The sequence below is a fragment of the Nicotiana sylvestris genome, chromosome 3, assembly GCF_000393655.2.
Source record: "Nicotiana sylvestris chromosome 3, ASM39365v2, whole genome shotgun sequence".
NCBI lineage: Eukaryota > Viridiplantae > Streptophyta > Magnoliopsida > Solanales > Solanaceae > Nicotiana > Nicotiana sylvestris.
The window spans coordinates 169,371,027-169,433,609 of record NC_091059.1 but is presented as its reverse complement, the minus strand read 5'-3'; the positions used below and the strand labels follow the sequence as shown (position 1 = coordinate 169,433,609).

Below are 62,583 nucleotides of genomic sequence, written 5' to 3'. Positions count from 1 at the left end.
TGGAGGCGCCCTCCCCAGTGATACAGAAAAGAACCCTCAAGTGAATGCAGTTACATTTAGAAATGGGAGGGAGCTAGAGGAAATGCCAAAGAAAAAGAAAGACAAGACCATACCTGAGGGAGAGTTGATCCCTAAAGTGACTCAAGAGCCAAAGAATGTTGCTGAAATTTCAGAGCCAGTGGAGGCCCCAAGACCACCACCACTTTTTCCCTAGAGATTGCAGAAAAAGAATGATGATCACATGTTCACAAAATTCCTCTCTATGTTGAGCCATGTTCAATTGAATATCCCACTTGTTGATGTGCTTCGTGAAATTCCAAAGTATGCTAAATACATAAAAGATATAGTGGCTCACAAGAGAAGATTAACTGAATTTGAGACAGTGGCACTTACTGAGGAGTGCACTTCAAGGGTCAAAAATAATCTCCCTCAAAAGCTTAAGGATCCTGGCAGCTTCACGATTCCTGTGCGCATTAGCAATATTGATGTGGGTCATGCCTTTGAGATTTGGGGGCGAGAATAAATCTAATTCCCCTGTCCTTGTTCAAGCAACTGGGTCTGGGAGCTCCAAGGCCCACTATTGTGATGTTACAGCTGGCTGACAGATCGATAGCACACCCTGAAGGGGTGATTGAAGATGTGTTGCTGGAGATTGGGAAATTCATCTTCCATGCTGATTTCATCATCCTCGATTATGAGGCTGACGAACTGGTTCCAATCATATTGGGGCGACCTCTCTTAGCTACTGGTGATGCAATTATCAAAGTAAGAGAGAGAAAGATAATTTTGAGGGTAGATGACGAGGAAGCAGTTTTTAATGTCTACAGAGCAATCCAACTTCGCCGCCACTATGATGAGCTCTCAATGATATCTGTTGTTGAGGCCGATGAGCATATTCATTATCCGAATGTATATCTAGACGATTCTCTAGAGAAATCACTTATGTTGCTTGACAGCCTGGGGGTTGATGAGGAGGTTGAGGAGATAATGCAAATCCTTGATACATCTTGTGCGTACCTGCAAGGTGCGCACCCCTTCGAGCCTTTGAATAGACCAGAGGGGCCTCCTCCAAAGCCGTCAATTGAGGAAGCCCCAAAATTGGAACTTAAACCCCTTCCACCTCACCTGCAATATTCTTATCTGGGTGACTCTGACACTTTACCTGTTATTGTCTCGTCTGACTTGTCTAAATTGCAGGAAGAAAAGCTGTTGAGAGTGCTACGTGAGCACAAGCGAGCACTTGGGTGGACTATGTCTGACATTAAAGGCATTAGTCCAGCCTTCTGCATGCACAAAATCCTCATGAAGGACGGACACAAACCCAGTGTAGAGCAACAACGCCGACTCAATCCAATCATGAAAGAGGTGGTAAGAAAAGAAATGATTAAGTGGCTCGATGTAGGTATTGTATTTTCTATCCTAGACAGCAAATGGGTAAGCCCTATCCAATGTGTACCCAAGAAAGGGGGTATGACTGTAGTAGTTAATGAGAATAATGATTTAATACCTACAAGAAGTGTCACCGGGTGGAGAATTTGCATTGATTATAGAAAAGTGAACAATGCCACCCGGAAGGACCACTTTCCCCTCCCCTTTATTGACCAAATGCTTGATAGATTAGCTGGCCAGGAGTACTACTGCTTCTTATATGGTTACTCGGGGTATAATCAGATTGCTATAGCCCTAGAGGACCAAGAGAAGACCACTTTTACGTGTCCTTATGACACGTATGCGTTCAAGCGAATTCCTTTTGGTCTTTGTAATGCACCTGCAACTTTTCAAAGGTGTATGATGGCCATTTTTACTGACATGGTTGAGAGGTTTGTGGAAGTGTTCATGGACGATTTTTATGTGTTTGGATGTTCTTTTGATAACTGCTTGATGAACCTTGATAAAGTACTTGCTAGGTGTGAAGAAACTAACTTGGTGCTAAACTGGAAAAAGTGCCATTTCATGGTACGTGAAGGTATAGTCCTGGGGAACAAGGTGTCCAAAGATGGTTTGCAGGTGGACAAGGCAAAGGTGAAAGCGATTGAAAAATTTCCTCCACCGATATCTGTCAAAGGCATTCGCAGTTTCTTGGGCCATGTAGGTTTTTATCATCGCTTCATTAAAGATTTCTTGAAAATTTCCTATCCCTTGTGCAGGTTGCTTGAGAAAGATGTCGCCTTCAAATTTGATGATGCCTGTCTGAAGGCATTCGAGAAGCTGAAAGGAAGGTTGGTTACTGCACCAATCATAATTGCTCCGGATTGGGAGCAGCCATTTGAGTTGATGTGCGATGCGAGCGACTTGGCTGTTGGTGATGTCTTGGGGCAAAGAAGAAATAAGATATTCCACTCCATCTACTATGCGAGCAAAACTCTGAATCTAGCTCAGATGAACTACACCGTCACTAAAAAAGAGTTGCTTGCAGTGGTGTGGGCATTTGACAAGTTCAGGTCATATCTTGTGGGGACCAAAGTCATCGTCTACACAGATCATTCAGCTATTAGATACCTATTTGAGAAGAAGGACGCCAAGCCGAGTGTGATTCGGTGGGTCCTTCTCTTGCAGGAGTTTGATTTAGAGATCCGAGATCGCAAAGGAACAAAGAACCAAGTGGCTGATCACTTGTCTAGGTTAGAAAATCGGAACCATGTGGCCGAAGGAGGTGCAATCAAAGAAACATTCCCTGATGAGCAGTTATTGGCAATCATCTCAAGCACAGCCCTGTGGTATGCAGGTTATGTGAACGTTTTTGCAAGTGGGGTGACACCACCAGAATTGACACCAGACAATAGACGAAGGTTCTTGCATGATGTGAGGCTCTACATGTGGGATGAGCCATTCTTATACAGGCTATGTGCAGATCAGTTGATGCGGAGATGTGTTCCTGAGGAAGAGATGAGTGCCATACTTCATAGTTGTCACGCCTCGTCATACGGAGGTCATCACGGTGGAGACAGGATCGCCCAAAAAAGGCTACAATTAGGTTTCTATTGGCCAAGATTGTTTAGGGATGCACACGTCTTTGTTAAAATGTGTGACAGGTGCCAAAGAACCGGAACGATCACTAAGAAGCACGAGATGCCGCTGCAAAACATCCTGGTAGTAGAGCTTTTTGATGTTTGGGGAATTGACTTCATGGGACCTTTTCCATGCTCGAACGACCATAGATACATCTTGGTGGCAGTTGATTATGTGTCTAAGTGGGTGGAGGCCATTGCTCTTCCCTCTAATGATGCAAAGGTGGTGGTAAGCTTTGTTAAGAAGCATATCTTCACACGCTTTGGAACTCCCAGAGTGTTGATCAGCGATGGAGGTATGCATTTCTGCAATAAACTGTTAAACAATGTTCTTGCAAAGTACGGGGTCAAACATAAGGTCTCCACTGCCTATCACCCACAGACGAGTGGTCAAGTGGAGGTTTCAAACAGAGAGGTAAAGCAAATTCTTGAGAAAACAGTGAGTGCAAATAGAAAAGATTGGGCCGGAAAGTTAGACGACGCATTGTGGGCGTATCGAATAGCATACAAAACTCCCATAGGTGCTTCTCCTTATAGATTGGTGTATGGGAAGGAATGTCACTTGCCCGTCGAACTTGAGCACACGGCCTATTGGGTAATAAATAAGCTGAACATGGATGGGGACTTAGCTGGAAAGAAGAGGTTGCTGCAACTCGATGAGCTCGAGGAGTTTCGATTACATGCATATGAGAATGCCAAATTGTATAAATAGAATACTAAGAGGTGGCATGACAAGCACATTCAACATCGAGAGTTCGAGCCAGGGCAAGAAGTTCTGTTGTTCAATTCGAGGTTGAAGCTTTTCCCCGGAAAGCTTAAATCTCGTTGGTCGGGCCCTTTTGTTGTGGTAAGCGTGAAGCCTCATGGAGCCGTGGAGTTGAGAGATATGAGTTTAACTGGCACTTTCTTGGTAAACGGTCAACGGATAAAACATTACTGGGGTGGTGAATTTGCACGTCATAAGACCTCAGTGGACTTGAAGGATGCTTGAGAACATGTTGAGTCGTGCCACGACGTTAAATTAGGCGCTGGATGGGAGGCAACCCATTGAAATGTTGTAACCGTCGTGCCACGACGTTAAATAAGGCGTTGGTTGGGAGGCAACCCAATGATAGTAGTAGTGTTTGAGTTTGAGCTTTAACTTACTAACAAATGCAGGCGACGAAGGGCGGGTGAAAGGACCATCAACCAGGAGCAAAACAGGTGAAAATAAATGCAAAAATAAACGCGCAGGAGCGCGACTTCGCGCCCAAGTTTGCGCGCCTGGAACAGAACAGCACTGCGCGAAGAAACGCGCAAATTCCAAACTTCGCACCAAAACTCGCGCGCCTGGGCGAACCATTCTACCTGGAACAGAACAGCACTGCGCGAAGACTGCGCGAGCTCGCGCATTAGTTCGCGCGCCTGACGGAACTTTTCAAGCATTTTTTTTTCTTTTTACTTCTGGTTTTTCTTTGTAATTTTTTTATTTTGTAGTTTAATTGGTTATTTTTTTTAGATACAATTACCCCCCTTCTCTTAAACAACACCAAATTCCAGCACCCCATTCTCACCCAAAAAACCCAAATCCCCTCTTCCAAACTCTCCCAACTCCTTCACCAAATTCTCGCACCCCTGGCCCCATCCCCCTTCATGATTTTCTTCCCCAACTTCTCTAGCATCCTCCCCATTCTCCTTCACAAGGTATGTGCCCTAGTTGTAGTTTTCTTTCGTTTTCTTTCTTTTTCTCTTTCTATTTTCAGATTTTTTTTATGTTGTATCTTATGCCATTAGTGTAGATGTGTTATGCGATTTAGTGTTCAAACTTGGTGAAATATGTTGTGGGATTAATTTGTTGTAAGTGTGGGGTGGGTAGTACTTGATTTGGTTTATGGATGAGATTTTGTGGGAGGCCTTTGTTGCAAGACCCTTAGAAAAGAGTTGTGAGAGCCTAATGCCCACAAGGTGTTTGTGGAAATGCCTCAATGAGAATGATTATGTAGTTGTGACCAATTTTGCGTGTGAAGTCTGAGTAACCGCATTAAGTCACACTATTTTTGTTGGGCTGAGCTAATGTGTCCAAGTTTTGCAGGTATTATGGCACCATCGAAAAAGCGCCAAGCCAGGGGTCCATCCTCAAGCCGCCAAAGGGCAGCTCCTGCATGTCCCTATGACAACAACAAATTTGTCTCCACTGAGGCTTAGACCCATTTTACAGAGAAGGCTGCCAAGAAGCCAATTCCGGAAAGGGGCATTGACATCAAAAAGGTCAAGGAACGATGCCCCCACATGTACAATGAGTTGATGGAGCGGGATTTGCAGGCCGTCATTGACGAGCCAGGGGAGGCTAATGTACTGGTTGTACACGAATTCTATGCTAATCTACTAGAGCATGTCAACAATGTGGTCATAGTGCTCCGCAAGGCGGTGGATGCCTCCATTGAGGCAATACGCACAGCATATCAATTGCCCGACTCTCTGCCCGCGAATACTGACTTTTATGAATATGGGCGAAATCCAACCGATGCCAAGTGGGAGCGTTTCTTTGATGACATTTGCGTACCAGGAAAAATGGTAGAGTGGATGGAACATGGAGAGAAGTTCCACTCCTCCGTTTTAACTCCAGAGGCGAAGAGCTGGATGTATGTGATTAACAGTCGCCTTATTCCCTCCAAAAATACTATGGAGGTGAATGAATCCCGGGCTACATTGATTTGGTGTTTCATCAAGGGTCTTCCCTTCGACATGGCCAAAGTGATCCACGACGAGATGCTTATCCGATGCCCCCAATGCCTGTGTGGGTTCTTTTTCCCATCCTTGGTGACTAAGCTTTGCAAGAAAGTGCAGGTACCTAAAAATACTCGTGTGGACGGGCTGGTAAGAAAAAGCCACAAGATCCGACCTGGCAAGAACACCTCGAGGGCAGCCCCAGCAGCAGCGGCATGTGGAGGGGATGAGAGTGGTTCTGATGCTTCGGAGGAGGAAGAGAAAGAGCAAATGGATGTGGAAGGCGAAGCGCAGGCCCATGTGCCCAGCGCAATAGCTGCAGCACTGTCACGAGCAGCGTCCTCTTCAGGAACTGCCAGAGTGTCCCGGCACACCACATTGGAGCAGGAGGTGGCTGGTCTACGCACCTCCATGAATGATTTGGGCACTCGTATGGATGCGATAACTGACCGACAAGTCAGGTCGGAAAAGAAGTTCATGGGTTGGCTGCGAGCTTTGGGGCGTGCGTGCAATGTGAACCCCAAAACCGTTTCCGATCAAGAGTAAAGCTTCAGGGAAGTCTCTTTACCTCACTACTCTTTTAAGTTTTAAGCCATGGGGACTTGTCTTTTTTTTTTAAGTGTGGGGTGGGGTATTCCTTCATTGTAGGTTGTATGTAGTTATACAAATTGCCGGGTTGTTTTGTTTGTTTCATGTTGACTTGATAGTTTTTGTTAAGCAGGAGTAGTTTTTTTTGTTAATTTAGATAAATGGCTCGTCCCGACGACGAATCCCTTTCGACGGGGTTGAGGGACTGAGCCGAAAAAAAAAACTGAAAAACTGAAAAAAATTGTAGGCTCTTCCTGATGACGGATCTTTTAGACGATTTTCTTGAGGGAAGTGAGTCTAGAGAAAACAACAAAAAGATTTTTTATTTTTTTCTTAGGTAGTGTAGCAATTCCCCCTTGGTTTTTCTTTAAGCCGCGGTTCTTTTCCAAGGGTTTAGCTTGAACCGGGCATAGGTAGTTTTTATTTTTGTTTTCTTTTTGATTTGTAGATTAGGGTAATGGGCTACGAGCTATAAAATTGAAAGAGAACCCACAACGTTGACACACCCCTAGAGTGTAACGCTTAGTCCTAATTGTTGAATCTCACTGAAAGTGCCTTAATTTGTATGTTTGTTATCGAATTGAATGCTCGTGATGGAGTGTCTTGATGAGCTGATCTGGAATGAGTCTTATGCCATGTGTGGTGAGTTTTGTGTAGTCCACGTATTGTACTTGTGTCTAGAACTTGCCCGATATGTGAGTTGAAGCGAAATTTTAGGTGATGCTCGGTTTGAAAAATAATGTTAGGCTTTCTTTGACCTTTTTGAGCTTAATTGCTTATCACAAATAAAATTTGTCCCTAGTTAACCCTTTTGAGCCTTTAGACTTTTGTTTGGCACCCGCATTACAAGCCTATACCTTTTTGTTCTTAATTGACATTGTTTTGATCTTTTTACTTCTTAAAGCACTTAAATTGTGAGAGGAGCGCTACAAAAAGTAAGAAGGAAATAAGTGTGGGGTGGCTTTTGAGTGGAACCAATAAAAGGATGGAATGTGAACTTATGTTGTAAACGAATACACCACTAGCAGAAATTGAGTGACAAGAAGAATAAACCAGAAAAAAAAATATCAAAAAAAAGTAGAAGAAGAGATGATTACATTGTGTCTTGTTCCAGCTAGTGGGAATGAATTAATAGAGTGCTTAAAGAAGAATGAAGTATTTGTGGGATGATATTGTGTTTAAATGAGAAGTGAGTTGAAGAATTTGCGCTAAAAATTGCTCATGTGATGTGTTAAAGTGCTTAGGGGTTGAGTCACTATTCCTAAATACATCCTACCCGTCCCTTAGCCCACATTACAACCATAAAAAAATCCTAATTGATTTTGGATCGAGCTAGCCTACATTAGTAGAGATTTACATTAAGGGAAAACTTATGGTACCAATTGCATGCATGTGACCTCTTTTGTGAGAGTGAGTGATTTCCTGGATATATGTGAGTATATGAATTGAATGTGGTGAATTGAACTCAGTTTGTGTTGATGTAATTGTGAGGGCATATGATTCGTGACGGAAAAGCAAGTCTTGACTTCTGTGTAGAGTACTTTGAGGAAGTGTGAATAATGCATGGCACTTGAGAGTCAAATTTGGGGCTAGGATTGTTCACTGCTAGGCGGAATACATGTACATTGTTCTAGGTGTAATGCGTTAAGGGAAACGGTGGAGTAAAGGATTCTCTAGAGAGTATAGTTGATTACTCGAGGGCTAGCAGTGAATTAAGTGTGGAGTGTTGATAATAGGCGAAATCTAGGTGATTTAGCTATTGTTTATGCTTCCGCTTGATTATATTCCAATGACATATTATGGTTAATTGATGAAAAATAGGCTTTAATTGTGATATGTATACAATGCAGGATGAAGAGCCTATATGATGATTTCAAGAGGATATTGGAATGATTTATGAGCAAGAACAACCCCTCGGAGTTGAGTGCACGCAAGGACGAGATGAAAAAATGGACGAAATCAAGCTCCAGGTGCGCGAAGAAACGCGCGAAGGCACGCAGGAGTTTGCGCATAAGAAAGGCCGAGGCAGAATCATGCGCGAAGAAACGCGCAAAGTTATGCGCGAGCTCGCGCGTGCCCGGTCCGGAAAAATGTTATTTAGGGGTAAAATTGGAAATCTGGAGAGAGACCCACTTAACCTATATAAATTCAAGCTCGCCCAAGGTTAAAGGGTGGAAGGTTTTCATAGTTTAGTGGAAGAAATAGAGAGGCAAGAGGCAAGGAGGAGTTTTGACCATCAAGTTCTTCTTTTCTTCTCTTATTTTTGCTATTTTGTGATGACATTGAACTTATTTATGATGAACACTAGTATGAGTGGCTAAAACCCATTGTTCTAGGGTCATGGGTAAAACATGAATGTTGTTGTTTGTAGTTTAATTTGACAAAGTTGGTTTATCATATTGAGTTGTTTATTTAATTCTGCGTTCAATTATTTTGCTGAGTAGCTAACAGTGAAATACTATCTACGAATCTTTAGTTGAACTCGAAAGTGAGAACTCTAGATTGCATACAGAATTAAATAGAGCAAGTTCTTAAACCCGGGCCTCGGGGAACGGATTAGCAATTGGGATAAACATATACCCAATTGCCTTGCTTGGTTGAAATACAGGAATTGTAAATGCGTTCTTGTTAACCTTAATTCCATAGACATATTCTTATGAGTAAGAACTCGACAGATTCTTATGAGTAATATCAACCCTGTCAATCAATAACCCAGATAAATTGATTAGTCAATTTAAGCCAAGAACACAACACGATTGTTAACTATGCCCATGACCCTGGAATATCCTCTCCTATTGTTTGTTACTCGAAATTGCTCTTCGTTTGGTTACTTGCTTTAGTTAGATTAATTCTTTATAGTTTAAGTAGTAAAACAATTACATTTCTCTTTTGTGAACAATCTCTTGGGTAGATAAAGAAATTGTCTTGACGATCACGTGCACTTGCGTGAGTGTTTTTGGGTCGCAACAAATATTCCCAACACATGCTCGCCATTTGCAAAGACATCACAAGTTCAGCACCCGTTTGAGAATTACGTTGTCCTTGCCCTCAAGTGCAACATTTTTTCTCTTTTGCTTTTCCTACCCTTCATTCCCATAGCAGATCCAGCACGCAATTGACTTGATTTTAAAGAACCCACTTTGATTTTTGGCACCCACAAACTCGAAATTTCTGCATCACTGCCTTCCTTGACTTTTTTGAATTTCTAAGCCAAGACAGTCCCTTCCACGAACAAGCACGCTGACCCACTATCTTATAGTCTTGTCCATGGCCGTCTCAACCTCGTCACGAATCTGCTCCACTCTGATACCAGTTGTCACATGGGCGTTTTCTATCCGCCGAAAATGCTGCCCGCTGTGCGGCAGTCAAGTCCCCACTTGGCTTCTACCTTGCCCGATTTTTTTTTGATTTCGAGGTTTAACACTTAGAATCAATTTAAGGCAATGTAAACATAGAAGGACACAAGCAGATTTACAGGAACCCTTTCCTAACCTTTTATAATAAATCAATTACAAAGGAAATTCTCGAGTTTGGCAAGGTGCTGCCACCCTTGGCACTCACCAACTCACAAAAATAGCCGAGACTTGCACGATTCTGCCTTATAAAAGCCCCCGCCTAAGGAGTCTCATGCTGCCCACTCGTTTGGCAAGGCAATGACACATATTTTGCCATGCTCAAGCCTTGATATAGACAACCCTATGCCTATATCTTTGCTATTTCCCACCCTAGGTACTTAGCCTGTTTTTGGGGATGCTAATACACATATATATAGTGTAGTAAGCCCAAAACTGATTTCCTATTTGAATTGACATCTCCCAACTGATAGGACATGATCTCCATGATCAAAACGTGGATGTCATGATAGAACATGCTTAAAAACGTGCAAAGACTCAGCCTTATAATCAACAACTCTTGGACAAAAGCAGTTGTAACCGCCCAACTGCATAGCATGTGCATAGCACACGTGAGAACCACTCCATGTGCGCGTTCCTAGCCAGATGCTGCACGCCCAAGGATGGCTTTGCGCCCAGCCTTGGCCTTTGACACTGCTCCCGCTCAATGCCATCGCCACAACTCGTTGCCCATGACTTAGCCGCATGCCCGCCCGCTGCCACAGTTTCTTGTCCTTGTCAAGTCGCCCCTACTTGATCAAGTCAGCCTTCTGCCAATGCCAAATTGATTTTGGCAGTAAGTCACCAAGCTATGATGCCATTCCCGTTGCTAAGTCATTTACCAACAATTTACTTAGGTGCCAGCCCGCTCACCTAAGTCATGACAACATCATATTGCCAATGCCACTGCCTTGGCACTAAGCTGCCCTATTTTAGCGCCGAGGTCTTTCCCGTTTTGCCTTGTCAAGCTTCCGTCCAGCCCGCCTAGTTCCGTCAAGGTCTTGGCCTTTACTTGCACTCAGCCCACTCATATTTTGGTGTAGTCCGTCACACCGTAGCCCTCAAATAGAAGTGTAGTCCGTCACACTTGCCCTTGCAACAGTTTTTTGCCATTGACAATACCCGTATTGTCTTGCATGTTGATTTCCCCGCACATAGGCCAGTGGTAAGGCTATCATGCCAAATCTTCGCCACTACCGCGCCACTTGCCAATCAGCTTTGTCAAGGGTCTAACAAACCACCCCAACCAGTTGAATTCGACGCCCTCGTAGAATATTCCCAACACATGCTCGCCATTTGCAAGACATCACAAGTTTAGGACTCGTTTTGAGAATTACGTTGTCCTTGCCCTCAAGTGCAACGTTTTTTCTCATATGCTTTTCCTGCCCGTCATTCCCATAGCAAATCCAGCAAGCAACTGACTTGATTTGAAAAAACCCACTCTGATTTTTGGCACCCACAAACTCGAAATTTCTGCATCACTGTCTTCCTTGACTTTTTTGAATTTCTAAGCCAAGACAGTCCCTTCCACGAACAAGCACGCTGACCCATTGTCTTGTAGTCTTGTCCATGGCCGTCTCGACCTCGTCACGAACCTACTCCGCTCTGATACCAGTTGTCACATGGGCATTTTCTGTCCGCCGAAAATACTGCCCGTTGTGCTGCAGTCAAGTCCCCACTTGGCTTCAGCCTTGCCTGATTTTCTTTTGCTTTCGAGGTTTAACACGTAGAATCAATTTAAGGCAATGTAAACATAGAAGGACACAAGCAGATTTATGGGAACCCTTTCCCAACCTTTTATAATAAATCAATTACAAAGGAAATTCTCGAGTTTGGCAAGGTGCTGCCACCCTTGGCAGACACCAACTCACAAAAATAGCCAAGACTTGCACGATTCTGCCCGATAAAAGCCCCCCCCTAAGGAGTCTCGTGCTTCCCACTCGTTTGGCAAGGCAATGGCACATATTTTGCCATGCTCAAGCCTTGCCATAGATAACCCTATGCCTTTATCTTTGCTATTTCTCACCCTAGGTACTTAGCCCATTTTTGGGGATGCTAATACACACATATATAGTGTAGTAAGTCCAAACTGATTTCCTATTTCAGTTGTTATCCCCCAACTGATAGGACATGATCCCCATGATCAAAATGTGCATGTCTAGAACATGCTTAAAAACGTGCAAAGACTCAGCCTTATAATCAACAACTCTTGGACAAAGGCAGTTGTAATCGCCCAACTGCATAGCATGTGCATAGCACACGTGAGAACCGCTCCATGTGCGCGTTCCTGGACAGATGCTGCACGCCCAAGGCTGGCTTTGCGCCCAGCCTTGGCCTTTGACACTGCTCCCGCTCAATGACATCGCCACAGCTCGTTGCCCATGACTTAGCCGCATGCCCGCCCGCTGCCACAGTTGCTTGTCCTTGTCAAGTCGCCCCTACTTGATCAAGTCAGCCTTTTGCCAATGCCAAGCTGATTTTGGCATTAAGTCACCAAGCTATGATGCCATTCCCATTGCTAAGTAAATTGCCAACAATTTACTTAGGTGCCAGCCTGCTCACCTAAGTCATGGCAACATCATATTGCCAATGCCACTGCCTTGGCACTAAGCTGCCCTATTTTAGCGCCGAGGTCTTTCCCGTTTTCCCTTGTCAAGCTTCCGTCCAGCCCGCCTAGTTTCGTCAAGGTCTTGGCCGTTGCTTGCACTTAGCCCACTCATATTTTGGTGTAGTCCGTCATACCGTAGCCCTCAAATAGAAGTGTAGTCCGTCACACTTGCCCTTGCAACAGTTTGTTGCCATTGACAACACCCGTATTGTCTTGCATGTTGATTTCCCCGCACATAGGCCAATGGTAAGGCTATCATACCAAATCTTCGCCACTACTGTGCCGCTTGCCGATCAGCTTTGTCAAGGGTCTAACAAACCACCCCAACCAGTTGAATTCGATGCCCTCGTCGAATATTCCCAATACATGCTCGCCATTTGCAAAAACATCACAAGTTCAGGACCCGTTTGAGAATTACGTTGTCCTTGCCCTCAAGTGCAACGTTTTTTCTCATTTGCTTTTCCTGCCCGTCATTCCCATAACAAATCCAGCAAGCAACTAACTTGATTTGAAAAAACCCACTCTGATTTTTGGCACCCACAAACTCGAAATTTCTGCATCACTACCTTCCTTGACTTTTTTGAATTTCTAAGCCAAGACAGTCCCTTCCACGAACAAGCACGCTGACCCATTGTCTTGTAGTCTTGTCCATGGCCGTCTTGACCTCGTCACGAACCTACTCCGCTCTGATACCAGTTGTCACATAGGCATTTTCTGTCCTCCGAAAATACTGCCCGTTGTGCTGCAGTCAAGTCCCCACTTGGCTTCAGCCTTGCCTTATTTTCTTTTGCTTTCGAGGTTTAACACGTAGAATCAATTTAAGGCAATGTAAATATAGAAGGACACAAGCAGATTTATGGGAACCCTTTCCCAACCTTTTATAATAAATCAATTACAAAGGAAATTCTCGAGTTTGGCAAGGTGCTACCACCCTTGGCAGACACCAACTCACAAAAATAGCCAAGACTTGCACGATTCTGCCCGATAAAAGCCCCCGCCTAAGGAGTCTCGTGCTTCCCACTCGTTTGGCAAGGCAATGGCACATATTTTGCCATGCTCAAGCCTTGCCATAGACAACCCTATGCCTTTATCTTTGCTATTTCTCACCCTAGGTACTTAGCCCGTTTTTGGGGATGCTAATACACACATATATAGTGTAGTAAGTCCAAAACTAATTTCCTATTTCAGTTGATATCCCCCAACCGATAGGACATGATCCCCATGATCAAAATGTGCATGTCTAGAACATGCTTAAAAACGTGCAAAGACTCAGCTTTATAATCAGCAACTCTTGGACAAAGGCAGTTGTAACCGCCCACCTGCATAGCATGTGCACAGCACACGTGAGAACCACTCCATGTGTGCTGCATGTGCGCGTTCCTGGCCAGCTGCTGCACGCCCAAGGCTGGATTTGTGCCTAGCCTTGGCCTTTGACACTTCTCCCGCTCAATGCCATCGCCACAACTTGTTGACCACGACTTAGCCACACGCCCGCCCGCTGCCACAGTTGCTTGTCCTTGTCAAGTCGCCCCTACTTGATCAAGTCTGCCTTTTGCCAATGCCAAGCTGATTTTGGCATCAAGCCACCAAGCCATGATGCCATTCCCGTTGCTAAGTCGTTTGCCCACTATTTACATAGGTTCCAGCCCGCTCACCTAAGTCATGACAACATCATATTTCCAATGCCACTGCCTTGGCACTAAGCTGCCCTATTTTAGCGCCGAGGTCTTTCCCGTTTTGCCTTGTCAAGCTTCCGTCCAACCCACCTAGTTCCGTCAAGGTTTTGGCCTTTGCTTGTACTCAGCCCACTCATATTTTGGTGTAGTCCGTCACACCGTAGCCCTCAAATAGAACTGTAGTCCGTCACACTTGCCTTTGCAACAGTTTGTTGCCATTGACAACACCTGCATTGTCTTGCATGTTGATTTCCCCGCACATAGGCCAATGGCAAGGCCATCATGCCACATCCTCGCCACTACCGCGCCGCTTGCCGATCAGCTTTTTCAAGGGTCTAACAAACCACACCAAACAGTTGAATTCGATGCCCTCGTCGAATATTCCCAACACATGCTCGCCATTTGCAAAGACATCACAAGTTCAGCACCCGTTTGAGAATTATGTTGTCCTTGCCCTCAAGTGCAACGTTTTTTCTCATTTTCTTTTCCAGCCCGTCATTCCCATAGCAAATCCAGCACACAACTGACTTGATTTGAAAGAACCCACTCTGATTTTTGGCACCCACAAACTCGAAATTTCTGCATCACTGTCTTCCTTGACTTTTTTGAATTTCTAAGCCAAGATAGTCCCTTCCACGAACAAGCACGCTGACCCACTGTCTTGTAGTCTTGTCCATGGCCGTCTCGACCTTGCCATGAACCTACTCCACTCTGATACCAGTTTTCACATGGGCATTTTCTGTCCACCGAAAATGCTACCCGCTGTGCGACAGTCAAGTCCCCAATTGGCTTCAGCCTTGCCCAATTTTCTTTTGATTTCGAAGTTTAACACTTAGAATCAATTTAAGGCAATGTAAACATAGAAGGACACAAGCAGATTTACGGGAACCCTTTCCCAACCTTTTATAATAAATCAATTACAAAGGAAATTTTCGAGTTTGGCAAGGTGCTGCCACCCTTGGCAGGCACCAACTCACAAAAATAGCCGAGACTTGCACGATTCTGCCCTATAAAATCCCCCGCCTAAAGAGTCTCGTGCTGCCCACTCGTTTGGGAAGGCAATGGCACATATTTTGTCATGCTCAAGCCTTGACATAGACAACCCTATGCCTATAACTTTGCTATTTCCCACCCTAGGTACTTAGCCCATTTTTGGGGCTGCTAATACACATATATATAGTGTAGTAAGCCCAAAACTGATTTCCTATTTCAGTTGACATCCCCCAACTGATAGGACATGATCCCCATGATCAAATCATGCATGTCTAGAACATGCTTAAAAACGTGCAAAAACTCAGCCTTATAATCAGCAACTCTTGGACTAAGGCAGTTGTAACCGCCCAACTGCATAACATGTGCACATCACACGTGAGAACCACTCCATGTGCGCTGCATGTGCGTGTTCCTGGCCAGCTACTGTACCCCCAAGGCTGGCTTTGCGCCCAGCCTTGGCCTTTGACACTGCTCCCGCTCAATGCCATTGCCACAACTCGTTGCCCATGACTTAGCCTCCCGCCCGTCCGCTGCCACAGTTGCTTGTCCTTGCCAAGTTGCCCCTACTTGATAAAGTCTACCTTTTGCCAATGCCAAGCTAATTTTGGCATCAAGTCACCAAGCCATGATGCCATTCCCATTGCTAATTCGTTTGCCCACAATTTACTTAGGTGCCAGCCTGCTCACCTAAGTCATGGCAACATCATATTGCCAATGCTACTGCCTTGGCACTAAGCTGCGCTATTTTAGCGCCGAGGTCTTTCCCGTTTTGCCTTGTCAAGCTTCCGTCCAGCCCGCCTAGTTCCGTCAAGGTATTGGACTTTGCTTGCACTCAGCCCACTCATATTTTGGTGTAGTCCGTCATACTGTAGCCCTCAAATAGAAGTGTAGTCTGTCACACTTGCCCTTGCAAAAGTTTGTTGCCATTGACAACACCTGCATTGTCTTGCATGTTGATTTTCCCGCACATAGGCCAATGGCAAGGCCATCATGCCAAATATTCGCCACTACCGCGCCGCTTGCCGATCAGCTTTGTCAAGGATCTAACAAACCACCCCAAACAGTTGAATTCGATGCCCTCATCGAATATTCCCAACACATGCTCGCCATTTGCAAAGACATCATAAGTTCAGCACCCGTTTGAGAATTACGTTGTCCTTGCCCTCAAGTGCAACGTTTTTTCTCGTTTGCTTTTCCTTCCCGTCATTCCCATAGCAAATCCAGCACGCAACTCACTTGATTTGAAAGAACCCACTCTAATTTTTGGCACCCACAAACTCGAAATTTCTGAATCACTGCCTTCCTTGACTTTTTTGAATTTCTAAGCCAAGACAGTCCCTTCCACGAACAAGCACGCTGACCCACTGTCTTGTAGTATTGTCCATGGATGTCGCGACCTCGTCACGAACCTGCTCCGCTCTGATACCAGTTGTCACATGGGCATTTTCTATCCGCCGAAAATGCTGCTCTCTGTGCGGCAGTCAAGTCCCCACTTGGCTTCAGCTTTGCCCGATTTTCTTTTGCTTTTGAGGTTTAACACTTAAAATCAATTTAAGGCAATGTAAACATAGAAAGACACAAACAGATTTACGGGAACCCTTTCCCAACCTTTTATAATAAATCAATTACAAAGGAAATTCTCGAGTTTGGCAAGGTGCTGCCACCCTTGGCAAGCACCAACTCACAAAAATAGCCGAGACTTGCACGATTCTGCCTTATAAAAGCCCCCGCCTAAGGAGTCTCGTGCTGCCCACTCGTTTGGGAAGGAAATGACACATATTTTGCCATGCTCAACCCTTGACATAGACAACCCTATGCCTATATCTTTGCTATTTCCCACCCTAGGTACTTAGCCCGTTTTTGGGGCTGCTATTACACACATATATAGTGTAGTAAGCCCAAAACTGATTTCCTATTTCAGTTGACATCCCCCAACTGATAGGACATGATCCCCATGATCAAAACGTGCATGTAAGATAGAACATGCTTAAAAACGTGCAAAGACTAACCTTATAATCAGCAACTCTTGGACAAAGGCAATTGTAACCGCCCAACTGCATAGCATGTGCACAACACACGTAAGAACCACTCCATGTGCACTGCATGTGCGCGTTCCTGGATAGCTGCTGCACACCCAAGGCTGGCTTTGCGCCCAGCCTTGGACTTTGACACTGCTCCCGCTCAATGCCATCGCCACAGATCGTTGCCCATGACTTAGCTGCCCGCCCGCCCGCTGCCACATTTGCTTGTCCTTGTCAAGTCGCCCTTACTTGATCAAGTATGCCTTTTGCCAATGCCAAGCTATTTTGGCATCAAGTCACCAAGCCATGATGCCATTCTTGTTGCTAAGTCGTTTGCCCACAATTTACTTAGGTGGCAGCCCGCTCACCTAAGTCATGGCAACATCATATTGTCAAGGCCACTGCCTTGGCACTAAGCTGCCCTATTTTAGCGCCGAGGTCTTTCCCGTTTTGCCTTGTCAAGCTTCCGTCCAGCCCGCCTAGTTCCGTCAAGGTCTTGGCCTTTGCTTGCACTCAGCCCACTCATATTTTGGTGTAGTCTGTCACACCGTAGCCCTAAAATAAAAGTGTAGTACGTCACACTTGCCCTTACAATAGTTTGTTGCCATTGACAACACCCGCATCGTCTTGCATGTTGATTTCCCCGCACATAGGCCAATGGCAAGGCCATCATGCCAAATTCTCGCCACTATCGCGCCGCTTGCCGATAAGCTTTGTCAAGGGTCTAGCAAACCACCCCAACCAGTTGAATTCGACACCCTCGTCGAATATTCCCAACACATGCTCGCCATTTGCAAAGACATCACAAGTTCAGGACCCGTTTGAGAATTACATTGTCCTTGCCCTCAAGTGCAATATTTTTTCTCATTTGCTTTTCCTTCCTGTCATTCCCATAGCAAATCCAACACACAACTCACTTGATTTGAAAGAACCCACTCTGATTTTTGGCACCCACAAACTCGAAATTTCTGAATCACTGCCTTCCTTGACTTTTTTGAATTTCTAAGCCAAGACAGTCCCTTCCACAAACAATCACGCTGACCTACTATCTTGTAGTCTTGTCCATGGTCGTCTCGACCACGTCATGAACCTGCTCCGCTCTGATACCAGTTGTCACATGGGCGTTTTCTGTTCGCCAAAAATGCTGCCCGCTGTGCGACAGTGAAGTCCCCGCTTGGCTTCAGCCTTGCCCGATTTCCTTTTGCTTTCGAGGTTTAACACTTAGAATCAATTTAAGGCAATGTAAACATAGAAGGACACAAGCAGATTTACGGGAACCCTTTCCCAACCTTTTATAATAAATCAATTACAAAGTAAATTCTCGAGTTTGGCAAGGTGCTGCCACCCTTGGCAAGCACCAACTCACAAAAATAGCCGAGACTTGCACGATTTTTCCTTATAAAAGCCCCCGCCTAAGGAGTCTCATGCTGCCCACTCGTTTGGCAAGGCAATGACACATATTTTGCCATGCTCAAGCCTTGACATAGACAACCCTATGCCTATATCTTTGGTATTTCCCACCCTAGGTACTTAGCCCGTTTTTAGGGCTGCTAATACACATATATATAGTGTAGTAAGTCCAAAACTGATTTTCTATTTCAGTTGACATCCCTCAACTGATAGGACATGATCCCCATGATCAAAACGTGCATGTCATGATAGAACATGCTTAAAAACGTGCAAAGACTCACCTTATAATCAACAACTCTTGGACAAAGACAGTTGTAACCGCCCAACTGCATAGCATGTGCACAACACACGTGAGAACCACTCTGAGTGCGCTGCATGTGCGCATTCCTGGATAGTTGCTGCACGCCCAAGGCTGGCTTTGCCCCAGCCTTGGACTTTGCACTGCTCCCGCTCAATGCCATCGCCACAGCTCGTTGCCCATGACTTAGTTGCACGCCCGCCCGCTGCCACATTTGCTTGTCCTTGTCAAGTCGCCCTTACTTGATCAAGTCTGCCTTTTGCCAATGCCAAGCTATTTTGGCATCAAGTCACCAAGCCATGATGCCATTCTCATTGCTAAGTCGTTTGCCCACAATTTACTTAGTTGCCAGCCCGCTCACCTAAGTCATGGCAACATCATATTGCCAATGCCACTGCCTTGGCACTAAACTGCCCTATTTTAGCGCCGAGGTCTTTCCCGTTTTGCCTTGTCAAGCTTTCGTCTAGCCCACCTAGTTCCGTCAAGGTCTTGGACTTTGCTTGCACTCAGCCCACTCATATTTTGGTGTAGTCCGTCACACCGTAGCCCTCAAATAGAAGTGTAGTCCATCACACTTGCCCTTGCAATAGTTTGTTGCCATTGACAACACCCGCATCGTCTTGCATGTTGATTTCCCCGCACATAGGCCAATAGCAAGGCCATCATGCCAAATCCTCGCCACTACCGCGCCGCTTGCCGATAAGCTTTGTCAAGGGTCTAACAAACCACCCCAACCGGTTGAATTCGACGCCCTCGTCGAATATTTCCAACATATGCTCGCCATTTGCAAAGACATCACAAGTTCAGGACCCGTTTGAGAATTACATTGTCCTTGCCCTCAAGTGCAACGTTTTTTCTCATTTGCTTTTCCTGCCCGTCATTCCCATAGCAAATAAAGCACGCAACTGACTTGATTTGAAAGAACCCACTCTAATTTTTGGCACCCACAAACTCGAAATTCCTGCATCACTGCCTTCCTTGACTTTTTTTGAATTTCTAAGCCAAGAGAGTCCCTTCCACGAACAAGCACGCTGACCTACTATCTTGTAGTCTTGTCCATGGCCGTTTCGACCTCGTCACGAACCTGCCTCGCTCTGATACCAGTTGTCACATGGGCGTTTTCTGTCCGCCAAAAATGTTGCCCGCTGTGCGACAGTCAAGTCCCCACTTGGCTTCAGCCTTGCCCGATTTTCTTTCGCTTTCGAGGTTTAACACTTAGGATCAATTTAAGGCAATGTAAACATAGAAGGACACAAGCAGATTTACAGGAACCCTTTTCCAACCTTTTATAATAAATCAATTACAAAGGAAATTCTCGAGTTTGGCAAGGTGCTGCCACCCTTGGCAAGCACCAACTTACAAAAATAGCCGAGACTTGCACGATTCTGCCCTATAAAATCCCCCGCCTAAGGAGTCTCGTGCTTCCCACTCGTTTGGGGCACATATTTTGCCATGCTCAAGCCTTGACATAGACAACCCTATGCCTAAATCTTCTCTATTTCCCACCCTAGGTACTTAGCCCGTTTTTGGGGCTGCTAATACACATATATATAGTATAGTAAGCCCAAAACTGATTTCCTGTTTCAGTTGACATCCCCCAACTGATAGCACATGATCCCCATGATCAAAACGTGCATGTCATGATAGAATATGCTTAAAAACGTGCAAAGACTCAGCCTTATAATCAGCAACTCTTGGACAAAGGCAGTTGTAATCGCCCAACTGCATAGCATGTGCACAACACACGTGAGAACCGCTCCATATGCGCTGCATGTGCGCGTTCCTGGCCAGCTGCTGCACGCCCAAGGTTAGCTTTGCGCCCAGCCTTGGCCTTTGACACTGCTCCCGCTCAATGCCATCGCCACAGCTCGTTGCCCATGACTTAGCCGCACGCCCGCCCGCTGCCACAGTTGCTTGTCCTTGTCAAGTTGCCCCTACTTGATCAAGTCTGCCTTTTGCCAATGCCAAGCTAATTTTGGCATCAAGTCACCAAGTCATGATGCCATTCCCGTTGCTAAGTCGTTTTTCCACAATTTACTTAGGTGCCAACCCGCTCACCTAAGTCATGGCAACATCATATTGCCAATGTCAATGCCTTGGCACTAAGTTGCCCTATTTTAGCGCCAAGGTCTTTCCCGTTTTGCCTTGTCAAGCTTCCGTCCAGCCCGCATAGTTCCGTCAAGGTCTTGGCCTTTACTTGCACTCAGCCCACTCATATTTTGGTGTAGTCCGTCACACCATAGCCCTCAAATAGAAGTGTAGTCCATCACACTTGCCCTTGCAACAGTTTGTTGCCATTTACAACACCCACATTGTCTTGCATGTTAATTTCCCCGCACATAGGTCAATGGCAAGACCATCATGCCAAATCCTCGCCAGTGCGCGCCGCTTGCCGATTAGCTTTGTCAAGGGTCTAACAATAGGACATGTGACAGTCCTTTGGCATATTGTTGCTTCTTTTCAAATTGGCAGTTGGAAGAGTAACCTAGTAATATAGTTTACATGCACATCGCAATTACATATTAAAAGTCAAGTTGCTTATTTAATCCTTGTATCTTTTTTCTTTAAAATAGACAAAAAAGAAAAGTCTACCTTCATAAAATAGGATAATAGAACGAAACTTCCTGGTGACATACACTTTCCTATTTACTTGTTAGTTGGTATTTGGTATTTGAAGTGTGTGATAATCATATCTAAAGGTTTAAACTATTTGAAAAAGTACATATTATTTTTTTGATATTTGAAGTGTGTGATAATCACATATTATTGTTTTATTATGCATTATTTTTTATGAGCCAAGCAACAGAGGCGGCTCAATGGTATTGGATGCCTAATTAAAGAAAAGTTGTAATAAGAGGCCTTAAAGTACTTATTTAACTGTTTTAGATATTTTTGTTTAAAGTTTATTTTTACTTTTTGAGATGCAATTTGATCTTGATAATGTAACCAACTCATTTAATCCTTGTTGAAACATTACTAACTTTTGATAAGATTTTATTAAGTTTAATTTTGATTTTTTCCCCTCATGACGGTCAACATAACTCACTATATATCATTGCCTCCCAAAGTAACAATCATATGGGAATTTGTATTTACAAAGATGATAAATAAATCAAACTATAGTTTTCTCTGATCTAATTAGCTTGAAGCGTACTTATAACAACCTTGAAAGAAAATATCTATAGGTAAAGTAGCCAATTCGCCCTTGTAAGAAGACCTTGACTTGCTGTTGTTGAGTGCGAGTCAACTTCCCTCCTATATACATTGTCAATTGGGCAGTACATTAGGATTTTGGAAGACCTGGAAATAATCAAGTATGGCGTCTGCTCTAGCTTTAAGCAGTAGCCGAACAACTCTGATTTTCTTGCTCCTTTCGCTGCTTGTTCTGTCAAACATACTTGTGGGCGTAAAACCTATAGAGAACAGATTCCTGGCAAGCTTTTGTTCAACCAATAGTAGTGACTATACAGAAGGAAGCAAATTTCAGTCAAATCTTAACCGCTTGCTGTACAGATCACTATACAATAACGGTGGCAATTTCATCTATGCAAAAGCCAGTGAAGGAGAAGACCCTGATAAAGTACATGGAGTATTCCTCTGTAGGGGAGACGTCGCACCTAAAGACTGCCAAAGCTGCATTGACGAGGCAACTGAGGAGATCTTGAGCGCATGTGCTCTCAAGAAACAGGCAATTGTATGGTATGATGAGTGTTTGATCCGCTATTCTAATGTATCTTTCGCCTCCACCCTGGACTACTCAGGTGGTTTCATTTTGTATAACACAAGAAACGTTTCGCGGCCAAAACAATTTATGGGGATTTTGGGTGCAATGTTTGATAACCTTACCTATCAAGCTACTTCAGTTAATCCCAACCTTAAATATGCTGCAAATTCTGATGAATTTGAACCGATTCAGAAGTTGTATGGCATGGTGCAGTGTCTACCTAATTTGTCAGCTGCAGATTGTCGCGCTTGCCTGAATACTGCTCTTTCTGCAATCAGTACTCTACTCTCTGACGCCAGAGTACCACGCGGATGCAGAGTTCTATATGCAAGCTGCAATTTAAGGTATGAGCTATATCAGTTCTTAAATCCTGCTGGACGGGAGCCATCGACCAGCCAGGGTAACAAGGATAAAGGTAATCCTGGCGGACAGGGTCCGGGAGCACCACAGCGATCGACCAGCCAGGGTAACGAGGATAAAGGCAAGTAAAAGATCTTCTCTTCTACTATTTGATAAGCTGCATGCAGTAGTTTTATTTCCAGAGGTTGTTTGTGAAGCCAAATATCCTAAGAAAAGGAAGCAATTTCCCAGAGAATCTATATGGAGGCACCTATTTTCCCTGTCTTTCACATTAAACTAATGGCTTCAAATTCATATAAAAAGCTTTACAATCCTAATCATATTATACTACATTTTTGGTCCATTTTAAATGTCATGACACACATAAATTAAGAAAATCATTTACTAGTAATATCAATCATTAAAAGGTTACGTTACTTGACTAAACTAAGCTTTGTCCCTCAAAGTGAAGGGCAATCGTCACGTCTCCAACTTGAAGTATTGAAATGTCATAAAAGAATGAAGAATATGGCTCTTGGACGGAGAGTGCAGGTTTGACATAAATGTCGATAATGTTCTCTAAATTTAGCTGTTTGACAATGAGTTGCATATTCTCTTTACCATTTCAGAAAATTGTACCTAAAAATCCTAGTTGTTATTCACGTATTCAGATTTCAGTGGGGCTAGAGCAATTTACCATTGCATGTGACAAAACTGGCCTCACAAACTTAAGGAAATAGCAGAATGTAATTCTAATTTTGAGTTTTCCCCAATTATCTGAAAAGAGGGGATAGTTCTTTTGAGTAGATATATATTTCTATTTTCTACGAAAAGTTTAGAACTCCGGTTGCAGTTTTCAAGGTTATAAATTGACATACAAATAGCATCCTAGAACTGCTTGTTAATCTCAGACGCCACTGTTTGTTATATAATCTGAATTTGAACAATGGTTAAACAATGGACTTTTCTATATCTCAAGTTTCTTGTACTAAGAGTCAATTACTCAAATGGTCACTCAGCTACCCCAAATTATCTTCTAAAGTCACTTTTCTTTCGTTTGTAACAACAAAATCACTGAATTATGCCTATTGCACTTAGAAGGTCACTCAACTAGATTTTTCAAATTTTGAATTGCTAAATACCTATTTTACCCTCTAAATTATAAATATTTATCTTCTTTTTATTTTTAAAACTTTTTAGTATTAACAACAACAACAACAACATACCCAGTAAATGTTGAGTTTTGGATTGTTGAGTTTTTGTTTAAGATGAAATAGTCTTAAAATGAGAGTGAATGTGAAATGAGATTTGGATTTGGATTTGGATTCGGATTTGATCAAATGATACTAAACTACGCTTTGTCGCCCCTTCTCCAACATGCAGAATTGAAATATCACAAAATAATGAAGAATATGGCTCTTGACTGGAGAGTGCAGGTTTGACATAAATGTCGATAATGTTCTCTAAATTTAGCTATTTGACAATGAGTTGCATATTCCCTTCACCATTTCAAAAAATTGTACTAAAAAGTTGTTATTCACGTATTCAGAATGTGATTCTAATTTTTGAGTTTCCCCAATTATCTGAAAAGAGGGGAAAGTTCTTCTGAGTAGACATATATTTCTATTTTCTACTAAAAGTCTACAACTCCGGTTACTGTTTTCATGGTTATAAAATGACATACAAATAGCATCCTAGAACTGCTTGTTAATCTCATACGCCACTGTTATATAATCTGAATTTGAAGATTGTCTTAAACAATGAACTTTTCTATATCTCAAGTTTGTTGTACTAAATAAGTTTAATTATCAAGGCATTCTACTCACAAGGTAACCATTGATTTTGAGCATTGAATTTACCAAATATTTTCTGTTTTCAGGCGGAAATACCTCGAAGACAGAGCTTATTAGTATCATCATTGGTGTTATAGCACTGTTGGCTGTTGTACTGGCAGGAACTAGTTTTTACCATGTGAAAAGAAGAAGACGTATAGCCAAAGGTAAAAGGTTATTGGTGTATTGGGTTTAAAAGAAACTGTTTTTTTCCAGCTAACCAATCAAAAGTTGAATCTCTACAGAGGGGGATGAAAGTAATCAAGAAACTCAATTGCTTAACATGATAGAAGAAACACTTACTGAAGATTTTTCGAATGATGATTTTAGCTCCGAAAAGCAGGCGAGGTCCAAAGAGTTTCCAGTTGTAAAACTAGACCTCATTCGTGCTGCTACACAAAATTTTTCTGAAGAAAACAAGCTTGGAGAAGGTGGATTTGGTACAGTGTACAAGGTAACAATCCCTATCATTTATCACATTGCTAGAGGGGGTCAGTTTGTCCATAGTTTTTGGTCATCTGGTGTTGTGTATAACATTCCAGGGAAAACTAGCCAATGGCATAGCAATTGCAATCAAGAGGCTCTCTAGAGCATCTGGTCAAGGGCTGAAAGAGTTCAAGAATGAAGTCATCTTAATTGCCAGATTGCAGCACAGAAATCTCGTGAGGCTCTTGGGTTGCTGCTTAGAGGGAAATGAAGCATTGCTTATCTATGAGTTCATGCCCAACAAAAGCTTGGACTTCTTCCTCTTCAGTTTGTCCTAAACTTATTTGGACAATTGGTCGCTAAGCAACAATTGTTCACTAACTTCATTCTTTACTTTGTTTTTCTAGATTCAAGAGAAAACAAGATTCTGGATTGGAGACAGCGTCTCCACATTATTAAGGGAATAGCCAGGGGAATTCTGTATCTACATGAGGATTCTCGACTGAGAATCATTCATAGGGACGTAAAAGCTAGCAACGTTTTACTGGACAAAGATATGAACCCGAAGATATCAGACTTTGGAATGGCAAAGATGTTTTGCGAAAATCAATGTGAAGCCAATACAAATAGAGTTGTTGGAACCTAGTAAGACTTCTGATTGAGTTTTTCTTCTACCAAAAATTTGACTTTTACATTTGTCTGAAATATTTAGAACACAAAAGATGTGCCACCTTGCGCCTTTAAGTCCCACGATCAGAATATCTCAACATGCAGAGCGCAAAGAGGAAGAACTAGCCTGCACATAAGGAGTATGTTTAATAGAAATTAAATAAATAAACAAACACGTGCTCTTTCTCTAAAACATTCTTTTAGATGACGCCCTAACAGAATTCAAACATATGTGATATTTGATGTGTGAAATTGCAAGCTAGATAGCTGAAGATGATTCGAAAATGTGTTGACATTGTGTAAACGACATTGTGCTATAAGAATGATGCTGAAGACCAATTTTTTTTACTTCTACAGTGGATATATGTCCCCTGAGTATGCAATGGAAGGACTCTTTTCTACTAAATCAGATGTTTTCAGCTTTGGAGTTCTGGTCCTTGAGATAGTAAGTGGGAGGAAAAACAATGGCTATGTTTCAGAATATGGTCAGAGCCTCCTTAATTTTGTAAGAGTCTTCCTTTTCCATTTTTTGTTTTTTTGTTATGTCAATTTCAACTTGCATAAATCATCCTGATATCATCTTGAAAATATAGGCATGGAAATTGTGGTGTGAAGGGAAAGGATTAGAGCTTATGGACCCTGGCTTATCGCAGTCCTGTGTGGCAGCTGATATAACAAAATGCATCCATATCGGGTTGCTCTGCGTTCAACAAGATCCAACAGATAGACCTACCATGTCCTCTGCAGTTTTTATGCTGGAAAACGACCCTCAAACGCTTCCACAACCATCACAGCCTGCATTTTCTATTGGGCGAATTGTCGTGAGATCAGCTGATCAGCCTCCATCTAATGATCACTTGTGTTCGGTTAACGATGTCACTTTATCAATTCAATCACCCCGATGATATATATATTTAAATCTTATCCAGCTGTTGTTCTGACAATTATAGGGCGTCAATTCTTCCACAAGGGGTCGTTCAGTTGGCAGATAAGTTAATGCAGAGATTATCAGACAAAAATTACAATATAAGGATTAATAATTCTGTATTATCTAGTGCATATGCATTTCTTAGTGGATGTTTGATTCATAGTATTAAAATGGGACATACATTGTATAATCTAAAACATTATTTGGTTTTATACTGGAGAATGTTTATTTCTAGTTACAGCCTTGGAATTGCCCAAGTGCATATATGAAGAGAAGGCTTCGGTAGAAGGACAATTTTGTCATTTGGATGTTTTCCCCGGTATAGCTAATTCGTGTATCAATTTCACGTTGAATTTGGTATCAAATGATAGAAGGATTCTTGTAAAAAGTTATAGAGTCCATTACTCAGATAGTCACTGAACTATATAGAATCTTAGGCTTAAATTCAAGTCCACTGGTTCAAATTAGAAACCTTCAATCATGTAATAATGGTGTGAATGAATGAAAATGTTGGTTCCGTTGAAAATTTTGGTTGAAGATGTCATTCTGAATTAGTCAGGTAGCAAATATTGGTTGTTTTGAGTGATTTGGGTGTTGTTTTGGTCGAATCTGAAGCTATTGGTGACCACTGGGTCTCCGACGATCTGATTTTTTCTTGTTTTCCTAATACATGTCTTTTTTTTTGTGCAATTTTTCTACCTGGTATTGGTTTTTCCTTTTGCTTAGTATTATTATTGAAGCATTTTAATGGTTAATTAGGATTATTAGTGTAAAACTATGAGTAAGAAAAAGAAAAAGAAAAAGAAAAAGAGGAAAGTTAAAAGATTTCTGACGTGGTTTTGACGTGGCGCGCATGTGCAAAACATCTCATATTGTGAGATTGGTATTAGTGTTTCGGGGGATAATTCACTCCAAATACGTTTAGGCATAAAAGAATACCCGTTTAATTTAAGTGAGGTAACAACATCTTTGCTGAATTATTCCTACGCACAATAAATATAATTTTAAACCCTTTCTCTTCCTTTGGCATGCGTTCACAACTTTTTTTCCTCGATTTCCCATCCAATATTTGGTACCATCTAATCCAGATTCGTGCCGAAATATTTTATATTGGGGATAACACACTCCCGATCAAAGGCAATTCTATTTTCAGGATTCAAACAAGAGACATTTGATTATGGGTGGCGAAGTATATTTCTCCCCAACAACCTTTGCTTTTACCCTACTTGCACAATACAAAAATTAGCTATATGTGGATAAAAGTCCAAATGATAGTACCTTTGGGCAATTCTAACGTTGCAGCGGGAAAAAGTTTATACAGTTTAAAACCAAAAGCAATGTTTTAGATTATAATTGTTGCGGAAGTCAAATGTATATAGTGTGAATAAGTCACAACTACTATACCAAAAATTATAACAACCACCAAATAATAGATAAGACAATAAAGCAACAATAAAGGGAACACCAGAATTTACGAGGTTCGGCTAATTTTGCCTACTCCTCGGACACAACCAATATTTTATTCCACTCCAAAAATACAAGTGAAATGATACTAAAGAGAGAAGATACAAATGCCTTAAACAGATGAGAAGGCAAATGAGAGGTGTGTTTAAATCCTAAACATTAGGCCTTCTTTTATAGGGGGAAAATCCCCCAACTCTTCTCCCAACCGATGTGGGACTTTGGCATTTTGCCAAACTTCAACAAATCTCCACCTTGGCAAAATTCCACATCTTCAATTCTCTCTCAATAACAAATTTTGGTTGTGTCTTCATCTTCAATCTTTAGTGTTCAACAATGTTGATCAAATCCAAACAATGTTGAAACTTGATCGTAGTCACCACTTTTGTCAGCATATCAGCAAGATTCTCTGTAGTATGAATTTTCTTTATCGTGACTCCACCTTCTTCTATGATTTCTCGTACAAAATGATACCGAACATCAATGTGCTTCGTCCTTGCATGATAAACTTGGTTCTTCGCTAATTGAATAGCACTTTGACTATCACAAAAAATTGTGATACCTTTTTGTTCAACACCAAGCTCCTTTAGCAATCCTTGAAGCCAAATTGCCTCCTTCACAGCCTCTGTAATAGCCATATACTCTGCCTCTGTTGTAGACAAAGCAACTGTTGACTGCAAAGTAGACTTCCAACTAACTGGTGCCTTTGCAAAAGTAAACACATAACCAGTAGTTGATCTTCGTTTGTCCAGATCACCCGCAAAATCTGAATCACAATATCCAACTACAGACTGATTGTCTTCCTGCTCAAAAACTAACCCAACATCTACAGTATTATGAATATACCGTAGAATCTACTTCACAGCTTGCCAATGCTCCTTTCCTGGATTATGCATATATATGCTAATAACTCCAACAACTTGTGAAATGTCAGGTCTCGTACATACCATTGCATATATCAAGCTACCAACAACATTTGCGTATGGTACCTTTGACATATACTCTCGTTCAGCTTCATCCATTGGCGACATAGTAGTACTTAGCTTAAAATGGGAAGCAAGTGGAGTACTAACTGGCTTAGTCTTGTCATCTATGCCAAAACGTTGAAGTACTCTCTTCAAATATTCCTTTTGAGATAAACAGAGTTTCTTTGAACGTCTATCTCTAATTATCTCCATGCCAAGAATTTTCTTTGCCTCACCCAAATCCTTCATCTCGAACTCCTTCTTCAGTTGAATCTTCAACTTATCAATTTCTTCCGAATTCTTGGAAGCTATCAACATATCATCAACATATAGGAGAAGATATACAAAGGAACCATCTTTAAGCTTGCGCAAATACACACAATGATCGTATTTGCTTCTCTTGTACCCTTGCCGCAACATAAACTCGTCAAATCGCTTGTACCATTGTCTAGAAGATTGTTTCAATCCGTACAACGATTTTTCAAGTTTGCATACCATATTTTCTTTTCCAGCAACTTTGAATCCTTCTGGCTGAGTCATGTAGATTTCCTCCTCCAAGTTTCCATGTAAAAACGCAGTTTTTACATCCATCTGAACTAGTTCCAAATCCAATTGTGCTACCAAAGCCAACATAATTCTAATGGAGGAATGTTTTACAACTGGAGAAAACACTTCATTGTAATCAATTCCCTCCTTTTGAGCATATCCTTTGGCCACCAATCTTGCTTTGTAGCGAACATCTACTTGGTTAGGAAATCCTTCTTTCTTTGCAAATACCCATTTGCACCCAATTGCTTTCTTTCCCTTCGGGAGATTGGCCAATCTCCATGTATGATTCTGATGAAGGGACTGTATTTCATCATTCATGGAAATCCTCCACTTATCTTCTTCTGAACTTTGGACAGCGTCTTTATAAGTAGTAGGAACATCATCAGCTACAATTGAGGTTGCACAAGCAACCGTCTCTATGAGACGAACAGGTTTCGTTATTGTTCTTTTTGGCCTGCTGGTTGCTATTGATTCAAGTTGTTGTTGAGGTTCCTGAGTTGGAATCTCCTCTACTGGCTCTCCTTCCAGAGGGTAATCTTCATTTGTTTCCTCCTCTGCTTCTTGTGTAGGAAAAATAAATTTTCCCTCAAACTCCACCTGCTTAGAAGCACCTTCATTTTGTTTGGTATCTTCTGTTACCTTATTTACCATAGCAGATTCATCAAAGGTAACATCCCTGCTGAATATTACTTTCTTTGTCATAGGACACCATAAGCGATATCCTTTGACTCCAGAAGTAATTCCCATAAAAATAGCCTTCTTTGCCCTTGGATCCAATTTTGACTCCGTCACATGATAATATGCAGTTGAGCCAAACACGTGCAAAGAGTTATAATCTACAGCAGGTTTTCCGTACCATTTTTCAAATGGTGTTTTGCCATCAATAGCAGCAGATGGTAGACGATTAATGAGGTGACATGCATATGTAATTGCCTCAGCCCAAAATTCTTTGCCCAAGCCAGCATTGGACAACATACACCGTACCTTCTCCAGCAAGGTCCGGTTCATACGTTCTGCCACTCCATTCTGTTGTGGTGTATGTCTAACAGTGAAGTGTCGGACGATGCCATCATTTTCACAGACCTTATTGAAATGATCATTTTTGTATTCACCTCCATTGTCTGTGCGAATACACTTGATTCTCCTGCCTGTCTGATTCTCCACCATCGTCTTCCATTTGAGAAAAATTCCCAACACTTCATCTTTGCTCTTCATTGTATACACCCATACTCTTCGGGAAAAATCATCAACAAAGGTTACAAAATAGTGCTTCCCACCCAATGAAGGTGTTTTGGAAGGACCCCAAACATCAGAGTGTACATAATCCAAAATGCCTTTAGTATTATGGATCGTTGTACCAAATTTAACCCTTGTCTGTTTCCCTTTGACACAATGCTCACAAAACTCCAAGTTGCAAGCCTTTACTCCTTTTAACAATCCTTGATCTGATAGAGTTTTCAAGGATTTTCCTCCAGCATGTCCCAAGCGCATGTGCCATAGCTTGGTTGCTTCTGCCTCTTTGTCGTCACTGGATGTCACTGTCGCTGTCCCAATAACTGTACTGCCACGATAGCGGTACATATTATTATTCTTCCGATTAGCCTTCATTACCACTAGTGCACCGGAGCATACTCTCATCACTCCATTTTCTGCAATGATTTTGAACCCTTTTGATTCTAGGGCTCCCACAGAGATGAGATTCTTCTTCAAATCCGGTACATATCGAACATCTGTTAATGTTCTGATCATTCCATCATGGTTCCTTAATCGTATTGAACCAATGCCATATGAGGTAAGAGGGTTGTTATCCGCTGTGTGGATGACTCCATATTCTCCTTCTTGAAATTCCACAAACCAGTCCCTGTTGGGACACATATGATAGCTACAAGCCGAGTCCATCAACCATATGTCTGATGATGTTGATGACTCTGTTGTAACTAATGAGAAGTCTGAATCATCACAATCAGCTACATTTGAATCCATAATGGCCTTTCCATTGTTATGTTTGGCCTTATTCTTCAACTTCGGACAGTCTTTCTTCCAGTGCCCTTTTTCTCGACAAAAGGCACATTCATCTTTGCTGGGTCTGGATCTTGACTTGGATCTTCCCTTCTTTGTCCTCGTTTGATTTTGAGGACGACCCCTCACAAATAGTGCTTCTCCTTCTCCGCCCTTCTGTTTTTCTCGCTTTCTTTGTTCATAGCTGTACAAAGCCGAACAAACTTCTCTGAGAGAAACTTCGTCATTTCCATGGAGTAGAGTAGTTTCAAGGTGCTCGTACTCATCAGGAAGTGACGCCAACAACATCAAGGCCAAGTCACCATCATCATAAGTTGTATCCATATTTTGCAAATCTGTGACCAACTTATTGAAACTGGTGATATGTTCATTCATCGTGGTACCAAGAACATAGGTGAAGTGAAACAGTCTCTTCTTCATGTACAATTTATTTTGACTGTTTTTCTTCAAAAATTTATCCTCCAGTGCTTTCCATAATTTACTTGCAGAAGTTTCCTTTGTGTATGGATATTTCTGCTCTCTAGCAAGGTAGGATCGAATGGTACCGCAAGCAACACGGTTGATAATTCTCCAATCTTCTTCTCCAATAACATCTGGTTTCTTTTCTTCAATGGCCAGATCTAGCCCTTGTTGAAAAAGGACATCTAGAACCTCGCCTTGCCACATCCCAAAATGTCCGGACCCGTCAAATATTTCTACCGCAAATTTCGCATTTGACACAATTCTTGTCATAAGCGAAGATGTCAATGATGACGTATTGTTGACACTTGATGTAGATTTTTCTCCCATATTTGACACAAATATTATTTAATAGCTGACGACACAAATCAAGATTATTTCCTTTCTGATGTAGAAGATCAGACTAAGCTGCAACCACAGAGCATACTCAGACAGAACCTTGACTCAGTTACCAAGATAAATCTTTTCTGATGTGGAAGATCAGACTATGCTGCAACCACAGAGCATACTTAGACAGTACCTTGGCTCTGATACCAATTGTTGCGGAAGCCAAATGTATATAGTGTGAATAAGTCACAACTACTATACCAAAAATTATGACAGCCACCAAATAATAAATAAGACAATAAAGCAACAATAAAGGGAACACCAGAATTTACGAGGTTCAGCTAATTTTGCCTACTCCTCGGACACAACCAATATTTTATTCCACTCCAAAAATACAAGTGAAATAATACTAAAGAGAGAAGATACAAATGCCTTAAACAGATGAGAAGGCAAATGAGAGGTGTGTTTAAATCCTAAACATTAGGCCTTCTTTTATAGGGGGAAAAATCCCCCCAACTCTTCTCCCAACTGATGTGGGACTTTGGCATTTTGCCAAACTTCAACAATACATACGTATATCCCTTCGTAGTAGTGTGGACCAAAACATCCACGAGGAAATGTACATGCACTAAATAATACGGTAATTATATATCTTGGAATTGTAAGTTTTCTATTATAATCTCTGCATCAACTTACTGCGAATGGAACAAGCCCTTGTGGAAGAATTGACGGTCTATACTTATCAGATTCAAACGTTATTTGGGTGATAGAATTGACAAAGTGGCCTCGTTATTGGAGCATAATTGATCATTAGATCGAGGCTCAGCTGATCTCACGACAATTCGCCCAATAGAAAATGCAGGCTGCGATGGTTGTGGAAGCGTTTGAGGGTCATTTTCCAGCGTAAAAACTACTGCGGACATGGTAGGTCTATCTGCTGGATCTTGTTGAACGCAGAGCAGTCCAATATGGATGCATTTTGTTATCTCAGCTGCCACACAGGACTGCGATAAGCCAGGGTCCATAAGCTCTAATCCTTGCCCTTCACACCACAATTTCCATGCCTATATTTTCAAGATGGTCTCAGGATGATTTATGCAAGTTGAAATTTACATAACAAAAAACTAGCCGACTTCGAAACAAAAAATGGAGAGAAATACACTTACCAAATTAAGGAGGCTCTGACCATGTTCAGAAATATAGCCAGTGTTCTTCCTCCCACTTATTATCTCAAGCACCAGAACTCCAAAGCTGAAAACGTCTGATTTAGTAGAAAAGAGTCCTTCCATTGCATACTCAGGGGCCATATATCCACTGTAAAATTGGCAGATTGAAGTAAATGTTGTACTTGACCATCAATCTTATAGCATGATGTCGTTTTACACAATACCAACAGATTCTTGCATCATCTCCAGTTATCTAGCCTGTAATTTCTAATATCAAATATGTTTAAATTATGTTAGCACTTCATCTAAAAGCGTGTTTTAGAGAAAGAGCACATGTTCGTTTATTTATTTAACAATAATTTGTATTCAGCATACTCCTCATGTGCAAGCTAGTTCTTCCTCTTTGAGCTCTGCATTTTGAGATATTCTGATCGTAGGACTTAAAGGCACAAGATGACACATCTTTTATGTTCTAAAAATATATCAGACAATGTAAATTTCGAATTTTTGATAGAAGAAAAACTCAAGAGTGATGACAAGTGCAGAGCTTGAATCAGAGTCTTACTAGTTTCCAACAACTCTATTTGTATTGGCTTCACATTGATTTCCGCTAAACATCTTTGCCATTCCAAATTCTGATATCTTCGGGTTCATATCTTTGTCCAGTAAAACATTGCTAGCTTTTAGGTCCCTATGAATGATTCTTAGTCTAGAATCCTCATGCAGATACAGAATTCCCCTGGCTATTCCCTTAATAATGTGGAGACGCTATCTCCAATCCAGAATCTCATTTTCTCTTGAATCTAAAAAGAGAAGTAAAGAATGAAGTTAGTGAACAATTGCTCCATTGCGGTACACTGATTAACCAAATAAGTAAAGGACAAACCGAAGAGGAAGAAGTCCAAGCTTTTGTTGGGAATGAACTCATAGATAAGCAATGCTTCATTTCTCTCTAAGAAGCAACCCAAGAGCCTCACGAGATTTCTGTGCTATAATTTGGCGATTAAGACGACTTCATTCTTGAACTCTTTCAGCCCTTGACCAGATGTTCTGGAGAGCCTCTTGATCACAATTGTTATGCCATTGGTTAGTGTTCCCTGGAATGTTATACACAACATCAAATGACTGGACAAATTGACGTCCTCTAGCAGCTAGATTCATTATATTAAGATAATATGTTTTAAAATATGATAATTTATAGGAACTGTTACCTTGTACACTGGACCAAATCCACCTTCTCCGAGTTTGTTTTCTTCAGAAAAATTTTCTGTAGCTGCTCTAATGAGGTCTAGTTTTACAACTGGAAACTCTATGGACCTCGCTTCTGAGCGAAAATCATCATTCGATAAGTCTTCAGCAAGTGTTTCTTCTATCATGTTGAGCAATTGAGTTTCTTGACTACTTCCATCCCCATATGAAAAGATTCAACTTTTGATCCGTTAGCTGAAAGAATTACTTTCTTTTAAATCCAAAACACCAATATCTTTTTACCTTTCGCTATTCGTCTTCTGCTTTTCACAAGGTAAAAACCAGTTCCTGCCAGTACAGTAGCCAACAGTGCTATAACACTTATTTTAATGCTAATTAGCTTTGGCTTCGAAGTATTTCCACCTGAAAATAGAAAATGTATAGTCGGTCAATTCACCACTGAAATCAACTGTTACCGGAAAATTTTATTTTGTGTCTCATACAACTATACAACTGACAGTAGTTGTATGAGACAACTTTTTTGTCTCACAATTTTGTGGACCCACATTTTTGTGGACCCAGAAGTGTAAAGATTGGGGTCCATAAATTTGTGAGACAACAATGAGCCTCATACAACTAGTGTAAGTTGTATGAGACACAAAATAAAACTTTTCACTGTTACCTTGTGAGTAGAATGCCTTGATAATTAAACAAAGACCATCACTTATTTAGTACAACAAACTTGAGATACGGAAGAGTCCATTGTTTAAGACAATCTTCAAACTTAGATTATATAACAGTGGTGTCCGAGAGTAACAAGAAGTTCTAGGATGCTATTTGTATGTCAATTTATAACCATGAAAACAGCTACCGGAGTTCTAGACTTGTAGTAAAAATAGAAATATATGTCTACTCAGAAGAATTATCTCCTCTTTTCATATAATTGGGGAAAACTCAAAATTAGAATCACATTCTGTTATTTTCTTAAGTTTGTGAGGCCAGTTTTGTCACATGCAATGGTAAAGCTTTAGCCCCTCTGCATACGTGAATAACAACTCGGACTTTTGGTATAATTTTCTGAAATGGTGAAGGGAATATGCAACTCATTGTCAAACGGCTAAATTTAGAGTAGATTATCGACATTTATGTCAAACCTGCACTCTCCAGCCAAGAGCCATATTCTTCATTCTTTTGTGACATTTCAATTCTGCAAGTTGGAGAGGGGGCGACAAAGCGTAGTTTAGTCAAGTAACCTTTTAATGATTAACGTTATTAGTAAATGATTTTCTTACTTTATGTGTGTCAAAGCCTCAAGACATTTGAAATAGACCAAATGTAGTATAATATGATTAGTATTGTAAAGCTTTTTTATATGAATTTGAAGCCATTAGTTTAATGTGAAATACAGGTTGCAGTCGTCGGCGCAATGGAACTCCAAAGGCAAAATGTGAAAGACCTTCCTAGTGCCATCGCTGCTACGGATGCATTGAGTGATTTTCGATTGGGACAGGATGGTTCTGATTTCTCTACTACTTCAAAGTCCAAAAACGGGAACAAGGACAAGGCAAAAGAGTGGAGGAAAAATGAAAATGACAAGGGTAATGCTGTTGAGGGAAATGGCAATGAAAAGGGAAAGCAATGTGCTGGACCTTTGACAAACAAGGGACAAAACAGCAAGTTTGTGTTGGACTTTAAGCCATTGGGCTTTAAAGTAGAAGAAGTGTGAATTGAAAATTGAGGGAAATAAAATGGAGGGAAAATAAAAAATTTGAAGAAGTGAACTTTTGTCTTGCACTTTGTCCCTCATTGGTGAGGGACAACCACATTTGTGTGCTTATATATAGAATCACTTCTTAAAGCTCTTAAAAGGAGTTGAAGAGAATGAACCCTCGCGCCGTCGTCGTCGTCGCTCGCTCGGCTCGGCTTTGGCTTTGGATCGATCGATAAGATTATTTTTTGGACAAAATTTATTTAATTATTTAATAATTAATTAAATGTCAAATCACTGCTGAAAATATGCCAGAATCCTGCTGAAGATTCAGAGGGCCTCTCTGACCGCGGTTTTGCCGCGGTCGCGGTAGAACCACGGCAGGCAGCGTATTCTTCTGAAAAGGCACCTTTTCGAGACACCTCTTCTGATAATTGCCTATAAATTCTGAGGCAAGGCTCCATTTTCGATATACGAAAAACACTCCAGAACTTCTTTCTTTCTGAATACACTGCATCCTAATTTACAGTCTCTCTCTCTCAAATTCGCAAGTGTGATTTTGCTCCGTTCTTTGAGTTCGTTGGTATCCTGCAGTTTGTATTGCCACTGTTGCAGGAAGGTTTATTCCGTTTTATCCTGGGAGGATTTAATCCATTACCTTGGCAACGTGTGAGGGGGTTAAAATTCCTTAAGGACGCACAAGAAAATTGTGGACTCGGAATATTTCTTATTGTTTACTGTTTTTTGTTCTAGTTTTTCCTTCTAACAATTTTTCTTTAGTTTCCTCCTAATTTTGTGTTTCCACACAGGATTGATAACAGTTTAATGGCTATTTTATTTGCAAAGGACCACACATGGCGGAGGGACTGTCCAAAACTTGAACGGATTTTTACTTTGTTTGCTGAAGAAAAGAGTGAAGATGAGCCGAATGAGGAAGAACATAAGCAGGCAACAGCATATTTAGGACCTATGGTAGTGCTGAAAAATGCGGAAACTGCTTCGTCGAGGACGACGAATTCTTCGGGTGGGGGTGGTTTGTTAGCCCCTTGACAAAGGTCCTCAGCAGGTGTGGGTCGTGACAAGGATTTTCATTATGGACTTGGCACACAACCTGAAAATTGGGGCAACATCATGACGGGCAGCTCGGCATGACGGACTATGCGGGGTTGACAAATGTACCTTGAACGGAGGCAAGGCACATTTCACTTAGATGTGCGGGTTGGCATAACAATGGCAAGGTAAAGCCATGTCAAGCAGCGTCAAAGACATGATAAGACAAGGCAAGGCAGTGTGAGACAAGCAATAGCAATTGATGCGGGCATATTTGATCAAGTTGAGGGAGACTTGACAAAGCGGGTAGTTGTGGCAATGGGCGTTGATCGCAGCGGACTCAACCTAAGGAAGAGTGGGCGCTAATACTTTTACCCAATAGCGGTATCGGGGTCAAGTTTCCACAAGGAGCTTCAATTTGGAGTTGAGTGTTTGTATGGTCTAGGACTATGTTTTAGCTCCTAATTGATCTTCTAACATTTTTGGTTTTCTTTTGATTATCAACTATAATATAGCAACTACAAATTTAAAGCTAAGTTAGGCTAAGATATTGATTCTAAGTTGTATGCAATATAGAGAAAGGCACTAGGGTCGTGGCATGCATCTAGGTGGTCAACTAACGGGTAGAGATTCCTAATGCAAGAATGATGAATATGGGACTTATACTATAACTGTTGCACTTTTGCACCCACTCTCACACCTCTCGGTAGAGAGAGTGATTTTGCCCAATTGACTCTCTCGAGACCAATTGGGTAGGTCAATTTACCCAAGAAACTTATGGTTCAAGTTGGGTAATTACTCTCTCGAAGTTTAACCCGTTAATTGGGACTACCATTCTCAAGGGTCCATCCCAATTCCTTGTTGGAATTAATCTTGGGGTCATAGACTCTCTTTCTCAAGAAGAGTCAAGACTCACTAAGCTAGACTTAGTGTTTGCAACCACAAAATCTTAATGAAAACATAAGATTAATCCAAATAACAAATACCCAACATCATTCATGCACTAAACAATCACACCCATTAATTATCCACACTAGGGTTGAGCCACAACCCTAGCTAATGGGTTTAGCTAGCCATAATAGAAACATAAATTGAAGAAATAGTAGATGAAATTGACATACTAATTAAATACAATGTTAATCTACTCAATTCCACATTAATACTAGAAAAAATTGCCCAAATTAGGCTAAAACCATGAAATCTCGAGTTCAGCTGCTATCTGATACGAAACCAAAACTCCAAAAAAAAACTGATCCTAAAAAGTAAAATGTTCTATTTATACTACACAGGAAAAACCAGACAAAAATACCCCTGAGGGTCTGGCGCGGACCGTGCACAAATGACGCGCGACCGCGTAGGGTTTTGAGTCTTCATATCTTGCTTCTGGCACTGGGGACGCGGGCAGCACAAATGTGACGCGCAGCCGCGTGAACTTCATCCACGCGGACCGCACTGATTAGGTGTGCGGCCGCTTGGGCTTTTGCCTTGAATGATTGGATCTCTGACACTCTTAGGCGCGGACCGCGTAAAAAGGGGCGCGGAACCCGTGAAAAGGGGCGCGGACCGCGCATCTTGACTTAAAAATGGCATGGCCTCCGAACTTTTCTGCGCGGTCGCGTGGCAAAATAGTGCGGACAGCGCAGGTTGACCTTGAAAATGCCCAGCCTCTGAACTCTCCTGTGCGGCCGCGTGACAAAACAGTGCGGACCGCACATGTCATTTTGTTCCCCCTTTCAGTTGTCTTTTGACACTTGGAAGATTTCACTCCTTTTTGAGCCGATCTTTGGTATTTGTCATCTTGTCGTTCAAACTTGCAATCAAGCGCAACTTGTAAGCATTTTGGGACAAATTTATAGCAGTTAATGCACAAAGCTTAGGTAAGAATGGGTATAAAATATGTAAAAATCACAGTTATCAGGCGTGTGCGGTCAAGTCAGTGGGCGGTAAGCTATGATCATGGCATTGGGGCGGAGCAATGTCAAAAGGCAAGGTTGGGCGCAATGCCAGGCTTGGGCGTGCAGGAATTGGCCAAATCAAACACATGCAGTGCATGTGACAGGGTGGTTGAGCGGTTACAACTGCCCATTTCAAACATGGCTGATCATGGGCACGTTTTTAGATCATGGCTGACTTTGTGTCTTAGTGCTACACGTTTTTAGCATGTTCTCCCATCAGTTGGGGCTTGTAAACTTACTTGTCTAAATCCTGCCAAGTGTAATTGGGCAGCAATACTATAAATATGTGTGTAAGCTGTCCCAAATGGGCAGAATACTTAGTCTTAAGGCATTGTGAAGCCAAAATTGTCTAAGTTATTTGATAAGGGTGGGAAAATCATTTTGGGGCAGGGAATTAGGGAATTCTTTGTCTTGGCCATTGGGTTGGCTATTGTGTTCTTGTATTCACATATTAATATGAGTTGGGAAGAAATCCCTGTATATCGTGCGTGCCTTTATTTACTGTTTTTGCTGCCTAAATCTTTCTAAGTTCAAAACGTCCCTAAAATAAAGCGATTGTTACTCATTTGATTTTGTTTCGTAACGATTTTAGTACTTTTATTGTTAACATACCGAATGTGTTGCAACTTAGGAATCACCAGGCAACTCTTTTGCTCTATAGGAATCAGGGGGAGGGGACAATTCTTGGAGGAGGGTTGTTATTTTCATCCAAGTAAGAAAAAGTCTATGGAAAAATGTTGTATATGTCACAATCTTTTTAAATAAAATGAACGAAAATGTCACAGCCTTTTTAAATAAAATGAACGAAGTCCCAAGGGTTGGAATTGGAAAGTAATAACAAGAAATACGGCATAAAGTCACTGGCTAAATTCCTAATTTCAAATTATTTTAGTCATAACATGTTCTCCCACAAGGATAAAAGTAATAAAGAAATATAGGATGTCTTTTTCAAATTAAGAAGTATCAAACGCATATCATCGTGATACTAACATTTTTGTACTTCATAAAACAAATATAATGTATTACAAAAATATTAAATAACTTTTTTGATATGATTAGTAATAACGTGCAACGCACGTTTATAGAGACTAATTTTATAAAAAAACAGTTGTTTCTTCATTTCTCAAACCATATAAATTAAAAAATACCTTTGACCCGTTATATAAAAAATAGCTTTGTAGTATTATTAGTTCGAATATTGGAATTTGCTTATAAAGACAAGTAAATTTGGCCGGGTCGGTTTGGGTCGGAGTTTGACTGAGTTTCTATGACTTGCTTATAAATTATTTTAATTAGTCCAAAAAAATATTTTAAAAAATCCATATGGACTCCCAAGTCAGTAATTTTCTACCGAAAAATCAATAAATCGGATTGAGTGATTATTAGAGTGCAATAGGAATAATTGAGTGACTTTGTTGTTACAAATGAAAGAAAAGTAATTTTCATCTATAATTTCACATAGTTCAATAACTATCTCAGTAATGGACTCTCTAACTTTTTACAAGAATCCATCTATCATTTGATACCAAATCCAATGTGATATAAATAATACACGAATTAGCTATACCGGGGAAAACATCCAAATGACAAAATTGTCCTTCTGCCGAAGCCTTCTCTTCATATATTGTCACGACCCAAACTGGAGGGCCATGACTAGCACCCGACCATACTTGCCGAGAACCAACGTACATTTCATCTAACCTTCATTATTATCTTTTAGGGCTGACGAGATCAATATAAATGGTAGACCTGGATCATGGACAACCAGCAATAAAATATGACGGCATGAACATACATAGCAGGGAATGACCAGACAATCAAGAAACTATATATAAGGTATGAGCTACCACGCTACCATGAAAGACTGTACAACAAAAATCAGCCGACAAGGCATACCAAACTATACATGAGTCGACACTTGTTCATGTGCCTCTAAATGAACATAAGTGCTGCAACATAGCCGGAACAGGGCCCCGACATACCCATAATGTCTATAACAGAAATGCATACCAAGACCACGGCAAGTCCGGATAAGGGATCTCGCCAATCACCGCTGAACTGGACAGCCTACTGTGGTGGGGGAGCTGCACCTACCTATCTATCAGGACCTGCAACAAGACATGCAGCATCCACAAACAAAAGGACGTCAGTACGAATAAAGTACTGAGTATGTAAGGCAGGGAACCATAAATACGAATAGTAATGTAAGCAGGGATAGAGAATATACAACCTGGAAAATCTGAGTACCTCTGAGGGCTACTGACATGCAATGCATGATACATATGTATGTATACATAAACTTTTAAAACATATGCCTCTGTGGGCATCATCATCATCATATCGTACCCGACCATAATAGGCTCGGTAAAAACATACCCGACCATCATAAGGCTCGGTAGAATCCTACCCGGCCACGTGGAGCTCGGTAAAACCCAACTGATCAGTGGATGCACAATAGGTGCCGTACCCGGCCAACTATAGCGTGGCTCGGTAGAGTAAAATAGATACATATATATAATGCATGCTTGACTCATGGAATCACATTCTAAACCTTTTGGAGTGACGTAAGGTCGGTATCCTCTATACACGTTATTAGGACTAACTCTTCACTATGAACCTTATAAGAATCAGGAAGTACCAATAACATTGATAACATAAGAATAAGAGAAGCAACATTAACATCAATCGTTCCATAAGAGGGAAAGCAATGTAAGTACTGCTAGCTTCTAAGAGTAGAGTATCTTTGGAAGCTCGTTTATTACATTATGTACAATCGGAGTCGTGCAAAAGAAGGAAAGGGATAGCCTCACATACCTTGTATATATTGCCCCAATCTCAAGCTATGCAATTGTCAAAACTCCTTAGTCTACAATAAGAGAAATGATACTATCGTTATCATTTAAGCGTCATAACTATTATGTATCGACCACAACCTATTTTACGATGAAACGGATAGCACCTCCCCTATATATATGACTTCACACCATTCCAAACAATCACCAAACAGCCCTAACAACATCAATAATAAACATATTGAGCCTCCCAAAATAGTTCACGCACAGCCTAATCACTCCATACATACGACGACCACCGTAGTCGTGTCAAACGACCCGGAAATGTTACGAATAACTATCATCCCACAACCCTACATATATATGGTGTTTATCCACACCCTTCCTCCTCCAAAACTCCACAAAACAGTAGTAAAATACGCAGCCCAACAGCAACGCAAAATAGTCCACAAAACAATAACATTACTACCAAGCCTTTCGATATATATTTCACAAGTTCTAGCTTCAATGGCTTAGACGCAACTTGGATAATCTTAAATACATATAGAGTAAGAGGTTCCTTACCTTTATACAGAAAGAAAAACTCCAATTTGACCTTAAATTTCCATGAAATATCCCTCCAATGCTGCCACAACAACAAAAAAGCGAAACTAGCGATCAATTAGTGTTTTTCGGCACTAGAATCACTTTAGAAGGCTTGAAATCACCTAGGATTGATATTAAGAACATGAGGGAGTATTTACAGAACATAAACCCTTTAAAACAACCTCCCACATGAGCTGGAACGACACAAAAATGAGCAACAACAAGAAGAACAAGAGACTTACTAGCGCCACGGAATTCCCGACACTTGATTTGTGTTGTTTGCCCTTTTTTTGGGTCTTGAATCTTGAGAGAACCTTGAGAGGATGTTACTAGGGTTCTAAGGTCTGAAAATAGTGAGAATAAATGACTTAAAACGGGTTGGAGGCATCCTATATAGGTCCAAATATCTTAAACCGCCTTAGTGGGTCCCATAGAGAGATGCTTGACGCAGTCTCGCAAAAATGCGAATATCTATCTACTACGAGATCGTATCGATGAACAGTTTAATGCGTTGGAAACTAGACTCATATATCTTTAATTTGGTTGGTAGATAATCCCGTAATTCCTTGTAAATTAGGAGAAAAGATTAGAAACATTTGACCTAATATTTAAGTAAAATTATGAACCTAAGTTGAGACAACTTTTGTCGTTTTTTGTTTCATAACTCGTTTGACTTCAAGACTTATGATACGGATATTATATGATTAAAATACCTTAATACATGACCTCTTGAGTGTATTAAGCACCGCTAGATTTACCTGAAAATACGAGTTACAACATCCTTGATTCATTTAACTTCTAATACTTGTTAATCACCCTTATACACTCTTGTATCACTTAAGACCAATAGGATTGACTTCTTATCATCTCAAAGATAATTCCTTCTTGGATTTATGTTAACTAATATATGGCATGAACTAACACATGTGGATATGGGTTGTAACACCCTCCCCCCTTAGGAACATTCGTCCTCGAATGTAAGGGTTCATGGGGAGTTTAAATCATCGTGGATTCCAATGGAAATTTCCGATCAATTTTCCCCTATAAAATGGTCACTAGCAAAACTTGCAAGCAATTAAGCCCAACATATGGCTTCACAAGGCTACACAAAGCATTATGCATATTTACATTATCTACATATCACCATTTTGTATTAAGGAGGAGTATTCTCAAATTATTGCTTACCTCATAGAGCCGTTTCACCTTCCAATGTATCCTGTCTTCCACCAGCATCCTTGTTATCTTCATTCTGGAATAGGTAAGGGTATTTAGACTTCATCTCCTCTTCTGCTTCCCATGTCATTTCTTCCATATTTTTGTTCCTCCACAATACTTTGACGGAAGCTACATCTTTTGTTCTCAGCTTGCGGACTTCAAGCCACCTACGCTGCCTCAAATTCAACTCTTTCTGCTTGAAGATGTATTGTAAACTCTTGTGATCTGTGTAGATGTCAACATGGATGCCGTATAAGTAGTGCCGCCATATCTTCAAAGCATATATTACTGCAGCCAATTCCAAATCATGGGTTGGATAATTCTTTTCATGCTTCTTCAATTGTCTTGATGCATAAGCAATCACCTTCCCATGCTGCATCAATACGCACCCCAAACCTATACCTGAGGCATCACAATATACCACATAACCTTTTGTTCCTTCAGGAAGAGTGAGCACTGGTGCGGATGTCAATCGATTCTTCAGCTCCTGAAAACTACGTTCACAAGTGTTAGACCACTGGAACTTGGTAGCTTTCTGTGTTAACTTAGTCAGTGGTGATGATATAGAGGAAAACCTTTCCACAAACCGCCTATAATATCCTGCTAGCCCTAGGAAGCTGCGGATTTCTGATGGTGTTGTAGGTCTTGGCCAATTCTTTACTGCATCGATCTTCTAAGTGTCGACACTAATACCCTCGTCAGATATCACATGGCCAAGAAACGCTACTGAGTTCAGCCAAAATTCACATTTGGAGAGCTTAGCATATAACTTACAATCCTGAAGCGTCTATAATACTATCCGCAAGTGGCCTGCATGTTCCGCCTCCGAACGAGAATATACTAGAATGTCATCAATGAATACAATCACAAACACATCAAGATAGGTCCTAAATATAGTATTCATGAGATCCATAAAAGCTGTTGGGGAATTTGTTAGCCCGAACGACATCACCAAGAACTCAAAGTGCCCGTATCTTGTATGGAAGGCCGTCTTTGGAATATCCTTCTCCTTAACCCTCACCTAATGATACCCTGAACGTAAATCAATCTTGGAGAAATACTTGGCACCCTGGAGTTGGTCAAACATGTCATCAATTCTTGGAAGTGGATACTTGTTCTTTATAGTAGACTTATTCAACTGTCGATAGTCGATACACATCTGTAACGACCCGTCTTTCTTCCGCACGAATAGGACTGGTTCACCCCAAGGTGAAGTGCTAGGTCTAATATCCAGCAAGTCCTTCAACTGCACCTTCAACTCTCGCAACTCTGCCGGGGCCATTCTGTATGGAGAGATAGAGATCGGTTGAGTGTCAGGCAACACATCAATGCTAAACTCAATCTCCCTTTCAGGAAGAAGGCCTGTGAGTTCATCTGGGAAAACATCTGGGAATTCGTTGACCATGGGGATTGATTATAAAGTAGGCGGTTTCGCCTCCGCATCCCTAACGCGAACGAAATGATAAATGTAACCTTTTGAGATCATTTTCCTTTCCTTAAGATAGGAAATAAACCTACCTTTTGGTGTAGCAATATTCCCTTTCCATTCAATGATGGGTTCACCAAGAAATTGAAACCTAACCATCTTCGTACGGCAGTCAACATTTGCATAGCATGAGGCCAACCAGTCCATTCCCATTATCACATCAAAATCAACCATTTCTAACTCAAATAAATTTGCCGAGGTTTGATGACTACAAATCATCACAGTGCAACCTCTATATACCCTTCTAGCAATCACAGAATCTCCTATCGGAGTAGATACCGCAAGGGGTTTACTTATCAATTCAGGTTCAATGCCAAACTTATTAGCCACAAAGGGTGTAACATATGATAATGTAGATCCCGGATCAATCAGCGCATATACATCATAAGAAAACACAGATATAATACCTGTAACAACATCTGGAGACGACTCGAGATCCTGTCGACCTACTAGAGCATAGGTTCGATTTTGAGCACCACTCGAACTCGGCACTGCACCTCTACCCCTACCACGACCTGTCGACTGCTGAAAACCCCGTGCTGGAGGTCGAACTGATGAGGAAGAACCAGACACAGATCCAGTCGGCTGAGCCATACCATCACCTCCTCTATTAGGACAATCCCGCATCATATGGCCAGGCTGCCCGCACGAATAGCATGCATCAGAACCTCGACGACACAGTCCAAAGTGGGCCTTGCCGCACTGATCACAATGTGGTGTTGGGGGTCTCATCTGACTAGTATCCCTGTGATGTTGCGAGCCAGATGCCCGCGAACTCTGACCTGGACCAGAATAGGATCGATCATATCGAGGCCTCTGAAACTGTGGAGGAGCACTAGCTACAGGTGGCGCCGAACTCCTCGAAAACTGTGGCCTGATGCGGCCTCTGAAGTCATTAGAATACCTTGCAAATCTCGCTCTCTTATGCTGGCCCCTATCCTGCTCCCTATCTGCCCCCTGCTGGCGCTTATGATCCTCTAGGGTCTGGGCATAAGCCTGAATACGGGAAATATCCATGCCCTCCACCAAGGAGGCTGTCGTGCACTCATTTATCAGATATGGTCCCAATCCGTTCACGAACAAATGCACCCTATCACTCATCTCGGCCACCATATGGGGAGCATACCTTGCTAAAGAATCGAACTGCATACTGTACTCTCGCACACTCATATTACCTTGTCTAAGGTTCAAGAACTTATCAGCTCTAGCTCGTCGTATCTCAACTGGCAAGTAGTGACGAAGAAAGGCCTCAAAAAATTCCTTCCACACAGCTGGAGGAGCGTTCAGACCCCTGGATCTCTCCCAACTATCATACCAGAGAACCGCTAAATCCCGTAGCTGATAAGAAGCCAACTCTACTGCCTCTATATCGCTAACATGCATAACCTGCAGTGTACGATGAACCTGGTCAATAAAAGTCTGTGGGTCCTCTTTGGGTCTGATCCGGTAAACACTGAAGGGTCTAAATTAATAAAATCACGAACTCCTGTACTAACTGGTTTATCAGCAGCACCTGTATTCTGCCTCTGAGCCTGAGCAGCTACCAAGCTAGTCAACAACTGCAAATCACTCCGCATATCCTGGTCTGTAGTGCCAGACGGAGGAACTGGAGGCGCTGGGTGCCTTCTAATATCCTCTGGAGGAGATGGAGTAGATGAGGTATGAGAGGGAATCTCACTCTGAGCCTCACTTTGTCCTGCTCTAGCTTGGGGCACCTGACTGGTACCCTCTCCCGCTGTTGTATCAAGCCGTCTACTAATCGTTTGCTTCCTAGTCGAAGGCATCACTGAAAGAAAATAAAATAAGGTGAATATTAGAGACAAACACTTACGACTCAACTCTACGCACGATCTAGATTCAGGAAGAAGGTAACAACCCTAGATGTCATGTAGCCTCCTGATTATAAATGTGGCGCGCTACACATCCATAATCAAGACTCTACTAGACACGGCTCATAGACAACCCCTAGGACAGACTTGCTCTGATACCAAGTTTGTCACGACCCAAACTGAAGGGCCATGACTAGCACCCGACCATACTTGCCGAGCACCAACGTACATTTCATCTAACCTTCATTATTATCTTTTAGGGCTGACGAGATCAATATAAATGGTAGACCTGGATCATGGACAACCAGCAATAAAATATGACGGCATGAACATACATAGCAGGGGATGACCAGACAATCAAGAAACTACATATAAGGTATGAGCTACCACGCTACCATGAAAGACTATACAACAAAAAGCAGCCGACAAGGCATACCAAACTATACATGAGTCGACACTTGTCTATGAGCCTCTAAAGGAACATAAGTGCTGCAACATAGCCGGAACAGGGCCCCGACATACCCATAATGTCTATAACAAAAATGCATACCAAGACCACGGCAAGTCCGGATAAGGGATCTCGCCAATAACCGCTGAACTGGACAGCCTACTGTGGTGGGGGAGCTGCACCTGCCTGTCTATCAGGACCTGCAACACGACATGCAACGTCCACAAACAAAAGGACGTCAGTACGAATAAAGTACTGAGTATGTAAGGCAGGGAACCATAAATACGAATAGTAATGTAAGCAGGGATAGAGAATATACAACCTGGAAAATCTGAGTACCTCTGAGGGATACTGACATGCAATGCATGATACATATGTATAAATACATAAACCTTTAAAGCATTCGCCTCTGTGGGCATCATCATCATCATATCGTACCCGACCATAATAGGCTCGGTAGAATCGTACCCGGCCACGTGGAGCTCGGTAAAACCCAACTGATCAGTGGTTGCACAATAGGTGCCGTACCCGGCCAACTATAGCGTGGCTCGGTAGAGTAAAATAGATACATATATATAATGCATGCTCGACTCATGGAATCACATTCTAAACCTTTTGGAGTGACGTAAGGTCGGTATCCTCTGTACACGTTATTAGGACTAACTCTTCACTATGAACCTTATAAGAATCAGGAAGTACCAACAACATTGATAACATAAGAATAAGAGAAGCAACATTAACATCAATCGTTCCATAAGAGGGAAAGCAATGTAAGTACTGCTAGCTTCTAAGAGTAGAGTATCTTTGGAAGCTCGTTCATTACATTATGTACAATCGGAGTCATGCAAAAGAAGGAAAGGGATAGCCTCACATACCTTGTATATACTGCCCTAATCTCAAGCTATGCAATTGTCAAAACTCCTTAGTCTACAATAAGAGAAATGATACTATCGTTATCATTTAAGCGTCATAACTATTATGTATCGACCACAACCTATTTTACAATGAAACGGATAGCACCTCCCCTATATATATGACTTCACACCATTCCAAACAATCTCCAAACAGCCCTAACAACATCAATAATAAACATATTGAGCCTCCCAAAATAGTTCACGCACAGCCTAATCACTCCATACATACGACGACCACCGTAGTCGTGTCAAACGACCCGAAAATGTTACGAATAACTATCATCCCACAACCCTACATATATATGGTGTTTATCCACACCCTTCCTTCTCCAAAACTCCACAAAACAGTAGTAAAATACGCAGCCCAACAGCAACGCAAAATAGTCCACAAAATAATAACATTACTACCAAGTCATTCGATATATATTTCACAAGTTCTAGCTTCAATGGCTTAGACGCAACTTGGATAATCTTAAATACATATAGAGTAAGAGGTTACTTACCTTTATATATAAATAAAAACTCCAATTTGACCTTAAATTTCCATGAAATATCCATCCAATGCTGCCACAACAACAAAAAAGCAAAACTAGCAATCAATTAGTGTTTTTCGGCACTAGAATCACTTTAGAAGGCTTGAAATCACCTAGGATTGATATTAAGAACATGAGGGAATATTTACAGAACATTAACCCTGTTTGACACAAAAATGAGCAACAACAAGAAGAACAAAAGACTTACTAGCGCCACGGAATTCCCGACACTTGATTTGTGTTGTTTGCCCTTTTTTGGGTCTTGAATCTTGAGAGAACCTTGAGAGGATGTTACTAGGGTTCGAAGGTCTGAAAATAGTGAGAAGAAATGACTTAAAATGGGTTGGAGGCATCCTATATAGGTCCAAATATCTTAAACCGCTTTAGTGGGCCCAATAGAGAGGTGCTTGACGCAGTCTCGCAAAAATGCGAATATCTCTCTACTTCGAGATCGTATCGATGAACAGTTTAATGCGTTGGAAACTAGACTCATATATATTTAATTTGGTTGGTAGATCATCCCGTAATTCCTTGTAAATTTGGAGAAAAGATTAGAAACATTTGACCTAATGTTTAAGTAAAATTATGAACCTAAGTTGCGACAACTTTTGTCGTTTTTTGTTTCATAACTCGTTTGACTTCAAGACTTATGATACGGATATTATATGATTAAAATACCTTAATACATGGCCTCTTGAGTGTATTAAGAACCGCTAGATTTACCTGAAAATACTAGTTACAACATCCTTGATTCATTTAACTTCTAATACTTGTTAATCACCCTTATACACTCTTGTATCACTTAAGACCAATAGGATTGACTTCTTATCATCTCAAAGATAATTCCTTATTGGATTTATGTTAACTAATATATGGCATGAACTAACACATATGGATATGGGTTGTAACATATATGCCCTTGGGCAATTCCAAGGCTGTAACTAGAAATAAAAATTCTCCAGTATAAAACCAAATAATGTTTTAGATTATACAATGTATGTCCCATTTTAATACTATGAATCAAACTCCACTAAGAAATGCACATGCACTAGATAATACAGAATTATTAATCCTTATATTGTAATTTTTGTCTGACAATCTCTACATTAACTTATCTGCCAACTGAACGACCCCTTGTGGAAGAATTGACGCCCTATAATTGTCAGAACAACAGCTGGATAAGATTTAAATATATATATCATCGGGGTGATTGAATTGATAAAGTTACATCGTTAACCGAACACAAGTGATCATTAGATGGAGGCTGATCAGCTGATCTCACAACAATTCGCCCAATAGAAAATGCAGGTTGTGATGGTTGTGGAAGCGTTTGAGGGTCGTTTTCTAGCATAAAAACTGCAGAGGACATGGTAGGTCTATCTGCTGGATCTTGTTGAACGCAGAGCAACCCGATATGGATGCTTTTTATTATATCAACTGCCACACAGGACTGCGATAAGCCAGGGTCCATAAGCTCTAATCCTTTCCCTTCACACCACAATTTCCATGCCTATATTTTCAAGATGATATCAGGATGATTTATGCAAGTTGAAATTGACATAACAAAAAACAAAAAATGAAAAAGGAAGTCTCTTACAAAATTAAAGAGGCTCTGACCATATTCTGAAACATAGCCATTGTTTTTCCTCCCACTTACTATCTCAAGGACCAGAATTCCAAAGCTGAAAACATCTGATTTAGTAGAAAAGAGTCCTTCCATTGCATACTCAGGGGCCATATATCCACTGTCAAAGTAAAAACAAATTTGGTCTTCAGCATCAATCTTACAACACAATGTCGTTTTATACAATGTCAACTGATTTTTGAATCATCTTCAGCTACTAGCTTACAATTTCACACATATAGAATATGTTTGAATTTTGTTAGCGCGTCATCTAAAAGAATGTTTTAGAGAAAGAGCACATGTTTGTTTATCTATTTAATTTGTATTAAACATACTCCTTATGTGCAGGCTAGTTCTTCCTCTTTGCGCTCTGCATGTTGAGATATTCTGATCGTGGGACTTAAAGGCAGAAGGTGGCACATCTTTTGTGTTCTAAATTTTTTAGACAATGTAAAAGTCGAATTTTTGGTAGAAGAAAAACTCAATCAGAAGTCTTACTAGGTTCCAACAACTCTATTTGTATTGGCTTCACATTGATTTCCGCTAAACATCTTTGCCATTCCAAAGTCTGATATCTTCGGGTTCATATCTTTGTCCAGTAAAACGTTGCTAGCTTTTAGGTCCCTATGAATGATTCTCAGTCGAGAATCCTCGTGCAGATATAGGATGCCCCTGGCTATTCCCTTAATAATGTGGAGACGCTGTCTCCAATCCAGAATCTCGTTTTCTCTTGAATCTAGAAAAACAAAGTAAAGAATGAAGTTAGTGAACAATTGCTGCGTCGGGGTACACTGATTGGCCAAATAAGGAAAGGACAAACCGAAGAGGAAGAAGTCCAAGCTTTTGTTGGGCATGAACTCATAGATAAGCAATGCTTTATTTCCCTCTAAGCAGCAACCCAAGAGCTTCACGAGATTTCTGTGCTGCAATCTGGCAATTAAGACGACTTCATTCTTGAACTCTTTCAGCCCTTGACCAGATGTTCTAGAGAGCCTCTTGATTGCAATTGCTATGCCATTGGCTAGTTTTCCCTGGAATGTTATACACAACACCAGATGACCAAAAACTATGGACAAACTGACCCCCTCTAGCAACGTGATAAATGATAGGGATTGTTACCTTGTATACTGGACCAAATCCACCTTCTCCGAGCTTGTTTTCTTCAGAAAATTTTTGTGTAGCAGCTCGAATGAGGTCTAGTTTTACAACTGGAAACTCTTTGGACCTCGCCTGCTTTTCGGAGCTAAAATTATCATTCGAAAAGTCTTCAGCAAGTGTTTCTTCTATCATGTTAAGCAATTGAGTTTCTTGATTACTTTCATCCCCCTCTGTAGAGATTCAACTTTTGATTGGTTATCCGAAAAAAAACAGTTTCTTTTAAACCCAATACACCAATAACCTTTTACCTTTGGCTATACGTCTTCTTCTTTTCACAAGGTAAAAACTAGTTCCTGCCAGTACAACAGCCAACAGTGCTATAACACCAATGATGATACTAATAAGCTTTGTCTTCGAGGTATTTCCACCTGAAAACAGAAAATAGTTGGTAAATTCAATGCTCAAAATCAACGGTTACCTTGTGAGTAGAATGCCTTGATAATTAAACTTATTTAGTACAACAAACTTGAGATATAGAAAAGTCCATTGTTTAAGACAATCTTCAAATTCAGATTATATAACAGTGGCGTATGAGATTAATAAGCAGTTCTAGGATGCTATTTGTATGTCAATTTATAACCATGAAAACAGTAACCGGAGTTGTAGACTTTTAGTAGAAAATAGAAATATATGTCTACTCAGAAGAACTATCCCCTCTTTTCAGATAATTGGGGAAACTCAAAAATTAGAATCACATTCTGAATACGTGAATAACAACTTTTTAGTACAATTTTCTGAAATGGTGAAGGGAATATGCAACTCATTGTCAAATAGCTAAATTTAGAGAACATTATCGACATTTATGTCAAACCTGCACTCTCCAGCCAAGAGCCATATTCTTCATTCTTTTGTGACATTTCAATTCTACAAGTTGGAGAGGAGGCGACAAAGCGTAGTTTAGTCAAGTAACCTTTTAATGATTAATGTTATTAGTAAATGATTTTCTTACTTTATGTGTGTCAAAGCCTTAAGACATTTAAAATGGACCAAAAATATAGTATAATATGATTAGGATTGTAAAGCTTTTTTATATGAATTAGAAGCCATTAGTTTAATGTGAAAGACAGGGAAAATAGGTGCCTCCATATAGGTTCTCTGGGAAATTGCTTTCTTTTAGTAATTTCTTAGGAAATTTGGCTTCACAAACAACCTCTGGAAATAAAATTAGTGCCAGGGCGGCTCTAAAGGCTTGGCCAGTGAGGCTCTTGCCTTAGGCCCCCAAAATTTGAAGGTCCCAAATTTATCGGAGAAATTTCAAAATAGCCAGATTTATAAGTGGTCATTCAAAAATAGTCACAGTTTCAAAAGTAATCGAAATTTAGTCACTTTTCATGTAAAGATAAATCTGAACGAAAACATTGTTCAAAATTCGGAAAATAGTCTAGCATTATACTGGAGTTCATACGTATCGGTCCAGCATAATATGCTGGAAGTTCATACACAGGTGCTCCAATCTCCAGTATATTATGCTGAAATTTTTCGCGTGTTGGAGTTCCAGCATAATATGCTGGAAGTTCATACATAATTGCAACGATTTCCAGTATATTATGCTGGAACTTTCCATGTTGCAGCAAAATAGTGGCTATTTTTCAATGACTTTTGCAAACGCTGGCTATTTTTTAATGACCGGTCCGAAAACTAACTAGCCCGTGTTATTTTTACCAAATTTACTCGGGGGTCGTTTGCTTGGAAATAAGTTATCCGTGATTAATTATCTCGGGATTAGTTATCCCACCATCCCACAGGGATAAAAAAATACTACAATCCCGAAATAACTAATCCCCGAATTAGTTATACCGCAATTTTATCTCAACCAAACATGGGATAAACTCATCTCAAATTTAATCCTGAAATTAATTATCCCTTGTGCCAAACGAGCCTTTAATCTTTTATTATTATGACTACTATATACTATATAATTTATATAAATAATTATTATAAAGAAAAGTGTTATAGTGTTTTGTTATTTGATTGAGGTTATTTTATACCAATAAGTTCATAAATTGTGGTAATTTCTCACTCATTAATTAGTATATTTACTTCAATTTTCAATTTTAATTTTATCCTTTTTGTATAGGAATTCAGATATATATATCGATAACATAATGAATTTCTTTTACAATCTTCTTTGAAATTGCATGAACACAAAAACATTCATGCACTGTTTTCTTTAGAGTAATTCAACATATTATATTATGTTATCTACAATTAATTTTAGGTATGCACCAATAAGCGCTACTAATTATCATTTAAATTGATCAGAATGAGTATTTTTGACATTGTCAATACTCAAAACTTAAGTTATTACGTTATATATGTTTTTCTTTTTCTTGATTGTGATGATAGCAAAATCAAAATTTTTAATTTGAGTATTGGACCTCAACATCTGATGATACAGCACTTTATTCTTTGTGCTCGCCCCCCCCCCCCCCCCCCCTTTTTTTTTCTTTTTGAAATTCACTATTTTTTTTATCTTAAATGATTAATTTTATTGTTTAGAAAGCAAATTTTGTTGTTAGTGTAAAAATTTATAAAATAAATTTAAGGGTCTCTCAATATGATTTCACGTTAAGCCACAAGATTTGTTGAGCCGCCCTCCTGGTTACTGCGTGCAACTTATCAAGTAGAAGAGAATATTTTATACTTACCTTTATCCTCGTTACCCTGGCTGGTCGATGGCTGTGGTGCTCCCGGACCCCGTCCAGCAGGATTTAAGAACTGATATAGCTCATACCTTAAATTGCAGCTTGCATATAGAACTCTGCATCCGCGTGGTACTCTGGCGTCAGAGAGTAGAGTACTGATTGCAGAAAGAGCAGTATTCAGGCAAGCGCGACAATCTGCAGCTGACAAATCAGGTAGACACTGCACCATACCATACAACTTCTGAATCGGTTCAAATTCATCAGAATTTGCAGCATATTTAAGGTTGGGATTAACTGAAGTAGCTTGATAGGTAAGGTTATCAAACATTGAACCCAAAATCCGCTTAAATTGTTTTGGCCGCGAAACGTTTCCTGCGTTATACAAAAAGCTTCCACCTGAGTAGTCCAGGGCGGAGACGAAAGATACATTAGAATAGCGGATCAAACACTCATCATACCATATGATTGCATCTTTGGTGTGAGGACATTCGCGCAAGATCCGCTCAGTTGCCACGTCTATACATCTTTGGCAAATTTCAGGTGCAACGTCTCCTCTACAAAGGAATACTCCATGAACTTTATTAGGGTCTTCTCCTTCACTGCGATTTGCATAGATGGAATTGCCACCATTATTGTATAGCGATCTGTATAGCAAACGGGCAAGATTAAACTGAAATTTGCTTCCTTCTGTATAGTTACTAATGGTTGAGCAAAAGCTTTTCAGGAAGCTGCTCTCTGCAGGTTTCACGCCCACAAGTATGTTTGACAGAGCAAGCAGCGAAAGGAGAAAGAAAATCAGAGTTGTTCGGCTACTGCTTAAAACTAGAGCAGACACCATACTTGATTATTTCCAAGTCTTCCTAAATCCTAATGTACTGCCAATTGATTGGAATTACGTACTACGACAATCTAAATGGAGTATATAGGACTTAGGAGTAGTATATAGGAGGGAAGTTGACTCACTCAAAATAATGCGCAATAAAACATTAATATTCTTATGTGATTATCACACACTTCAAATACCAAAAAATAATAGTATGTATTTTTTTAAACAATTTAAACTTTTAAATGTGATTATCACACACTTCAAATACCAACTACCAAGTAAATAGGAAAGTGTATGTCACCAGGAAGTTTCGTTCTATTATCCTAGCTATTTTATTTTATGAGGTTGACTTTTCCCTTTTTGTCTATTTTAAAGAAAAAAGATTCTCATATTTATATATTAGAAAATAATTTAATATTCAATTTTACCTTAAAGTAATGATTCATAACCGTTAAAATATTTATGATGTATTTTAGGCTGTAAAATTAAAAACCTTTTTTCTTCTTAAATTTTGATGTTCAATTAATTAAATATTGCAACATAAAGTGAAACTGAGGGAGTAGTTCTTTTCTTGTTTAACGAGTAGTGGAAAATGACCGCACTGTGAGAAAGAAGTAAGAATCCTACTAACTGACTGCCAGGTGTCCTATTAGTGGGTCCAATGAAGTTTTTTTCCGTCAAGCTATATAAGGTACTCGTAGATAGTTCATTTCTTGTTCATATATAGGAAATACTAAATAGCTTTGTATATTTCTCTTGCTATTCGTATGGGTATTCGTGTCCTTTACGTATGTAGTGTTCAATTGACTGAGATTATCAGTGTGGGAAAATTTTATTTTGTGTCTCATACAACTGACACTAATGACAAGTTTTTTGTCTCACAATTTTGCGGATCCATAAGTGTAAGATTGACGTCCACAAATTTGTGGAACAAAAAAGAGTCTCATACAAATAATGTAAGTTATATGAGACACAAAATAAAACTTTTCTTTGTCAGACATTACCAGGTGCTTCTAATAGTGCGAGAAAGTTCTTGTATAGTGATCGATCTGTACAGCAAGCGGTTAAGATTTAACTGAAATTTGCTTCCTTCTATATAATTATTAATGGTTCCCGGGCAAGAGTTTGCCAGCCGACTGATCTCTGCTTTGACGTCCCCACTTATGTTTGACAAGAACAAGCAGCGAAGGGAGCAAGAATATAAGAATTGTTTGGGCACTGCATAAAGCTAGAACAGACGCCATTCCTCAACTCTAAGGAACTATAGCTTGCTTGGAATTATGTCTAAAGTAATCTAAATAATAAGAGCAGAAGATGACTCTAGGCGCTAGTCAACAGTGTCTCTACTCTCCACTAACAGAAGATGAAATGCTTACAAATCAAATTGTACTTGTCAGAGTGCTGAAAGAAAGGTATCACTCTCTATTCTGACTTCATGGTCTTTGATAAATTAGGCAAAATACATAAGTTACCACCTGAACTAGAGACCAAATCTCTCTTACTTACTTTTTGTGGACCAAAATTATCTTACACTCTTAACCTTTTTAAAGTGTATCTAAGACACACATTTTTTATGTTTGACCACTTTATCTCAGAGATTGTATCGCACGCGCTAATTAAATCTTGACACATGTCATAACTCAAGTAAAAAAAGAAAATGCATAATTTGCATCCCAATTGATTCTAATTTTTAAACAAGAAAAAGAAATCAGAAAACAAACTCAAACCCACTCGTCTCTTATCCCCTCCCCCCTCTCCCCTCCCCCCAACCGTCTTGTCCACCACTTTCCTCTCAGATTAATCAGAAAACTCCCTCATAAAATACCTTCTTTCTCCCATTCTTTAAGAAAAACCCAGAATTTCTTTGATTGATATCTGAAATGGATTATTGATTTTGCACCAATTAAGTTGTAATGGAAGTGTGCAATGATTCTTCCTCTAAAACCTTAGCAGTCATGGCAGATAGAACCCTCAAGAAAAAACTCATTAACTCTCCTCTTTTGCTATTGTCATATTCATATAAATTAATGAAGCACCCAATGGTATTAACTTCTTAATTTTCAACTTGAAGCAGAATTTAAACTATTTCACTGGCCGGAGTTTCAAGCAAAACTCCATTTTCGACTAATAAAAGACGAAAAAGATAAGGGTTTCACTCATAACTCCATGGCTATGGAGAAACATACGGGTAGAGATTTTAAATCTAAAGATTATTTCTTTTTTATTCCTACTTGGATCTACTGGAGCGGTTGGGTGAGGTATATCGTGGGAACAAGACCAATGAGCAGGGAGGTTGGGGACGAAGGTTTTAGCATTAGCAATCTTTTTTCTTTTCTTTTTTGTGTTTTGTATATAATAGTAAAAGAAAAAAAGGATAAAAAGAAAAAAAATATTTAGACCTTTGGATCAACTTGCTTGAATCTACACCGTTCAAATAAAATTTCAGATTTTTATTTTTTACCTCTTCACGCGTCTGTTTTGCGTGTAATTTACCTGGTCAAAAGTGGGGTGTCTTAGACACACTTCGGAAAGGTTGAGTGTGTAAAGTAATTTTGGTCCGCAAAAAGTGTGTAAGAGGGATTTGATCCATAGCTTGGGGGTAACTTATGTATTTTACCGATAAATTACAATAAGCATGTAGTTATTCAGCACAAAGTTAACAAAAAAAGATACAGAAGAATGACAAATTTAAGAAAATGAAGGCTTCACCAGACTCTAATCCACAGGTTTGGTCGGCATTGTTAAACTTCTAGTCAAAGGTCTAAGTTGAGAACTTAAATCATATCAAATATTCATAGTAAACTAAGAAGAGGGCATCTGGAGTATCTTTAGGCAGGCTGTTTATGTAAAGATAGAAACGCAACATGTCCTCATTTGAAAGAGTTTCCTGGTCAACAATGTCGCTATTGCCCGTGAGAACCCACAGGTCCCCTGAGTTCACTCTTTTGAGGTTTCCTCTGCAAAATGGGCAGGACTCGGACCTTAAGTTCCTGCAACAGAAATCATGGGTTAAGAAGATCACCAAAAACTTATTCTTTTGGCACTAAAAAGTAATAATGCGCGATCCAGAAAAAGAAAACGAGGGACAAGAACATCACTTGCCAGTCACGATAGCAATTAATGCACATTGCATGACAGCAGTTTGGCAAAACTATTTTGGTGCACGGTTCTAAGCAGATTCCACACTCATCTTCTTTCTCCAGATCACCATCGAAATGCTTTTTCTCTTGTACTTTCTTCCCAACGATTGTTTTTGAAACTTGAGGTTCGTCTTCACTACTATCCTGCTCTGATGAGCTATCGTGTAGGCGTTGGAGAGATGGTAATAGAACCGCTGCAAATTGCTATTTGTCAGAGAAATAAGTGGCCACATAAATCGGATATAGTTTGAGAGAAACGTTGACCTAAAAATGGAGACGCACAATAAACAAAAAAATATCAAAAAATTCGCCCAAATCGAATTACTATGAGGTTTCTCTATTTACTACTAGGATGAAAATAGATACTCATTAACTGAAATTCAATCCAGGAAAGCACATCAGAATACAATGTCAAGAAAATTTAATTTTACAGCTCTTAGACTACCAAAACCTTTTTTTTCTTTGGCTTAATCTTAGACTGCTAGTTGAAGGCTTGAAACTGGATAACTGACAATCAGTACATACCATAGAATTCTCTAATGCTTGCTTTCCTCCCATCTAAATGAATCTTCTTCTTGCTATTGGGGATAACCTAAAAGATATCACGATCTTTATTTCAACAAAATATGATGATATCATCTTAGTATAATAATAACCATAACCTACTAGAACTATGGGAAGAAATTAACAGCCCGAGAATAGAGAACAAACCTTGTATACGACAATGTGGAAGAGATTGAAATAACTTGGAAGTAAGCATGTGCATGAGCAATCCATCCACTGAAGCAAGAACAAAAGTAGTGGTGCCAAGTTATTGTACACCAATTTCATTTGTAGACAAGTGCCATTCTTGAACCTTGGATTAGAAGCTGCCCTGGAACACGTAATTTAGAGCGACAAAAAGGTTATCTTTGCTGTTTAAGACTGCAGCTAGAACATCAATTTGTCCAGCGACACATTTTAGCAATTGGCCATATAAATCACCAGCAAATTCAGCGATTTAAACCCAGATCAGTTGAAACAATAGAAAGGAAATTGAAGATTGCAGATACAAAGACTTCCACACTCTCATGCAGATAACAAAAAGTACTATTGTGAGACCTACTTAGTGCGTCCAACAAAATTCCTTACATTCAATAACTGTTGCATTGCAGATTACTCTTTCATTGCGTTGTCTCATCATTTAATTTTCAGCTATATGTGAACTTGATATGTCAAAAATTACTAAAGAAAGAACTTCCAAGATTACGAATTAAGGAATTCATAAGGTCTTAACTGTGATAAAGTTTTAAATCGCTTCAGTTACTAAAAACTGATATTTAACTAACCAAAACAACCTCTCCGACTATATAACATAATTATTCGAAGCTATTGTGAAATTTCAGCTAGTCATAGTGCTATCTGTGGAACTAGCATACAGACCAGTGATGAAAAATTCATTAGTCCATTCCCCTAATTCGGCTATATAAACGTTATATTATGTTAGTAAGGGGAAGAAAGAGGGAAATTCCAAAAAAAAAAATGCCTCCTTTGTTTGGCGTGCATTGAAGAAGAAAAAAGAAAACTGAGGAGCCTTTTGGGCTCACTACCATAGAGTAACAAAAGTTTAGTTACTCCACATTTTTCTCTCGCTTCAAACGAAGGAAAGAAAACAGCTGGTTAACTTTCTCCCCCACTTGCTCTTCCATTTTCCTTTCCATGAACTGTCCACATGAACAAAGTAAAGCTCAATCGAAATTCCAATTTGGAAGCCAAAGAAGGTTACTTCCAGAATCCAAGGAAAGGAACAAGAAGGTTGCTTGAAATTTATGAGTTCTATGGTGACCTCAAGTTAATATACAATAATAACAATGTTCACGATCAAATGGAGTATTTATAAAATATTTAGTGGATTTGTTGCTACATATACAAGCTCTGCGCAAAAGCTATTAGGTTCACGTGAATGCACATTATACATTGTGAAGCTGCCCCTTAATATAATTTCCGGTTATCAAGAGCATTTTCCGACTTTAACATAGCAAGCTGTAGTCCACCTCCACGGCAAACCCCTTTCATTTTAGGCAGACTTTTCAAACTAAGTAACTAGAACACAGTGAAACTTGAAAAGTTCAATCTTTTTGAAATTGTAAAGGGGAGAAAGAAAGTAAACAAATGTTTTATCTTGTAATTAACGGAAAGAAAAGCAAAAGCAATCGCATTAATTATTAACAGTAGCCCTCGTCCCAAACCAGAAAAGGAAACTAATTTAAAAATTGAATAAAAATTGACATGGCTTAACTTGGGAGTTTGATTCCCTAATCAGAAACTCAATTCCTATTTCCTCATATAGCAGAGGAAGAGCACTAAAAGAAGGAAAACTGAAAAGAAAAATCAAATAGATTACACAGGCATTCAAGTACATATATATATATTGCGAAAATAGAACTTACAGCGAATTGGCATACTGAATATCAGCCTCAATTGCCATTAAAGAATCTTCATAGGAAGTAGATTTAACAAGCTGATAGTAATTCGTCAACATTTATGCCAAAATGGCAATTTTCCCAGGCGAATACTTTCAATTTTGTAACCAATTTTTTGTCAAACGTAACCCGCAGTGAGTTGATCACTACTCACTGATCAGTGAGCCAAAAGAAAAACTTCTTTTCTAACTGGGCAATGGTGAGAAGATCACAGAAGCAAAAACACTCAACTGGGTATATATATGCAAAAAGGAAAACTGCGTTGTAATGTACAATGTTGAACACTTAGAATGAAGAAGATGAAGTCGTCAAATGGAGTATTTAACAAGACAAAGTGGTTATTGACACAGTCCTAAAATCCCATTATAAAGGAAGAAGAAGAAGAAGAAGAAGAGAGTGAGAGAAATAAACAGAGAAGATTTGGTCTTTGGTATGGTTGGTTGCTTACTGTTACAAGTTAATACTAGCCTGCATGATACTATGACCAAGCTTCTTCTTCTTTTTAAAGTTAAGGAGTTTTGGCCAAATTTTTTAGAAAGAAAAATTATTTTTGAGTAAAAGTAGAAGCAATTTTTTTAAAATAAATTTTTGAAAAAAAAAATCTTAGGGGTCGTTTAGTTGAAATGATATTATCCCGGGATTAGTTATGGGGATATAAAAATATTATAATTCCGGGATTAATTATACCGCAATTTTCTACCAACCAGACATGAGATAAATTTTTTTTTAAATTTAGTCCTAGAATTAATTATTCCTTATTCCTCATACCAAACGAGCCCTTAGAAGTTTTTTTGAAAGTTTGACCAAACATTAATTGTTGCTCAAAAGTATTTTTCAAAATAAGTACTCATTTCAAAAAGTATTGCAAAACAGGCTATAAAGGTTTTGACTGTTGAGTTCTCTAGAATGGAAGTTTCCAAGGCAAATTTGACTTTAATTTCCTTATATAATCAGGAGGGAAAAAACAGGAGAAGATTGCAATTATTATTATTTTTTAAATTTTTTGAACTGGTAGTTTCGATTGGAAATTTTGAAGTTATTATGATGAAAAAAAAGGTGTCCAAGGACAAGTTTTCAGCTCATAAAATCAAAGCTAGTAAATACGAAGAGCGTTGGAGAAAAATAATTTAAAACGAGGAGCACAAGTCAAAGCTTCTTTTTTCAGTAGAAAAATCAAATTATTACAACGGGCACATTTCTAATCTCCTCAAAGAACAAATAACGCCTTTCTTTTATCTTTGAGTAGGAAATCAAATGTTTTGAGGTATAAGAGAAAATTATCCATACATAAAACAAAAGTATTATTAATCCAAACACCAATAAAATTGGATGCTATATTTGGCAATCATGTAATCTGAAAATTAAATTCCTAAACATATACAAATCCTATTCGCATTACTCCAATTTTTTCTACGTCTTTTGCTTTTCGTAGCTAATTATTTATGTGCAATCATTGTTTTC

At 40.2% G+C, this 62,583-nt stretch overlaps 3 protein-coding genes and 1 pseudogene across 8 annotated transcripts; 1 reads left to right on the top strand and 3 right to left on the bottom strand.

Annotated features, from left to right (window-relative positions):
* The first annotated feature begins 21,905 nt into the window (after positions 1-21,905).
* LOC104238441 (cysteine-rich receptor-like protein kinase 15) lies at positions 21,906-27,087 on the top strand. Of its 3 annotated transcripts, none has more exons than XM_009792794.2 (7): positions 21,906-22,905; positions 24,643-24,762; positions 24,841-25,049; positions 25,138-25,348; positions 25,429-25,666; positions 26,048-26,175; positions 26,284-26,404. In XM_009792794.2, the coding sequence occupies exons 1-7, from the start codon at positions 22,017-22,019 to the stop codon at positions 26,301-26,303; spliced, it is 1,815 nt and encodes a 604-aa protein (XP_009791096.1). In that variant the 5' UTR covers positions 21,906-22,016; the 3' UTR covers positions 26,304-26,404. The 3 variants fall into 3 exon arrangements, with proteins under 3 accessions (XP_009791096.1, XP_009791095.1, XP_009791094.1); XM_009792793.2 differs by having other exon boundaries at positions 21,907-22,905; positions 25,138-25,327; positions 26,048-26,195; positions 26,284-27,087; XM_009792792.2 differs by having other exon boundaries at positions 21,907-22,905; positions 26,048-26,195; positions 26,284-27,086.
* A 6,066-nt stretch (positions 27,088-33,153) lies between these two features.
* Positions 33,154-35,952, bottom strand: LOC138888338 (G-type lectin S-receptor-like serine/threonine-protein kinase At4g03230; annotated as a pseudogene).
* Positions 35,953-50,231: 14,279 nt separating this feature from the next.
* LOC104248204 (cysteine-rich receptor-like protein kinase 10) lies at positions 50,232-55,554 on the bottom strand. 3 transcript variants are annotated; one of them, XM_009804421.2, is made up of 8 exons: positions 55,153-55,241; positions 54,698-55,066; positions 52,298-52,417; positions 52,011-52,219; positions 51,712-51,922; positions 51,390-51,627; positions 50,865-51,012; positions 50,232-50,777 (listed from the first exon to the last, which is right to left on the bottom strand). In XM_009804421.2, exons 1-8 carry the CDS (start codon positions 55,163-55,165, stop codon positions 50,466-50,468), a joined length of 1,620 nt encoding a protein of 539 aa, XP_009802723.1. In that variant the 5' UTR covers positions 55,166-55,241; the 3' UTR covers positions 50,232-50,465. The 3 variants fall into 3 exon arrangements, with proteins under 3 accessions (XP_009802723.1, XP_009802721.1, XP_009802722.1); XM_009804419.2 differs by having other exon boundaries at positions 54,698-55,554; XM_009804420.2 differs by having other exon boundaries at positions 50,673-50,777; positions 50,885-51,012; positions 54,698-55,554.
* Positions 55,555-58,005: 2,451 nt separating this feature from the next.
* Positions 58,006-61,606, bottom strand: LOC104248203 (E3 ubiquitin-protein ligase AIRP2-like). 2 transcript variants are annotated; one of them, XM_009804417.2, is made up of 5 exons: positions 61,090-61,605; positions 59,372-59,534; positions 59,186-59,252; positions 58,623-58,854; positions 58,006-58,510 (listed from the first exon to the last, which is right to left on the bottom strand). In XM_009804417.2, the coding sequence occupies exons 1-5, from the start codon at positions 61,179-61,181 to the stop codon at positions 58,300-58,302; spliced, it is 765 nt and encodes a 254-aa protein (XP_009802719.1). In that variant the 5' UTR covers positions 61,182-61,605; the 3' UTR covers positions 58,006-58,299. The 2 variants fall into 2 exon arrangements, with proteins under 2 accessions (XP_009802719.1, XP_070024729.1); XM_070168628.1 differs by having other exon boundaries at positions 58,297-58,510; positions 58,619-58,854; positions 61,090-61,606.
* Positions 61,607-62,583: the final 977 nt, after the last annotated feature.

Coding starts and splice junctions, on each gene's coding strand:
- LOC104238441 (XM_009792792.2), top strand. CDS start 22,017: ATGGCGTCTGCTCTAGCTTTAAGCAGTAGCCGAACAACTCTGATTTTC. Junction 24,763..24,840: donor AAGAAGACGTATAGCCAAAG/GTAAAAGGTTAT, acceptor GAATCTCTACAG/AGGGGGATGAAAGTAATCAA. Junction 26,196..26,283: donor GTCAGAGCCTCCTTAATTTT/GTAAGAGTCTTC, acceptor TTGAAAATATAG/GCATGGAAATTGTGGTGTGA.
- LOC104248204 (XM_009804419.2), bottom strand. CDS start 55,532: ATGGTGTCTGCTCTAGTTTTAAGCAGTAGCCGAACAACTCTGATTTTC. Junction 52,220..52,297: donor AAGAAGACGTATAGCCAAAG/GTAAAAGGTTAT, acceptor GAATCTCTACAG/AGGGGGATGAAAGTAATCAA. Junction 51,923..52,010: donor GATTTGGTCCAGTATACAAG/GTAACAATCCCT, acceptor ATAACATTCCAG/GGAAAACTAGCCAATGGCAT.
- LOC104248203 (XM_009804417.2), bottom strand. CDS start 61,181: ATGTTGACGAATTACTATCAGCTTGTTAAATCTACTTCCTATGAAGAT. Junction 59,253..59,371: donor TCCACATTGTCGTATACAAG/GTTTGTTCTCTA, acceptor GATATCTTTTAG/GTTATCCCCAATAGCAAGAA. Junction 58,511..58,622: donor ATTAATTGCTATCGTGACTG/GCAAGTGATGTT, acceptor TTTCTGTTGCAG/GAACTTAAGGTCCGAGTCCT.